Genomic DNA, 72,089 nt, shown 5'->3' on the forward strand with positions numbered 1-72,089 from the left:
ACGAAATACATATAAAAACCTGTGCTGGAACTAGAGATTATCCTTTAGATCTGACTCTTTAAGATGGAGCAAAGGCAGATTTAGATGAAATGGGGCCCTAGTCAAGTAGTACGCTTGGCTTTCCCTTCTAGTCCTTTTGGTAAGCTGAGGTGGGAGAGTGGTCAAGGAAGGTGGCAGCTGGGCCCTTTGACATCCACTAGGCCCCAGGTACCTGCTCAGGTTGCCTTGTGGATCATCCTGCTTTAAAATGGAGGCCTTGTGTGAAGGAGCTGTAAGGTATGAAAAGTTTGCTTAGGCCCGCTATTAAAATCTCTCTGCAGGGTTTTACAGAGGACATCAACCTAGTCACCTCTTTGATGGTCCTCCACCAGATCTAACAATCCCATGTACCTACCACAGATTGGGACCAGCTCAGAGGAAACTGGGGGGCAATATTTACATTAAAACTGCATACCAACCTGACCAAATCGATTTTCAAGTCAGGCTTCTTCTTATTGGCATAGCAATAGAAGTGGGTGTGCACCGAGGATCTGTGTCCCCCAGCCCTCTCTTCTGTGAACCCAATGCTGTGGTCATCTCATGATACTGAATTGATGCACTCTCATGCCCTCCAATTGGTGATTGAACATCTTGGTACATGAGGTTGTCCCCTTGGGGGTTGTTCACAATGATGACCTCATCATACACGTGCATGCAGAAGAACTAGGGGATGAGCAGTAGGCCAGAGGGGGTCATAGAGTAGCCTTCTCACAATTTAAGCTACATATAAATGCCAAACAATTTGAAAATGATTCAGGTGACAATGTAGAGACCATTGTTGCAATGACATGCTGCTCAAGTCTAGCCTGTTCTACTCTACTGATAGGGGAAGGGAGAAAAAAGTAGGAGGTCCTCCACATTGGGAAATAAAATAGCCATTAGCATTGGGGGGTACCTGTTCCCATGCTAGATTTTCCTAACACTTACTTTTTGAATCCCGTAAAGTTAGCCAGTAAAGGGTGTCATAATGATTCAAAACTCTCTACCTTAACTGACGACTAACAAGATACAGTACTCTAATGCTGCTAGATGTTCAAATGAGATCATCACAAATGATGGTCTTAGACAATGAAAATCTAGCGTGTATATACAGCTTAAGCCACTGTGCCACCAATCACTCCTGACTACTCCACTGAGAGACAAAAAGATGAGAGATCAGGAATGGTGCAGGATAATCATGAAAGAAATGTCACTGTAGACAACTGATGTTCTTGCAGGAGTCAGAAAGCTAGAAGCTTAGCGGACAAGGCAAGGACAAGGAAAAGGCAAGGACATGGCAAAGGCAAAGATATGGCAAAGGCAAAGACATGGACAAGCAAGGTTATGGACAAGGCCAAAGGTAACTCATCAAAATTTACCTAAAACATTGACGCCTGTAAGGATTGAACACTTGGGAAATGGCTAACTTGGTCCAGCACCAGTAAGGACTATACAGGGGTTATGCAGGTTTGGACTTTTCCTTCTTACAACCAGGTAGAAGTTGTGGAAAGGGTGTGAGCTGGATTCCAAGCTGTAGACCACAATATGGCACCAGAACAAGCAGAACAGATACTGTAAGTTTTGTGATGGGGCAAATAAGCAAGGTGTGCAGAGGGTGGCATTTTCTTAGGCTCTTTCCAATCAAATCACACAGATTACAAACATTTCATTTACAACCCAAAAAAAAAATAGGATCAATTATACAAATCATTCTTTGCCAAACGGAAAAGCACAGGAGGAACATCGGAGATGGAAAGAACCTCATCATGAATGATATGACTGTAAGACATGAAAAAAAAATGACTGTAGAAAAATGTATACACTATGACAGGAACAGAGGTTTCCACATCCCAACATAATTGTAGAGAGAAGATGTGAAAAAAAGTCAACATTGTAGCCAAACAGGACGTAGTGTCACAATTATTTGGCAGTGTGACACTGGACGAAAACAATAGTTTTTTTTTCTATTCAGACAGTGTCGCGTTACTCTTTCTCCAGCTGAGAACAAATGAGTCTCTCGGATATTACAACACCACGGCTAACAATGTCACTTCTGAGTCCTTTGGCAATGGAAGTCATAATTAGGTAGCACCAAACGTTTTGCAAACGGTAGCGTGTTCTTTCAGGGAACAACTGATACTTTTCAGGTAACGTACAGGACGTTTGTTGTGTGGCATTATTTAGAGAAAACCCTGACAATTATTCAAGTGTATTTGTTAGTAAAATGCTAAGAAGTCCAGAACTTGAACCAACAAGAGTCTTAATCGGGCCCATTCCGACCGACCACCTGCTCTGAGAAAATTTTCTTCAGATGAGCCACCTCTGCTGAAAGTGAAGCAAGCTGAGATCGTAAGTCAGTGCCGTCCAGTCCCTGTGTGGGTACGCCATCTTGCCCCTGACCATTCCAGCGCCCCCGAGGACAATGCATTGGCTGCTGGGGAAATCCAGGAGCCACTTCTGGAGGATAACTATTTACATTTACATCTCTTGTCATGGCAACCACAGAATGACCCACACCATCCTCCGTTGGAGCACATGCCTTAAATCGTAACTTGTGCGGAAGGCTTTTATAAGTATCAGGAAGATTCTCAAGTCTTACACGAGGACTTTCCATAGTCTCTCCTCCAACGGGTCCATAATAATTTATACTTGAAGGCTGCAATGGTTGTGGCTCTTGTTCAGGGACTCTATCCTCAAAAAAGACTGGACTGCCAACACTAGGGGTTGAAAATCCAGAGTCTTCTGAGTGAGGCATGGGTGGAGGGGGGTTAGGAGGTGGGGGCTCATGGAGACCGCATTGTGGAGCAAAGTTTCCCCGAGTATCTTCACATGGGTCACGTACCAAGCCAAAGCGGAACCTGAGAGCAAGAAGTTCAGCTCGTAGTCTTGCATTCTCCTCAAGGAGAGCAATAACACGTGTCTCCAAGGCCATGTCGCCGGCACGGCGCTTCTCTCTTGAGCGCTTAGCAGCCTCATTGTTCTTGCGTCTCTTATCCCAATAAGTATCATCTTTCCTTTCATCTGGAGTAAACTCCCGTCGCCTTCGAAGGCTACTTGCTGAAGGTGAAGTACTAGGGGAGGGAGGAGCGCTTCGGCGACCAAGGATTGAACGAGCCAGAAGGAGGCCAGAGCCTGACAAAAGAGATCCTGATGAAGTTGGGTCTTCAATGTGGTGGTTCTGCTGAGGTGGGGCATAAGGCTCAAGAGTAGGAGGGGCCTGGTGAGCGGATGCATCCTCTGAGGTGGAGCAAGGCATAGGCCCGTTCATATTAGGGTGGGGGGAGAGGGAGGGTGGGGAAAGGTCACTGAGTTGAGCCAGGATTGTACAAGTGGAGAGGTTAGATGAGGATAAAGTCCTGTAAAAAAAAAAAAGGAGGAAATTAGTCATTACTGCTGATATGGCAGACAACAGAGGTAGGTATGTCAAGGACATGGCATGAAAATAGAAAAAAAAAGAGAAAAAACTCATAACATAATAATGATTCAGACTAGGAACACTCAGCATAACATAAACCTAGATGCAGAACACATATGTATATACTGTACACAGAAGCAGATGGAATGCCTGACAAATAAGTTTAGTAAAATCAAGGGAATTTCCTGAATTTTTAAGAAAACAGTGAGCCAGTGAACACGTTTTCCAAGAATCAGTTTTCTCTATTCCTTGTCTCACAGTAATATAATGAGGGCAGCCAATCTCAATTCTCCAATTGTCCTTCTATGCATCCCCCCTTCACATTCCATCAGAGTATGGTAGAGACATTAGACTATGGTTTGGATTGGTTTGGGATCTCCTCTGAGGACAGTTACTGATGTGATCATGCACTTTGTAAAGTGCTGCAGGAGATAACAGTGCTATACAAATACATGGAAGAATTATGGTAGTGACCTAAGATAATGACTGTGGTAGGGAGGGATTAGATTGTGAGCTCCTCTGAGGGCAGTTAGGCCTCTTTCCCACGGACAGTTGAACTGTGTGCTCAGCAAGCAGTTACCAGGCAGCAGTGAGCAGTTGCCAGGCAGCAACAAGAAGTAGCCAGGCAGCAGTGAGCAGTTGTGAGAGTTTGAGAGACATTTCACTGCCTATGAACAGTCTGTGGAAAAGAGGCTTTACTGGTGTGATTATGCAATTTGTAAAGGGCTGCAGAAGATGTCAGTGCTATATACTGTAAATACACATTAGTATTATGGTAGGGACCTTAGACAATGACTATGGTAGGGATTAGATTGTGAGCTCCTCTGATGACACCCGAATACATATCAACAAAAGTTGTTTAGGTAATACCTGTAATGACTAACTGCACAAGGTTTCTATGCAAGCTTTCAAAACATTAAGTTTCCTCTTCAAGCATGTTTCAGAACTGGATCATGCCTTAAGAAGAAACTCAAAGTTTCAAAAGCTTGCAGAGAAATCTTGTACAGTTAGTCATTAAAGGTGTCACCTAAACAGCTTTTGTTGTTATGTCTCCGGATTCTCTCCATGACTAATACTGGACCACACACAACTGGCCTCTGAGTACAGTCAGTGACATGACTCTGTACTCTGTAAAGTGTTGCAGAAGATGTCAGCGCTATATAAATACATAGTAGTATTATGGTAGGGGCCTTAGACAATGGTAGGGATTAGATTGTGAGCTCCTCTGAGTACTGTCAGTGACATGACTATGTACTCTGTAAAGTGTTGCAGAAGATGTCAGCGCTATATAAATACATAGTAGTATTATGGTAGGGGCCTTAGACAATGGTAGGGATTAGATTGTGAGCTCCTCTGAGGACAGTCAGTAACATGACTATGTACTCTGCAAAGTGCTGCAGAAGATATACATGATATATAAATGCATAATAATAACAATAGTCTCTGACTGGGAGAAGGTGATTCATAAAGATATTTGAATTTTAGAATACTCATTGCCCTCTAGTGGTAGTGAGATATATCTGATACTGTCTTCTTCATCTGCAACCCCTCTATCCACCAGACATTGTTTCCATACATGAAAGTCCTCCTTCCTTGTTCCCTACACCAGTCAGCCACTACATTTGGTAAGGGCCACCATCCAATATAGTTCTGTTTTATTCCAGCAGCAAGTTTTATTTGATCTCTGAAAAACATCGGACCTCTGTTCATTGATTTCAATGAAATTGCCAATTTAAAAGTTGATCAGGAAAGGTGATCATAATTATCACTTTTGGGGAAAATCAGAGGACACCTGGCTTTATACTGCATGGTCTGGCAGAAAGTTAGCATTGGTTGGATTGCTACTCCATCAAGTGGTAGACAGTTAATCACTACATCCTGATCTATTTCTGATTGGGAAGAAACTGGTAGTTTGTTGAATAGGACCGCTTTCCAACCGTGGATGGCTGTTTTATCAGAAGTGCCTATAGGTAATGCTGAGGAGGTCAGGAAAGATACCAGAGCTCCATATTCCCTATGACCAATGTATAAAAGTCAACTGGACCTTAAAGGGGAACTGAAATAAGAGATATACAGAGGCTGCCATATTTATTTCCTTTTAATCAATACCAGTTGCCTGGCAGCCCTGCTGGTCTATTTCTCTGCAGTAGTAGCTTAATAACACCAGAAACAAGCATGCAGCTAGTATTGTCAGATATGACTTTAAAGTCTGAAACACCTGATCTGCTGCATGCTTGTTCAGGGGCTATGGCTAAAAGTATTAGAGGCAGAGGATCAGCAGGGCTGCCAGGCAAATGGTATTGCTTAAAAGGAAATAAACATGGCAGCCTCCATATACCTCTCTCTTCAGTTCCCCTTTAAATACTGGAGTCTCACAAATACTGGAGTCTCACAAATACTGGGCGTACGTGAAAAACGGGTGGCAGGAAAACGCCCATGTTATTCATCAGCCTCATAGTAAGTCTCCAACGTGTGGTGCTCACCAGCCTCACAGCAGACCTCCATGCTGTTCTGCTAATCAGGCTCAAAGCAGGTCCCCATCTTATGGTGCTCATCAACCTCACAGCAAGTCCCCATTCCATGGTGCTCATCTGCCTCACAGCAGGTCTTCATCTTATGGTGCTCATCAGCCCCCAGAGCAGAAGGTAGGTACCTGTCTCTCTGAATGCATTCCATGGATTCCCACACCTCTGAACCAATGGCCACCCACTGACTCAACCACTCTTCTGCTGGTGACTCCTGGGAAGTTTTCTAACCCAGCCCTCTCTATGGCCCTCACTGACCGCGCTAAGAGGCCTCCTGAACTTTAATGCGTACAGAGAATTTGAAAATATTTAAAATATGAAAAGAAGTGTAAGATGGCGCTCACCTTCCAGTGATTAGGTCAAGGCCATTCAAATTATAGATTTATTAGTCACTAAAAGTATGTTTGCGATTTTCATTGCATTGATATGTTCCTTAGGAGATAAAAGTATAACCTTACGCTAATTATAGTTTTAATATTTTATAATTTTTTTGGGCTGCGTCCCACCCTTACATTAGTGTCATGTTTTACTATCTCCTCTGGATGTTGATGAGGTTTTTATTTTATGGTCCTATTCTTCGTGTTCCCTTCTTTATAGAGGGAAAACATCTGGCGTAGTTGACTAAACACTCTTTATACCCAAATCAAGACAAGAATTAATATTTCCAAGGGCTCTGCAATTGGTTGCTAGATAAAGTAACCCGGCCTTATGAAGATATAGCCTCAATTCAATAAGGGCAGTTTGTTAAAATAATTTAGGTAGGTAAAATACCGCATTCAGTATTTTACAATTCACTAAGATTTCCCGCATGCGGTAGAAGTTTGGTAATATACCAAAAAACATGCTTCAATTCACTAAGCCCTGCTCGGTAAGTCTCACCAGCTGTGGAGCAGGTCAGGCAACAAGCTATCAGTCTTCTCTAACAAGTCTGTGCATGAGCCGTTCTATTTTCTGTCCAGTGCCTCCCTGGCATCCCTTTAGCTGTGCATCAATGCTAACTAGAGAGAGCTCTTCTGTACATCAGTATACAGAAATGCATATCCAAAGGGATACAGAAAAGCCCTTTTAAATGTCTCCTTCTCCTGCTCTGCAGTTCTAAAGTCCCGCCCCCAGAGTATCGGATCAAATAGGGTGAGAAGCAGGGCTGTTTGGTTCTCCCTGTTGGCTGTCTGGCTCTCTCTATTGGCTGTCTGCTACATCTGTCTACTTTTACCATATGGAGAGACTGTGAGTTACCGGCTAGTCAGAGCTGGAGGTAAATACCAAACACTTTTACTTGATTTACCATCAACCATCGATGGGCGACAAAATGAAACCTTTATTAGATCAGTAAAAAATGGCACAACATGTTTCGGACACACAATGGTCCTTAGTCATAGCAATAGTAACCTACTTCACTAGTCGGTAATTTTACTTTTGAGTGTGGAAACAGGTTTAGTGAATTGGAATTTGGGAAGGTCATCGGTAAAATCAGCTGTTTTCCTGCATTACCAAATGCGGCAATGCTTAGTGAATTAAAGAGGTACTCCAATGAAAATAATGTAATAGAAAAAGTGCTTCATTTTTACAATAATTATGTATAAATGATTTGGTCAGTGTTTGCTCATTGTAAAATCTCTTAAATCCCTGATTTACATTCTGACATTTATTACATGGTGACATTTTTACTGTTGGCAGGTGATGTAGCTGCTGCATGCTTTGGCAGTTGGAAACGGCCATTTCCCACAATGCAACAAGGTTCACAGACAGGAAACTGCCAGGAGTACTACTCTAGTTTCTTGTGGGAGGGGTTTCACCACAATATCAGTCATACAGCGCCCCCTGATGGTCTGTTTGTGAAAAGGAATAGATTTATCATGTAAAAGGGGGTATCAGCTACTGATTGTGATAAAGTTCAATTCTTGTTCGGAGTTTCTCTTTAAGGCCAATTGCTCATTCAGGTGTATATAAATATTACATCATTAGTTCCTTCTCGTATTTCCCGTGCTTATTATGTTGAGGTTCTCCTAGATCCCATCTCCCGTAGTCACAATACCTGAGTTCTCCTATTGTGAAATTCTCTCTAAGCACAAGACACCTGTGATCCTGAATGGTTGATAGAACAGGTGCACTTTCACTACAATCGGTTAGAAGGATCTCTCGCTTTTCAAACACGTTATTCATGTTTTACATTTATATTCTCCTGGCAGAATTTTCCACAATGCTTTCCAGGGAACTTCAAACAAGTCATATTACTAAGTGACCCTCAGAGGGGCTCACAGTCTGATGTCTCTACCACAGTGCCAGCTACATGCACACATTAAAGAAGAACTTTACTAAAAAGACTGTAGTAGAACAAAATAAAATCAATACATGGCAAAGTGAGAAGTTAAAAAAATAGAAAATAGCTCAATGTATGATTGATATTCACTATGTAAGTCATTCATGTTTTTTGATCCACTGTGAGTCTGCAGGTCGGCAACTTTACTGCTGGCAGACAAGAAAAAAAACAGACCAACTGCCATTATCTATAAACAAACTCACTAACAATGCGACAGGCTAAAATGTAGGTTTTTTTGTATATTTATATGCAGAGGGAGATACTGATTGCTTGGCAGTTGGAAACAGCCTTTATCTCCCACAATACAATGAGGTTCACAGACAGGGAACTGTCAGCCATGACATCATACTGTGGGAGGGGTTTCTACAGCAATATAAGCCATATAACACAATGAGGTTCACAGACTGGAAACTGTCAGCTATGACATCACACTGTGGGAGGGGTTTCTACAACAATATAAGCCATATAACACAATGAGGTTCACAGACAGGAAACTGTCAGCCATGACGTCACACTGTGGCAGGGGTTTCTACAGCAATATAAGCCATATAACACAATGAGGTTCACAGACAGGAAACTGTCAGCTATGACATCACACTGTGGGAGGGGTTTCTACAACAATATCAGCCTCTGATGATCTATTCGAGGAACGGTAAAAGACTTCTCGTGGGGAGGGGGTATTGGAGTATTGATTGAGATTAAGTTCATTCCTGGGTTAAAGTTCCTCTACAAATTTGCCAAAACAATAAATTATGATTATTTCAGTGGAAAATCTAAAGTGTGTACAAGTGTCACTCAACATCACTGTGCCGACCCTTTGGTGATCCAGCAAGTTGGACCGCTGTTGCCCAGTCATTGCTGTTATTGTATTTCATTTCCCAATGATGCATCAGTCTCTTGCTCCCCCCCCCCCACCCCCAACAGAACACAGAGCTTGATCAGGAGAGGGGCAGCATATCTGCACATTTATACCTAAACTGCTACCTGACAGATCAGTAAAGGTCATTTTGGGGGGCAAATATTGAAAATGAATGCAGAAGAAAGCACTGACACAGGATAGCGACAAGGTTCAGCTCAATCCATCACAAGAAATGCCCACGTTTTTGGAGCCACTTGGACCACTTTCTCAAGGCAGTATGAAGAACACAATACTTTGGGCTGATGACTTTTTGGATTTACTTGTTATGTATATTACTTTATCATGCCATGAACTCTTTATGTCCTCATGAGGTATGTTTCCAAGTCACTTTCCACTTTAATTATTAACGTATGTACCTGGCTCGAGGCCAAATTGAGGTGAGGCCAGTTTACCTGCCAGTATGTCTTTGGGATGTGAAATTAAAGTCACACAAATATGCAAAAAAACATAAAAAACTCCATGCTTTCTTGAGGAAGAGGGCGTCTCGACCCACGAAACATCAGTGTCACACCACATAGCTACTCACCCATGCTGTGATTTTTTTTTTTACCTATCTGAGAATTTTAGGCTTAAGGCTTGGGACACACCATGCAATTTTCACTTTAGATCTTACAGCCTGGTACTCACCTTCACTTTTAATTGGCCAATGTTACCACCTCCATGTTGTATGAGGGTCAATAGATCTCGAAGACTTTCAGCAGGTTGTGTAGGTAAACCTTCATACTACATGGAGGTGGAAAAATTGGCCAACGATTGGCCAATCAAAATTGTAAGTGTGTACCAGGCATTAGGGTACACACATCCAATCTTGATTTGCTATCTCGGGGTAATATAGTTTGAATACTATGAACAGATCGTGCAGGTAAGCTCTTGTACTACATGGGAGTGGTAAAGTTGGCCAATCATTGGCCAAGTAAAATTGGATGTGTGTATGGGTATTCCTCTGTTGGTGTGGGATGAGTACTTCAGGAGACCCCCTCCACCTTGCAGGCATACTTTTCTCTCGGTTTAAAGTGAACCAGTCCCAGAGGTGCTACTGCTGACATATTTAGGAGCTGCAGTCTGTTTCCTGTAGTGTATCTGCTGAGTGAGGAAGTGAGGTTCATTTGGCTGGTGGCTGGATAGTGTAATGGTTAAGGGCTCTGCCTCTGACACAGGAGATCTGGGTTTGAATCTCGGCTCTGCCTGTTCAGTAAGCCAGCACCTATTCAGTAGGAGACCTTAGGCAAGTCTCCCTAACACTGCCACTGCCTATAGAGCGCGTCCAAGTGGCGCTTTGAGTCCGTCAGGAGAAAAGCGCGATATAAATGTTCTGTGTTTGTTTGTTTGATTTATGAAGGCTGGAGAACAAAAAGGTGGCTACACACGATACAATAAAATGAACCAATTTTATAGCAATTCAAACTTCAGATTATCCAAAAAATGTAAAGCTTTATATATACGAGTAAGAAAATCTGATCGGATTTCCCGTTTTTAGTCGATAAACGTGTATCGGCAGTGCTGGATTTTTATGATCAATTTTTATGAAAATTGAATGGTGTGTGGTAGATTGTCAATTTCCTTATATATACTTCCAAGCAATTTTCTCAAGTTTTCAATCATTTTTTTCATAATTGGGTAAAAATTGACCACACGTGTGTGGTGCATTGGTCAGATTTTTTTAAATGTTACAATCAGCCAAGAAAAATTGATTGCCATTCTTGAATTGAACAGATATTTTAAAAATTGTATGGTGTGTGGCCACCTTAAGTGATAACACAATTTTGCACTCGATTTAAAATGTTTTGGATTTAGATGGCAACTGTTTGCACCTCTTCCTTGGGTCATATTGGAATATAGCGGGATAACCTCATTGCGGGGCTATCAGAAGAAGTGGGATGGTGAATTAGGCGTGGCACACGAGGTGATCCACCACAAGCAACCTTTTCAGCAATCGTTCATTATGACTGATTTCCCAATCAAGATTGTATTATTATACTTGCATCATCCCTTTGTTTACCCCATCAGAATACAATTCAGCAGTAAAGCCACAGGATGACAGCCAGGTCGCTAGCAAGGTTTAAAAACATACTTGGCAATATCATGTTGTTTCTGTAGTTATAAATTCTGGTCAATATGACTGACAAGTGACAACTAATGGAAGACTCCTTATAACATAGTCACAAGTCCCCGATGGGTCCTCTGTAATCAAAACGGCACAGCAAGCACGAGCCATAATCATCTAACATGCTCGTCGTGTCCTCACCACTACTACGCACAGCCGAGAGGCGGCCCATGCGTCTGTACGCACAATCTCATTCACATAGCTCTGCATAACTTTTTCTTGGAAAGCAAGTTAACAACAACTTGTCTTGTGACAGAAACACTCAAAACCCCGGGCGTGTCTACTGCATAAACACAAAGCTGCATGCAAAAACACGCACCGACATAACTTACTACCCGACATATAGAGCACACACATATAACATCACACGTCTGGAGGGGGAACTGGGAAAACCGGTTATATGATATTTCCGTCACACGAGGCACAAAGGACAAAAAAAGCTAGAAAAATGTACAGTAACAGTAAGAAGTTTATCACTGCTGAATGGTTTACATTCCCCACAGTCCCTTAGAATAGTAAATGGGTGCCATGCCAAGTGCCAGTGTGCCATTTAAAGTGTCAGTTTGCCATAGTTCTTCTGGTACCCCAAGTGTCAATGTGCTATAGTTCGGGTACCCCACATGTGAGTGTGCCATAGTTCGGGTACCCCAAGTGTGAGTGTGCCATAGTTCTGGTACCCCAAGTGTGAGTGTGCCATAGTTCTGGTACCCCAAGTGTCAGTGTGCCATAGTTCTGGTACCCCCAAGTGTGAGTGTGCCATAGTTCTGGTACCCCAAGTGTGAGTGTGCCATAGTTCTGGTACCCCAAGTGTCAGTGTGCCATAGTTCTGGTACCCCAAGTGCGAGTGTGCCATAGTTCGGGTACCCCAAATGTGAGTGTGCCATAGTTCTGATACCCCAAGTGTCAGTGTGCCATAGTTCTGGTACCCCAAGTGCGAGTGTGCCATAGTTCTGGGACCCCCAAGTGTCAATGTGCCATAGTTCTGGTACCCCAAGTGTGAGTGTGCCATAGTTCTTGTACCCCAAGTGCGAGTGTGCCATAGTTCTGGTACCCCAAGTGTGAGTGTGTCATAGTTCTGGTACCCCAAGTATCAGTGTGCGATAGTTCTGGTACCCCAAGTGCGAGTGTGCCATAGTTCTGGGACCCCCAAGTGTCAATGTGCCATAGTTCTGGTACCCCCAAGTATGAGTGTGCCATAGTTATGGTACCCCCAAGTGTGAGTGTGCCATAGTTCTGGTACCCCAAGTGCGAGTGTGCCATAGTTCTGGTACCCCAAGTGTGAGTGTGCCATAGTTCTGGTACCTCAAGTTCAGTGTGCCATAGTTCTGGTACCCAAAGTGCGAGTGTGCCATAGTTCTGGTACCCCAAGTGTGAATGTGCCATAGTTCTGGTACCCCAAGTGTCAATGTGCCATAGTTTTGGTACCCCAAGTGTGAGTGTGTTATAGTTCTGGTACCCCAAGTGTGAGTGTGCCATAGTTCTGGTACCCCAAATGCGAGTGTGCCATAGTTCTGGTACCCCAAGTGTGAGTGTGTCATAGTTCTGGTACCCCAAGTGTGAGTGTGCCATAGTTCTGGTACCCCAAATGTGAGTGTTCCATAGTTCTGGTACCCCAAGTGTGAGTGTGTCATAGTTCTGGTACCCCAAGCCATAGTTCTGGGACCCTAAGTGTGAGTGTGCCATAGTTCTGGTATCTAAGGTGTCAGTATGTCATAGTTCTGGTACCCCAAGTGTGAGTGTGCCATAGTTCTGGGACCCCAAGTGTGAGTGTGCCATAGTTCAGGTGCCCCAAGTGTCAGTTTGCCATAGTTCTGGGACCCCAAGTGTCAGTGTGCCATAGTTCTGGTACCACCAAGTGTAAGTGTGCCATAGTTCTGGTACCCCAAGTGTCAGTGTGCCATAGTTCTGGTACCCCCAAGTGTGAGTGTGCCATAGTTCTGGTACCCCAAGTGCGAGTGTGCCATAGTTCTGGTACCCCAAGTGTCAGTGTGCCATAGTTCTGGTACCCCAAGTGTCAGTGTGCCATAGTTCTGGTACCCCAAGTGTGAGTGTGCCATAGTTCTGGTACCCCAAGTGTGAGTGTGTCATAGTTCTGGTACCCCAAGTATCAGTGTGCGATAGTTCTGGTACCCCAAGTGTGAGTGTGCCATAGTTCTGGTACCCCAAGTGTCAGTATGTCATAGTTCTGGTACCCCAAGTGTGAGTGTGCCATAGTTCTGGTACCTCAGGTGTCAGTATGTCATAGTTCTGGTACCCCAAGTGTGAGTGTGACATAGTTCTGGGACCCCAAGTGTGAGTGTGCCATAGTTCAGGTGCCCCAAGTGTCAGTTTGCCATAGTTCTGGTACCCCAAGTGTCAGTGTGCCATAGTTCTGGTACCCCAAGTGTCAGTGTGCCATAGTTCTGGTACCACCAATTATAAGTGTGCCATAGTTCTGGTATCCCAAGTCTCAGTGTGCTACAGTTCTGGTACCCCAAGTGTCAGTTTGCCATAGTTCTGATATCCCAAGTGTTAGTGTGCCATAGTTCAGGTGCCCCAAGTGTGAGTGTGCCATAGTTCTGGTACCCCAAGTGTTAGTGTGCCATAGTTCTGGTACCCCAAGTGTCAGCGTGCCATAGTTCTGGAACTCCCAAGTGTCAGTGTGCCATACTTCTGGTACCCCCAAGTGTCAGTGTGCCATAGTTCTGGTACCCCAAGTGTCAGTGTGCCATAGTTCTGGTACCCCATGTGTCAGTGTGCCATAGTTCTGGTACCCCAAGTGTCAGTGTGCCATAGTTCTGGTACCCCAAGTGTCAGTGTGCCTTAGTTCTGGTACCCCAAGTGTCAATGTGCCATAGTTCTGGGATTCCCAAGTGTCATTGTGTAATTAGTATAGGACACAAAGTCTCTGTACCTCAGGTGTCTGTGTGCCTCAGTTTTCAGTCTGCTATTTGTTTTTCATAGTCTTGGGACCCCCAAGTATGAATGAAATAAAATTCTGGGACTCCCCAGTAACACATCCTCATTGATCGGGGACCCCAATTATCACTGTGATAGTGTTTTACTCCTCAAGGCATGAGCTGTGAAACCAATGTCAGTACACAGTTGTTTTGGAACCCCCAGGAGAGGATCAGTGCACACTTGTTGCAGTCTTTCCAAATGCGCTGTGTGCATTCTATAATGTAAGGACAAGCTCACTGTGTACATTCTCTAATGCAAGAACAAGCTCAGGGGATCCGCCAGGCTTTTATGTGACATTGTAAAATGAATGCGACCAGGCTGCCTTCTCCCACAGCTGTCTACAGTATATCATTGTTTTGTGTGTGCGCAGACCGTACGCTGGCCAGTAACAAGCATCTACCTCCCGAGGATTTCTATTGTGTTACACGCCTTGGTATTAAAGTGTCAGCTCTTGAAAACAGAAGACTCCTTCCCCTGCCTATATGTGTCTGTGTTATCCGTGTAACAACACTGCAAGCGGTTCACTCCATCCAAGGAAGCCTCCTGTGTCTCTGTTTATATCACAGTTCTGAGGACAGACGGAAGTGATTTCTGGATAGCCACAAGTGTAAGCTCTTGGGTACAGGATTCCCACTGATACCTGGTCCCCAGTAGACTCCAGACTAGGGACAAACTGTGGAGTATGAAGTGTTAGCTGACCTCCACTGCACCCTTCAAAATACCCCTGCCCTCTGGGTCTCTATAAATTAGAGTGTTAGCTCTTTGGTCCAGGATTCCCATTGATACCTGGTTCCCAGTAAAATCCATATTAGGGGCAATCTGTGGAGTATGAAGTGTTAGCTCTCCACTGCAACCTTCAAAATACCTCTGCCCTCCGTGTCTCAAATAAATTAGAGTGTTAGCTCTTTGGTCCAGGACTCCCATTGATACCTGGTCCCCAGTAAAATCCAGATTAGGGGCAATCTGTGGAGTATGAAGTGTTAGCTCTCCTCCACTGCACCCTTCAAAATACCCCTGCCCTCTGGGTCTCTATAAATTAGAGTGTTAGCTCTTGGGGGAAAGTATCCTTATCTGCCAATACTCCAGACCTCCGTGTCTCTATAAATTAGAGTGTTAGCTCTTGGGGAGAGTATTAGTGCCTGCCAATACTCCAGTCCTCTGACACCAGTTGTAATCAATGAAAATATAAACACATCCATCACAGTTTAAACACATCATTAATAACACATAGTAGATTGTCAGCTCTGCAGAACAGCCCTTCTTACCTGCCAGTGCTGCTCATCTAGACAAGTCATTTCTTGGCTATACGCTTCCTGTATCGAAGTGTCAGCTCTGCAGCCCAGTACACTTTGGAAAGGGATGCTTCTCATAGAATCTCTCCTATTTCCAATGTGTGTGAACTGTCTGTTCGATAGCATCAAACCCTTTTATAGATTAGATTGTAAGCTCTGCAGGAGAGTACACACTGCAGGGCAGATTCCCTAAAAGGATCTCTGAATTGCCCTCCTGTGGGAGTTGAGCTGCTGTGCTGTGAAAGTCCAAATTCTACTCTCCCACTTGGTTTCTTTGTATTAGAGTGTTAGCTCTTCAGGCTCAGTACACCCTGAAGTGCTGTTTCCAATTTACAGTCTTTACATAGAAGCAATACTGGTCCTATATAACGGAATATATATATATATATATATATATATATATATATATATATATATATATATATATATATATATATATATATATATATATATATATATATATATACGTGTGTGTGTTGTGTCTTATCAAAGTCTCCGAGCCTACTGTGCAATCTGCTTCCTCAGTAAATATTAGAGTGTTAGCTCTGCAGGACAGTCCATGCTTCTCCTACCCATACACATTAAACAGAACCTATTCTCTATGTGTATTGTCTGATAACAAAAAGGAATAATACTACTAATAATAATATTAATAATAAACATGCTTTCATCTGCTTCCTCCTCGATTTTAAGTGTCAGCTCTTCAGCACAGTCCACGCTGCAGTTTCTCTAATATATTTCCTAGATGGCTCGCTGTGTATTACCTAATCACAAACAAACCCCTCCATGCTTCCATCTACATTAGAGTGTGAGCTCTGCAGACCAGCGCGTTTCCTGGCTTTGTCATCCCCTCCCGTTCCCCTGAGCACGCATGGCACGGAATGTGCTGTGTATGTGTAATGTCTGTCTGATAGCAGAGACCACCAGTGCCCCCCTGCCCCCTGGCATACTGTACCTGTCCTGTGCGATGGGCACAAGCCAGCCGGGCTGCTCTCAGGCTGCTACTGCTGCTGCTGCTCTTCTCATAGCTGCTGCCTGTATCTGTGTATATACAGTGCGCGTCTTTCTCCCTGCCCTACAGAGTTCACATGAGGCAAAGCGTTCACCTTACTTAACCCTAGTGCGTCCTGTGTAGAGATGCCAGTCTCCCTCTCTCTCTCTCACTCTGTCCCTTCACTTCCCTCTCCCTTTCCTGCTGGACGAGTCCCCCCTCCTCTCCTCCTCCTTCCATATCTCACATCTTAAACAGATATGGACATATACTATTACTAACACTACATAATATAAGGAGGACTGTACCAACTGCAGACTGCGAGCATTGCATAACTCACTGCCTCTCCACAGACTGTGTGTGTAGTGTGTAGGCTGAACAGTGATTAAGCAATGTATGGCTACACAGGCAGCTGAGGGGCTACAAATCACTAGATTTGTTATTATTATTATTATTATTATTATTATTATACATAGCTCCCAACTGTCCCTCTTATGGAGGGACCGTTCTTCTTTGGGAACCCAGTCCCTCTGTCCCCCTGTTTTCCTCATGTGTCCCTCTTTCAGGACTGATGCACAGATTTGTGTAAATATATGTATATTTCTACTGAAAAATGTGCTTTATTGACTATAAAGATTATTCCCATAACTTAAATTGATATGACAGTATTTCTATTTTCTAATATTAATATAAGGAAAACTAAACCAGGATAATAAGGACCAGTGTGGTTGGAATTATAAAACAACATCATTTTCTTATAAATATCTTTATGGAATGGGTGACTAGGGGTGTGTCATGAGCGTGATCAGGGGTGTGGCTTAAATGTCCCCCTTTCTTATCTCAAAAAGTTGGGAGGTATGTTATTATTGTTGTTATTGTCCTTTCTGTATAAACTGTCAGCATATATCACAAGAAGAGGACTGCCTAGTTTATTTTACAACTTAAAGGGAACCCGAGGTGAGAGGGATATGGAGGCTGCCATATTTAATTCTTTTTATTCAATTAGTTGCCTGGCAGTCCTCCTGATTAGTGGTGCTCAAATACCCCTTTTCAAAATTCGAGTTAGGTCGAATTCGAATAGTAAATTATTCGAGATCAGTCGAATATTCGAGTCGAATAATTTTAACTATTCGATTCGACCTCGGAATACGAGCTCACTATTCGAGTCGGTATTCGAGCTCATTATTCGAGCTGACTATTCGAAATGGCCTTAAATAGCTTCCAACACTTGTTTTGAGGGTGAATGATGCAAGAAACCTCTTTTTTTCCAAGTAACAACAGCAAGTGATTATGTGGGGATGTTCCTTTAAAAAAAAAAAGTTGAAAAGAGAAGTTGTGTCCAGAAATTTGTTCAGTACTGTATATACTTCTTCTTCTTCTTCTTTATCTTCTATATCTTCTTCTTCTTCTTCTTCTTCTTCTTCTTCTATATCTTCTTCTTCTATATCTTCTTCTTCTATATCTTCTTCTATATCTTCTTCTTCTTTTATATTGTCTTCTTCTTCTTCTTCTTCATCTTCTTCATCATCATCTTCTTCTTCTTCATCTTCTTTTTCTTCATCTTCTTCATCTTCTTCTTCATCTTCTTCTTCTTCTTCTTCTTCTTCATCTTCTTCATCTTCTTCATCTTCTTCTTCTTCTTCTTCTTCATCTTCTTCATCTTCAACTTCTTCATCTTCTTCTTCTTCTTCATCTTCTTCATCTTCTTCTTCTTCTTCTTCTTCATCTTCTTCATCTTCAACTTCTTCATCTTCTTCTTCTTCTTCATCTTCTTCATCTTCTTCTTCATCTTCTTCTTCTTCTTCATCATCTTCTTCTTCTTCATCTTCATCTTCTTCATCTTCTTCTTCTTCATCATCTTCATCTTCTTCTTCATCTTCTTCTTCTTCATCATCTTCATCTTCTTCTTCTTCATCTTCTTCATCATCTTCATCTTCTTCATCTTCTTCTTCTTCTTCATCTTCTTCATCTTCTTCTTCATCTTCTTCTTCATCATCTTCTTCTTCTTCATCTTCTTCATCTTCTTCATCTTCATCTTCTTCATCTTCTTCATCTTCTTCTTCTTCTTCATCATCTTCATCTTCTTCTTCATCTTCTTCTTCTTCATCATCTTCATCTTCTTCTTCTTCTTCTTCTTCATCTTCTTCTCCTTCTTCATCTTCTTCTCCTTCTTCTTCTTCTTCTTCTTCTTCTTCATCTTCTTCTTCTTCATCTTCTTCTTCTTCATCTTCTTCATCTTCTTCTATATCGTCTTCTTCTTCACTTATTTCTCTTTTCAATTTTTTTTTTTAAAGAAATGCAGCTATTTTTGAGCGTAACAAATAGCTGGTGGCGCACGCATGTTGGAAGCGCCATTGTATGTGCTCCCTGGCAGTGGAAACACACAGACAGCAGGAGGTAAATTCAGCAGCAGGAGGAGGAGGATGAGTGTGTGGCAGCAGGCAGTCAATGAGGCAGGCAGCGTGACATAATAGCCCTGGTACCTAGCGGTGATACCAGGGCTGTAAATAAACACAGCAGGCAGGAGGTCCCAGACAGCGGTCGTGCAGCCCACATTGTGTCCAATACACAACTGGGACAACACAGTTTTCAACCCGGGCACCTCAGAAAAATTAAACCTTTTTTTTTTTTTTATGGCTTTGTAGTTTTGTTTTTACAACAAATTACACAGACAGATATAGCTATTTTTTGACGTAATAGCTGGTGGCAGAGTGGCAGCAGAAGGTAAATCTGTGTACCCTGGCGTTGGGAAACACAGACAGACAGACAGCAGCAGCAGCAGCAGGAGGAATGGAGGAGTAATGTGAGCAGCTATTGTTTGACGTAATAGCTGGTGGCAGAGTGGCAGCAGAAGGTAAATCTGTGTACCCTGGCGTTGGGAAACACAGACAGACAGCAGCATCAGCAGGAGGAATGGAGGAGTAGTGTGAGTGTGGCAGCAGGCAGGCAGCGTGACATAATAGCCCTGGTACCTAGCGGTGATACCAGGGCTGTAAATAAACACAGCAGGCAGGAGGTCCCAGACAGCGGTCGTGTAGCCCACATTGTGTCCAATACACAACTGGGACAACACAGTTTTCAACCCGGGCACCTCAGAAAAATTAAACCTTTTTTTTTTTTATGGTTTTGTAGTTTTGTTTTTACAACAAATTACACAGACAGATATAGCTATTTTTTTGACGTAATAGCTGGTGGCAGAGTGGCAGCAGAAGGTAAATCTGTGTACCCTGGCGTTGGGAAACACAGACAGACAGACAGCAGCAGCAGCAGCAGGAGGAATGGAGGAGTAATGTGAGCAGCTATTGTTTGACGTAATAGCTGGTGGCAGAGTGGCAGCAGAAGGTAAATCTGTGTACCCTGGCGTTGGGAAACACAGACAGACAGCAGCATCAGCAGGAGGAATGGAGGAGTAGTGTGAGTGTGGCAGCAGGCAGGCAGCGTGACATAATAGCCCTGGTACCTAGCGGTGATACCAGGGCTGTAAATAAACACAGCAGGCAGGAGGTCCCAGACAGCGGTCGTGTAGCCCACATTGTGTCCAATACACAACTGGGACAACACAGTTTTCAACCCGGGCACCTCAGAAAAATTAAACCTTTTTTTTTTTTTTTATGGTTTTGTAGTTTTGGTTTTACAACCAATTACACAGATATAGCTATTTTTTGACGTAATAGCTGGTGGCAGAGTGGCAGCAGAAGGTAAATCTGTGTACCCTGGCGTTGGGAAACACAGACAGACAGCAGCATCAGCAGGAGGAATGGAGGAGTAGTGTGAGTGTGGCAGCAGGCAGGCAGCGTGACATAATAGCCCTGGTACCTAGCGGTGATACCAGGCCGTAAATGAACACAACAGGAGGTCCCAGACAGCGGTCGTGCAGCCCACATCGTGTCCAATACACAACTGGGACAACACAGTTTTCAACCCGGGCACCTCAGAAAAATTAAACCTTTTTTATTTTTTTTTTTATGTTTTTTTGGTTTTGTTTGTAAAACAAATTACACAGATATATAGCTATTGTTTGACGTAATAGCTGGTGGCAGAGTGGCAGCAGAAGGTAAATCTGTGTACCCTGGCAGTGGGAAACACAGACAGACAGCAGAAGGGCAGTACACAGCAGCCCACTGTAGGTGTAAAATGTGTGGCTGCAGGCGACGTAATAGTCAAAGTGAACCAGGCTGGCTTAGTGAGCAGGAGCCAGGAGGTGGTAAAGGGTGGTAAGGCACATTAACGATGGTTCTTAGCCAGTTTATGTCCCCCTCTCGCCGACAACAGGGGCCAGGAACTCGTCTTCCACCCACGCCTGGTTCATCTTGAGAAACGTCAGTCTGTCCACAGACTTGTGAGACAGACGTGAGCGTTTCTCGGTGACCACACCACCAGCTGCACTGAAGCAGCGCTCGGACAGCACGCTGGAAGGGGGGCAGGACAGCACTTCCAGGGACGTACTGCGCCAGCTCGCTCCAGATCTCCAGGCGCTTGACCCAATACTCCATGGGATCAACAGGGGCATCGCTGTCAAGCCCGCTGTAGGACCCCATGTAGTCAGCCACCATGCGGGTCAGGCGCTGGCTGTGACCGGTGGAGGATGCTGCTGCATGCACCTCCTCTCTAGTCACTGCTGCCAGAGCCTCTACAGTCCTGTAGAGCTCGTGGCTGAGAGACAGCAGGTCTGTGGGGCGCTTGCTGCTGGATGCAGGCACCTGCTGCTGCCTCTGTGCTGGCTGCTGGACAGTGGGGGTGGAAGGCTGGGGGAAGGCTTCCTCCAAGCGCTCAACAAGGGCCTGCTGCAAGCTCCTTATTTGTTGCGCTGGGTCTCCTCCTGCAGGCGGCAGGAACTGGCTCAACTTCCCCTTGAGGCGTGGGTCCAACATCATGCTGATCCAGATGTCCTCCCTCTGCTTCATCTGGATCACCCTGGGGTCTCTGCGCAGGCACGTCAGCATGTGCGCTGCCATTGGGAAGAGGCGGGCCACGTCTGCTGGCACATCGACGGCAGTGCTGCTGTCCTCATCCTCCTCCTCTGCCTCGTCAGCCTCATCCTCTCTCCACCCCCGCACCAACTCAGCTGCACTGTGCTGCTCCCCCTCATCAGCAGCAAGGTCAGGGACCTCCACCAAGTCCTCCTCCTCCTCCCCCTCAGAGGTGGACTGTGCAGCTGCTTGCCGCTCCTGCTGGTCCAAGGCTGCCGCTCCCTGTTCCAGCAAAGCATCGAGGGCCCTGTTCAGCAGACAAACCAGGGGCACCCACTCGCAGACCATAGCATGGTCCCTGCTCACCATGTTAGTGGCCTGCAGAAAGGGAGCCAGCACTAAGCACACCTGCTGCATGTGCCTCCAGTCATCATCGGGGACGATGGACGGGATGTTGCTGGTCTTGTCCCTTCTCTGAGCGGCGGAAACAGTGGCCAGGGCAAGGTACTGGTTGACAGCGTGCTTCTGTTCAACCAGACGCTCCAACATCGCCAGGGTGGAGTTCCAGCGAGTCGGAACGTCAAGGATCAGCCGATGGCGTGGCAGATCCAGCTCCTTTTGCACGTCTTCCAGGCTCGCACAGGCTGCAGCCGAGCGCCGGAAGTGACGCACAACGTTCCTTGCCGTTTCCAGCAGTTCGCCCATCCCCTGGTAGGTGCGCAAGAACTTCTGCACTACCAGGTTCAGCACGTGGGCAAGACAGGGGATGTGGGTCAGGTTTCCCCTGTCTATTGCGGCAACCAGATTGGCCCCATTGTCGGCCACCACCTCTCCGACTCTGAGGCCTCTGGGGGTCAGCCAAATCCTCTCCTGCTCCTGGAGTTTGGCCAACACATGGGTTGCCGTCAGCTTGGTCTTCCCAAGGCTGACCAAGTGCAGCAGCGCTTGGCAGTGGCGGGCCTTCACGCTGCTGCTGAGGCGGGGGGTTTGGCCAGGTGTGCCGGAGGATGGCAGAGGATCGGAGGAACCTGCTGCAGTTCCCCTGACCCTGCGGGGTGGCACCACCCACTGTGTTGCTGCTGCTGCTTTGCCCGCTGCTGCTCTCCCATCCTCACCCCCTTCCACCAAGCTGACCCAGTGGACAGTGAAGGACAGGTAGCGGCCTGTCCCGAAGCGGCTGCTCCAGGAGTCCATGATGACGTGGACCCTTTCACCAACCGCGTGCTCCAGCCCTCGCTCCACATTGGCCATCACAAAGCGGTGCAGTGCAGGAATGGCCTTGCGGGAGAAAAAGTGTCTGCTGGGGAGCTGCCAGTCTGGGGCTGCGCAAGCAAGCAGCGCACGAATGTCGCTCCCCTCCTGCACGAGCGTGTACGGCAGGAGTTGGGAGCACATGGCCCGTGCCAGCAAGCCGTTCAGCTGCCGCACGCGACGGCTGCTGGGAGGCAGAGCCCTAACCACCCCCTGGAAGGACTCGCTCAAAAGGCTCTGGCGTGGCCTTTTGCTGGCACGGGAATCAGCAGACACAGCGGAGGAGGCCACTGAGGACTGGCTGCCAGAACAGGCCTCAGTGTCGGCGGCAGGAGTTGCAGAGGGGGGAGGAGCAGTGCGTTTCCGCACTCCTGCTGGTGCTGCTGGAGGAGCAGGAGGGCGGGTGGCTGCTGTTGCTGCTGCTGCTGAAGGCTGTGCAGTGATGGGTGTGGTGCCACTGCCAGCACCAGATGCCTTCAGCCTCTGGAACTCCTGATGCTGGTGGAAATTTTTCGCAGCAAGGTGGTTGATGAGCGAGCTGGTGCAGAACTTTAAGGGGTCTGCACCTCTGCTCAACTTCCGCTGACAGTGGTTGCAAGTGGCGTACTTGCTGTACACTGTGGGCATGGTGAAAAAGCGCCAGATTGGTGACAGAAACATCCCCCTACGGCATGGAAGCGCTGCTGCCTGTCTCCCTGTGGTGGTTGGGGGTGGGGCTTGGGGGGCTTGGGTGCGGCTGGTGGTGGTACTGGCAGATGCTGCTGCTGCTGCTGCTGAGCCTGAGACACCAGCAGGCTGTGGGACCTGCCTACTGCTGCTGCCAATGCTTGCAATGATGCGCCTCCTTGCAAGGCCCACAAGAGCATCCTCCTCCTCCTCCTCAGAGCTGCTGAGGACGACATCCCCTGGAGGTGGTGGCACCCAGTCTCTGTCTGTCACCGGGTCATCAACATCCTCCCCCTCCTGAAACATGTCCTGCTGGGATGAGGACCCCCCAAACTCCTCTCCTGATGCATGGATGGGCTGCTTGACTGTCGCCACAGTCTTGCTGTCCAATCCCTCATCCCCCAAAGTGCCCATCAGCATCTCCTCCTCAAGATCGCCAACAACAGCAGACAATTTACTCATGATGCCTGGGGTCAAAAGACTGCTGAATGACAGGTCGGCGAGTGACAGTGAACTGGCCTCCTCCCCAGACCCTGCTGGGCGGCTGCTGCGAACAGGGGTGGTGGTGGTGAGGGTGGAGGCCTCAGATGCAGGGCTGCTCATCCTCCGTCATGAGTTGCACCACAGTGTCTGCATGCTTTTCCTCAATGGGACGTTTCCGACCCGGCTGGAGGAAAATCGGAGCAGGTGCTACACGCTGCTGCTGCTGTGTCTCTGCAGCGTGAGTTGCAGATGCTCCTGCTGGGCGGCGCCCAAGGCGTCCACGGCCAGTGGCTATGGGAGGAATGTTAGCCACTGACGCTGCTGCTGCTGCTGCTGCGGAACTGTGCATGGTGGCGCGCCCGCGGCTTGCCACAATGCTGCTCCCTCTCCTCCTGATTCCCTTGCTGCCCTTCCCCTTGCCCAAACCGCGCTGGCTGCCACTTCCAGACATCTTCGATGTTTTGGGCGTATAGACAAAAGTTTTTTAAAAGGGCGGGTGAAAAGTGGGGTACTTTAATGGAGTGGGTTGGTGGGTGAGGTGACTGAGTGAGTGTCCCTAGTACAGTAAGTAAGTAGTAACAGTCAGGAAGTACAACTAGCAGTTACAATAATCAGTAGTAATCACAAGTAAATTTAGTGTGTGTACACTACAGACAGTGAGTGCACGCACGCGCAAACACGCGCAGGAGCTAGCCTATGAACAGTGACTGAGTGAGTGTCCCTAGTACAGTAAGTAAGTAAGTAGTAACAGTCAGTAAGTACAACTAACTAATTACAATAATCAATCAGTTATCAGAAGGAAATAGAGTGTGTGTAGTGTGTACACAGACAGTGAGTGCACACACGCAGGAGCTAGTAGCCTATGAACAGTGACTGAGTGTCCTAGACTCCTAGTACAGTAAGAGTAAGTAGTAACAGTAAGTACAACTAACTAATTACAATAATCAATCAGTTATCAGAAGGAAATAGAGTGTGTGTAGTGTGTGTACACAGACAGTGAGTGCACACACGCAGGAGCTAGTAGCCTATGAACAGTGACTGAGTGTCCTAGACTCCTAGTACAGTAAGAGTAAGTAGTAACAGTAAGTACAACTAACTAATTACAATAAGCAATCAGTTATCAGAAGGAAATAGAGTGTGTGTAGTGTGTGTACACAGACAGTGAGTGCACACACGCAGGAGCTAGTAGCCTATGAACAGTGACTGAGTGTCCTAGACTCCTAGTACAGTAAGTAGTAACAGTAAGTACAACTAACTAATTACAATAATCAATCAGTTATCAGAAGGAAATAGAGTGTGTGTAGTGTGTACACAGACAGTGAGTGCACACACGCAGGAGCTAGTAGCCTATGAACAGTGACTGAGTGTCCTAGACTCCAAGTACAGTAAGTAGTAACAGTAAGTACAACTAACTAATTACAATAATCAATCAGTTATCAGAAGGAAATAGAGTGTGTGTAGTGTGTACACAGACAGTGAGTGCACACACGCAGGAGCTAGTAGCCTATGAACAGTGACTGAGTGTCCTAGACTCCTAGTACAGTAAGTAGTAACAGTAAGTACAACTAACTAATTACAATAATCAATCAGTTATCAGAAGGAAATAGAGTGTGTGTAGTGTGTACACAGACAGTGAGTGCACACACGCAAGAGCTAGTAGCCTATGAACAGTGACTGAGTGTCCTAGACTCCTAGTACAGTAAGTAGTAACAGTGAGTACAACTAACTAATTACAATATTCAATTACAATAATCAATCAGTTATCAGAACTTGGAAATAGAGTGTGTGTAGTGTGTACACAGACAGTGAGTGCACACACGCAGGAGCAGCTAGTAGCCTATGAACAGTGACAGTGAGTGTCCTAGTACAGTTACAGTATATAACTACAATACTAATACAATCAGTAGTAAAGGACAGCAGAAATACTGGTATAGAATAGAGAGAAATAAACAGAGGACAGGAGGACAGCTGCCCACACAGGCAAGGCCCTGAGGCCTAAAGCTGTAAGCCTGCAGCAGCTGGCCTGTCTCTATGTAACACAAAAGCTACTAACTAAAATACAATGTCTAACTAACTAACTAACAACAATATAGGTGTGTATAGGAGGTGTATGTGAGCAAAAACGCTAGGTAAATGACCACAATAAAGCTCTTGCTAAGCCAAAGCACAAAGGAGCAACTCTCTCTCTATGCAAGTCTCAGGCAAGGACGGAGAAACGTAACATGGCGGCCGCTATTTATAGGGTAGGGGCTGGCCAGGGTCCCCCTCTGTGATTGGCTGCCGTCAGAGGGCCTGGGAGCCCTCTGATTGGCTCTAAGGACATCAATCTGGGCTATGACGCTATTCGAGCTCGGTACCGAGCTCAAATAGCGCCGTTTGCTCGAATAGCTCGAATAGTGAATGGGCTATTCGAGTGTACTCGAATAGTCCATTCGAATAGCTACAGCTATTCGGAGCTCGAATACCGAGCTCGAATAGCTGGAAAAGAGCTCGAATATTCGAGCTACTCGAATATTCGAGCTCTGCTGAGCACCACTGCTCCTGATCCTGTGTCTCTAATACTTTTAACCCTAGACCCTGCAGCAGATCAGGTACTCTGACTTCAAGTGAATGGCAGCTCTTGTTCGGTACATTTACCGTCATTTTCCGATCTCAATTTTTCTTGTTGTTTCAGCTGACTCTGAAGGCAACATGCAGCTTCCAGGGTCGCTTACCGCTGCAGCTCCGTTTCCCCCTGCGGTAGTGAAAACCGCTGATCGCCGCCGAAAGCCGTCAAATGCTTTTCTGCACACTTGCAGTAAAGCACTTGAGCAAAACCCCGCAGGACACCTGGTGGTCGCCCGTGTGAACTAGCCCTAACGGTACAATATTTTCCTCAGATGCGATCGTTTGATCAGATTTAGGACTATAGCCCACTAGAGCGATTACAGCGATTCCAAAAATCGCTATGCCAATGCAAGTGGAGGGAGGTGAGACCGATGGGACGATTGTTTGATTTTTCACTTGCAGCATTTTTTTAATTTCGATTCTATGTTATGTATAGGATTGCCGCAAAATAGCTTTGTAATCACTGTACAAAAGCGATTTTGCATCGATTATACTTCCCGAAAACCCCCCTTAAAAATTGAAATCACAAACACTTTTGCAATCGCTTGCACTCTAAAAAACGCTGCTTTACAAATCGCTTGCACTCTAAAAAACGCTGCTTTACAAATCGCTTGCAAAATGGCTACGCGTTAGCGATTTCTAGTGGGCTTATATAATCAAATTGTACAGAAACCCACACAGTATGTGGAGAAAAAAATCTGAAGAGAGAACATGCCCTAACTGACCCGTTAATGGAAATAATCGACTGAGGCGTCTGTTATGGACCATAAGGTGAGAAGCTAGTGTGGGTACGGCACCCAGCGCTCCTCACCCTGTTTGCTGGAAGCTGCACCATCATGGGCCGCATGCTATCCCTCCTTCCCGCCTCATAGTAACAGATGCTCTAGTTGGTACAGGTAATTGGTTCTCACACTACACAATATTCTTATTAGATTAGACAATAATTTGATTGTAATTTGTAATGAAAATTTACGAGAACCATGGCCTTTGTGATTGAAAATCGAATAAGAAAAAAGGATACGGCACTCAGGGGCTGTATACAGCAACAAACTGTATTGGAGTTTAGTGGGCACACGCTACATATATCTCGGGCGGAGCCCTTCCTCCTCCCAACCACAGTCCAATCAGGTATTATATACCTACCCCCAGGAAGTGATATAATATGCAAATACACTTCTGGGGGTGGGAATATAACACCTGTTCGGACTGTGGGTGGCACACTCGAGGAAGGGCTCCGCCCATAAAATGTAGTGTATGTCCATTAATGTAGCAAAAATGGAACAGGTGCGCCAATAACAGGATAAAATCATTTTAAAACGTTTAAAAGAGGAGGTAGCGGTGAACTTACCTCCCCAGTAAGGAAACACCAAATTGGATGATTGAATAGTCAACAACAAAATGTATTTATACTTTACAATGCAACGCGTTTCACAGGTTCAAACCCACTTCATCAGGCAATAACTGGAGCAATAACTAGTACTGGTCAGTGTAGCAGCCAAGCGCCTCTGTGTGTCCATTAAGCTCCAATACAGCTTGTTGCTGTATTTAGCCTCTGAGTGCTGGGGGGCTTTTTTTTCTTATTTGCCAATTGGAATACAGAAGTGGTGTACCTGTCGGATGCTGGTCACTGGCTGGCCAGTCAATTGCAGGTTGGTTTCCTATAGGTTTAAATATCCTGGTTATAACATAAGAAACACTTCCTATAGCCATATTGGTATGAAACCCCACCCTCCCACTTTAGCCTGGGCTTTTCATTATGCGGAATTTCCCCACCCCAGAGCATTCTGGGAGATCAGAGATCTTTTCTACTGGCTTTAAATCTTTCACCCGTCAGTACTAAAGATGTCGCCACCTGTGATAAATTGCAGAAAGTAAATCAGGGAGAGGAAAGATTTTGATGAAAAATGGGCAAAATGTTGGCTAAAGAATTTTAAAATGAATATTGTAAAAAAAATAAAAATAATTTTATTAATTATGTTATTCAAATGATTTATTTAAAGGAAACCTGTAATGACTTAAACAAAACCTGTAATGAAGAAAACCTCCCCTGGGGGGTAGTCACCTCGGGTGGGGGAAACCTCCGGATCCTATTGTGGCTTCCCCGTCCTTCTCGGTCCCACGGTGACGGTGAAACTCCGCCCGGAATCGCAGCGGTGTAAATATTTACCTCCCCGGCTCCAGCGCAGGCGCAGTATCGGCTCTCCGCACGGAGATAGGTGAAAATAGCCGATCTCTGTCGGGCCGCTCTACTGCGCAGGCGCAAGTCTCCTGCGCAGTAGAGCAGACCCGACAGAGATCGGCTATTTTCGCCTATCTCTGTGCTGAGAGCCGCAACAGCGCCCCCGCTGGAGCAAGGAGAGGTAAATAAATCAGCGCTTGTCAGGCTTGTCGAGGGAGGATTCTGGGACTTTTCGGGGGAGCCAGCGCTTGACAGCCTGCAGCTACAGCGGAGGGGGAAGCCTCATTGGGACCCTGAGGCTTCCCCCTCCCGAGGTGAGTACCCCCAGGGGAACTTTTTTTTTTGTTACAGGTTCTCTTTAAAAAGAAAAGAGTTTCCAGCTCCCTGCAGCCGCCCTGTGCCCTGTGCCTGTGACGGGTACTAAACCATCCTCTAGTCCCCCGCCGCACCGACTTGGTAAGTGAAACTTTTTTTTTTAAGTCATTACAGGTTTCCTTTTAATCTTGTCTAATATCTAGTGCATCTTGGTGTTCTGTCACCTCAATATTTGGAAGATATTGTTTACTTGGTCTACTAAAAGTTGGATAGTGTATACGCAGCAATAGATTTCAACAGAAATCTAATAGGATTGCAACCATGGATCCCCTTCAGTCTTTTCCAGCCCCGATCAATGGAGACTTTCCAACATGCCCAATCGAAAAACTGCCCTATACTGATCGAATTTGATCAAGAGGGAATATTAGGGGCAATAGATGCAAGCAGGTTTGATCAAAGTGACTGAATCGGCCTAGAACAAAATCGACACATGTACAGCCAGCTAGTGGGCAATGTGTTCTTACTAGAGGTATGCGGTGTGTCTGGCATTATTTCTGGGCACTGTCTACTGGGCAGAATTGTGTATATTATGATATAACGCACAGCTCATGCACTGCAGTCAATTTTGCCCTTTTAGTACCACACACTAAAATCCCTCCCTGCATGCCTTCCAGTAGAGTCAGTTCACATTGCATATGATGGGTAAGTAGCGCCTGTGGGTAAGTAGCGCTGTTCACATTGCATATTGCCTGAATTACGGGCACCAGGGCAAAACGGGCGCAGGGAAACTACCGATGGTAAAATATCAGTACATTTACCGACATTCTAATATTTACAGTGTTAATCTTCCATAGTAAAATATTAATACATTTTACCAATATTTTACCATAGACAAACCTTACCCCACTCTCACACAGAACTCTCCTCCCCGTCTCCTAACCCCCCCCCCCCCCCACACACACACACACACACACAAACACCATTCCTGACGCCTAACCCTTAAAGGATACCCGAGGTGACAAGTGACATGATGAGATAGACATGGGTATGTACAGTGCCTAGCACACAAATAACTAGGCTGTGTTCCTTTTTTCTTTCACTGCCTGAAAACATTAAATATCAGGTATGTCAGTGGCTGACTCAGTCCTGACTCAGACAGGAAGTGACTACAGTGTGACCCTCACTGATAAGAAATTCCAACTACAGTATACAACACTTTCCTAGCAGAACATTACTTCTGAGAGCAGGAAAGAGATAAAAAGAGTCAATAGTTTATAGATTTTAGCTCTGGCATACTTCAATGAATGTGTCATTGAGCAAAAACAATAAAACAGTTAAAACTTAAAAAGTAGATTCAATCATAAAATAAAACTGTGGAATATCTTAAATAGTCAATTTTAGGAGAAGGAAGATAGATACAATCGTTAATTTCATTAGTTTATTCTCACCTCGGGTGTCCTTTAACCCTCCCCCCCCCCCTCACAAACCCTGCTCCTGACACCTAACGCTTAACCCTCCCCCCCCCCCCCCAACAAACACACTCGCAAACCCCGATCCTGTTGCCTAATCCTTAACCCTTCTCTCCGCACATGTCATCCCCCCCCCCCCCCCCCCCACACACACACACAATATAGGGGGAATATAGTGGACGCCCGGAACTATGCAAAAAAGGTAAGGAAAGCCCCACAGAATCGGTAAATATTGGGCGCTGTCATCCATCGTAATGTCCGCTTTGGCACCAGCTAAAAAGCAGGAAAACTTGCAAAATCTGTAAATATCGGGCACCACTGTGTGCCCCGCATTTCCTCTTTGGCGATAGCGTTCTGATATTTTATATGGAAGTCAATTGCGGCGCCTGATTTGTTCAGTAGCCGGCTAGCCGCATGCACCCGATTTGACTGATACCCGGGATATGTATGCATTATCGTGTGCAATAACACCTACAGAATCAAGTTCCCACACTCGGTATCGTGTATAATATGAAAGTACCCTGAAGCAAACTTGGGCAATAGAAAATAACTGCATGACAATATTTCTTGTAATTGCCGTATCTGTTGCTAGATATGGTCTGTATTAGTCACTGCCACACACCACCTCAGTGTTTGTTTCTTTGGTATTTTCTCTCATAGCCTCTTGAGTACACGGTAATAAACTTCCAAATCCCCCTTCTGCCTGTATCTGAACAGGGAGACATGGACACTGCACTACACATCAGTTGTCCTGTCAGTTACAACTGACAGCAACTGATATAACAACAACAAAACATTTGTAAAGCGCTTTTCTCCCGTAGGACTCAAAGTGCATAATGTTGTCTCAGATCAGTACATAGTGATGTGTACAGGGGATATGTCAGTGGCGTAGCAATAGGGGTTGCAGAGGTTACGGCTGCATCGGGGACCTTGAGCAAGAGGGGCCCCGTAGTGCCCTCCCTCAACTACAGTATTAGAGTTCAAACCTGTAGGTTTGAACTCCAACCCATCCCTTCAGGAAACCAGGTGACCACCCCCGGAGTACCCCAGGCCCTTGCATCCACTCCCAGAACAGACTGTGTCTTCCCAGCACCAATCGCAATCCAGGTGTCTGATGTACACAAGCACCTCCGGAAGCTGAACCCCAGGAAAGCCTCCGGCCCGGATGGAGTGTCTTCTATGTGCCTGAAAACCTGTGCTAGCCAGCTGGCCCCTGTACTGACCTCTATATTCCAGAAATCCCTGTCGGTAGGCATAGTACCCTCCTGCCTCAAAAGGTCCACCATCATTCCGGTGCCCAAAAAACCAGGAGTAATGGATCTCAACAACTACAGACCCGTGGCCCTTACTCCAACTGTTATGAAGATTTTCGAAAAACTAATCCTCAAGCACCTGAAAGACTCTACTGATGCTCTCCTAGATCCACTTCAATTCGCATACAGAGCAAACAGGTCCATAGAGGATGCCATCAACACCAGCCTGGCATTCATCATGGAACATCTGGACAGACCAAACACCTACGCCAGGCTCCTCTTCCTAGACTTCAGCTCTGCTTTTAATACAATCTGCCCGAACATCCTGCACGACAACCTAGCGCGACTAGGGATTGATCTTACGCTGTGTGCTTGGGTCAAGGACTTCCTCACTAACAGGACGCAACAAGTCAAACTCGGCAGCTGCCTCTCCCGAGTGAGGACCACAAATATTGGTGCCCCCCAAGGATGCGTACTGTCTCCGATCCTTTTCTCCCTGTATACAAACAGCTGTACCCCTACTGCCGACCGTGTTAAGGTCATCAAATTCGCAGATGACACTACCATCCTTGGCCTCATCGACAGTGATGACGAACGGGCCTACCGCAGCGAGGTCGAGCGTATCTGCAACTGGTGTAAGGACAACAATCTCGTCCTAAACGCAGCAAAGACTGTCGAATTGGTTGTGGACTTCAGAAAGCGCCTCCCCCCTCTAAATCCGGTCTACATCGAAGGCACCGAAGTCACAAGAGTATCAAGTGTCCGCTTTCTGGGCACCACCATCACCAATGACTTGAGATGGAGCGAAAACACCACTAAATGCCAAAAGAAGGCTCAGCAACGGCTGTTCTTCCTAAGACAACTAAGGAAGTTTGGTATGCCGCAGGAGCTGTTGTCAAGTTTCTACACGGCAACCATCGAGTCTATCCTTTGCTCCTCCATCATCGTTTGGTACGGTGGAGCCACGTCTAGTGACAAGTACAAGCTACAAAGGGTCATAAATGCCGCGGAAAAGATTATTGGTACTCCCTTACCACCACTGGACCTCCTCTATGAATCCAGGATGAGAACCAGGGCAAACAGGATCACGAATGATCCTCGCCACCCCGGCAGTCACTTCTTCAACCGCATGCGCTCAGGCCGTCGCTACAGATCTATTCCCGCCAAAACTTCCAGGCACAGAAACTCCTTCTACCCTCAAGCAGTGCTCCTTCTGAACTCCAACTGTACTCGTGCACAGCACACAGCGTAGCCCCCTAGGATGACTGTCACCTAGGCCAAAATAGCTTGTATAGTCTTATTTTATGTTTGCTCATTGCATGTTTGCTGTTTTTGTTTTGTTTTTTGCACTACTATGGTCAATGACTTTCTCTTTGTAAATTTCTTCTCTCTTTATTTTCTCCCTGCACTATGCACTTGTACTATACTACATGCCGATGTGTACCACAAACAATTCCGGGTGCGGCAACCACCGCACTTGGCGAAATAAATATGATTCTGATTCTGATTCCTTATTGGTCCTGTGTTTGTAATAATCACTTGTATAGATGCTTTGAATAGTGGTAATCATTAACAAGCTGTTCCCCATCCCCTTTTTGCACCTCTGACACTGTAGTTGCCATTGGCAGGTTTTGGCGCACCATAGCATTTGTTATGTATAGAGTGCTTGAAAGGCCCCATGAGAAACTCGCATCGGGGCCCATAGCTACTTAGCTACACTGGGAAATGTTATGTGATCATAAATGCCAGACTAAACAGGTGGCTTTTCATTTAACCTCCATAGCGGAATGCCTGACACTGTGTCGGCATACCGCTCTCTGTCCTCAGGAGTGCCCCAGGCTGAATTAATTTGCAGTAATAGCTGCAAAACCTTTAGCAACCACTAGGCTAGCTAGTAAAAGTGTCCGGCACCCCCCGATCCTCTGCGATCCCCCCCAATCCCCCAGTTTATACATTACCCTGCCTGGATCCAGTGATCGCGCAGCCTCCCCCAGGGCCGGATTTAGGCCAAAGCCACCTAGGCCATGGCCTAGGGCACCACAGGAGCAAGGGCCCCAAAGCAGCAGGATAAACTGGTGCAGCATTTTCAAGCTTGCAAATGCTCCAATGCAGGGAGATCAGGTGAGCGCCTGACCATGGTACTCTACTGCTAGCCACCTGTGCTGCTAGCCACCATGCTCTCCGTACATGTTTGCATTGCGGCCAGCGGCTATGGACTTGGGCAGCACTGGAAACGGAAAGGAAGAGGAAGCTTCTGCACTGGAGACGAGTGGTGAAATGACTGGCTACCTATACTGAAAGGGGGGGGAGGGGTCATCTCGCTACCTATACTGGACTGGAGGGAAGGGGGAGGGGGCATCTCGCTACTTATACTGAACGATGGCGGCTGGTGACAGTGGCCTTGGGTGGTAAGGAGTACAAATCCGGGCCTGGCCTCCCCACACAGCTCCGGTCTCTCTATGGGAGGATCGGGTTTGCGCATGACGTCATGTGTGAACCTCCCCATGGTGAAGACCGGAGCTGTCCGGGGAGGCTGCGCCAATCGCTGGATCCAGGCTGGGTAATGTATAAACTGGCTGGATTGGGGGATTGGGGGGTGCCGGACAATTTTACTAGCTAGCCTAGTGCTAGCTAAATGTTTTGCAGCTATTACTGCTAATTAATTCAGCCTGGGGCACAAAGTATCATAACCTCCTGAGCGGCGTAAAGCTCAGGAGGTTAAATGTGTCCAGGGTTGGAGCTGTCCTGATTACGTTTGGCAAGGCATTCCACAGGGTAGGAGCAGCATGACAGAAAGCTCTGTCTCCAAAGGTTTTTAGTTGAACTCTGGGGGTGGTCAGGTTATTGGATCCTTTTGATCTGAGGTTGTGAGAGGTGTGACACCGTTGCAACAAATCCTTAAGGTATCCGGGGCCTAGGCTGTGTAGGGATTTGAATGTTAGCACTACAATTTTGAAAAGGATTCTCCATTTTATGGGTAGCCAGTGGAGTGAGTGATGGATTGGTATTATGTGGCAATGCCGAAGCAGTCTTTCGGCAGTATTCTGTACTAGCTGCAGGCAGTGTAGGTATTTACATGGAAGGCCTGCATAAGGAGCATTGCAATAATCCAGCCGTGATGTGATGAAGGCGTGAGCTAGGGTTGGAGGATCCTCTGAGGGAATGGGGTGCTTAATTTTTGCAATATTCCTTAGGTGAAAGAAGGAATGTTTCACTACAGCTGAGATTTGATTCCTGAAGTTTAATTCCCCATCAAACAGTAAACCCAAACTACACACTATGCACAGCTCTAGCTTGGACCCTAACCCTAACTCTATCATGTTCTCAGTGTATAGTTCAGATATGCTTCACGGTACATGAGCCAGCAACTGCAGGATTAGATTTATGTTCGATCCTCCACGATCCGAATACTGGCCAGATCCATCTTAAAGAGAAACCGTAACCAAGCATTGAACTTCAATCAGTAGCTGATATTCCCCTTTCCCATGAGAAATCTAATCCTTTTCTCAAACAGATCATCAGGGGGCTCTGTATGGCTGATATTGTGGTGAAACCCCTCCCACAGTGTAATGTCAGGACCATGGTTCTGACATCACACTGTGGAAGCCTTGTTGCATTGTGGGAAATAACAGCTGTTTACAACTGTTTTCAACTGGCAAAAAAGCAAGCAGCATCTCCTTGCACTGAAATCACCTGTTAGCAGTAAAAATGTCACCATTTGATAAATGTCAGAATGTAAATCAGGGAGAGGAAAAATTTTACAATGGGCAAACTCTGACTAAATCATTTATACATAGTTATTGTAAGAATGAAGAACTTTTTTATTACATTATTTTCGCTGGAGTTCCTCTTTAGGTTTGAAGCTTCCCAATAAAAATATTGATAAGGGAATAGTGATTGAATCTCCTATGAGAAAAAGAAAGTACACCCTCTGTTAGTTCTTAGATTTGCAAATCAAAATATAATAATAAAAAAATATAATAATCTGTTCTGGAGTTCTGAAATTATTTAAAGGTCGAATGAGGCAGGGGAAAAAGTTGACTTTTATTTACCTAGTTGTTGAGGTCGCTTGGTCCCCACTGTTACTCCACTGCCACCCCAATTAAAGACCGGGGCCAGGCCCGGTTGTGCACTATGGCGGGATTGTTTTGCGTATGTGCAGTTAGAAGTCTTTGCAAACTGTGCAAACTGCACAGAATACTTCCAGCTACAGGAGCACGATCGAGGAGACGTGTGCCCAGGACAGTGCATGTGCCATAGTTTGTGACCTGGGTTCAAGACTTAAATTGTGGCAACAGTGGCTGGATAGTGTACTGGTTAAGGGCACCGCCTTTGACATGGGAGACCAGGGTTCAAATCCTGGCTAGAATCAGTACCTATTCAGTAAGGAGTTCAAGGCAAGACTCCCTAATTCTGCAGGGTGGCCTCTTGAGCGCGTCCCAGTGGCTGCAGCTCTTGAGTGCTTTGAGTCCGACAGGAGAAAAGCGCTATACAAATGTTCAGATTATTATAACAGTGGAACAACAGTTCCAAAGTGGAACCCAGAACAACAGTAGAACCCAGAGGACACAATGCAACCTCAAAGACTACGAGGGACTGGAGGAAGCTTCATGTAAGTAAAATTGAACTCCCCCCTCCTCCGTCTTAGGTTTCCATCTGTGGAACAATTAACGTTTGCCCGAAACTGGGTCATGCAGCATGACAATAATGCCAAGCACACAGGCAAACCTACAAGAAAATGGCAGAAAAGGAATCAATGTGTTGCAATCGCCCAGTCAAAGTCCAGACCTCAACTCAATTGAAATGCTGTACAGACGCTCTAGCAAAACGACTGTTGCTGTGTAGGGAGGAGGTGGAACATTATGTGTCCCATGGCGTGGTGAGAAGGAGAACCATGGAGTTGGTTGGGGGCCATTGTCACACACCAGAAAGCCCTTATACTCTTGCTTGATTTCTGCCCAGGACAATTTTGAACAGCCCCCTCGGCCGAGTATCATGTAGCTTGTAGCCATAGACCCTGAACAATCATGCAGACCAGATGTTTGACTCAAGTCTGACTGTATTTGCTGCATGCTTGTTTCAGCTGAGTGATTTGGACATTACTGCAGCTTGAGTAACCAGCAGGATGGCAGGCGCCTGGCATTGTTTAAAAATAAAAAATATGGCAGCCTCCATATACCTCTCATCTCAGGTTGCCTTTAAGAATGTTTGTCTGATTGCTGCTCATCCTTCTTGATAACATAGTTCTGGCAGAGTCTGTTTTTCACTTCACCTCTTTTCCTACTAGTAAGAGAAATAACTTGTTGAGCCAAGTATTTCTTTGTATAGCTGCAATTCAGGGGCTGGAGAGTCCCAGGTTCGCATCCAAGCTAGGACGGCATCTGTATGGAGATTGTTGCACGTTCTTCCCATGCTTGCATAATTCATAGTCCAAACCACATCCTAAACTCATACTTCTTTGCTTGCCACTAAATAGGTGTTGGACTGTGGTGGGGACATTAGCACAGTCAGCGATGTGACTTGTTTGATGTTCTCTGTACAGCGGTATGGAAAAAAGTGTTTCTGTGAATAAATTGTATAGAAACAAGCAATGATACAGCTTAGTGTTACCAAAGACAATTCCATGGGCTCGATTCAGTAAACCGTGCTAAGTGTTAGCACGCATGTGAAAAGCCCTATATCACGCCTAAAGTTAGTTTATGCATGATAAATTAACATCTAAAGACTTTAGGCGTGATAACTAGGGTGCTAACTGGGTTAGCACCCTTTACTAAATTCAAATCGCGCACAAAGTCCCGTGCGCAATACTTTGCGTGCGCACCGTGAAAACAGCGCACCCGATGCGCCTATAAGGTTGCATTGGGTGCGACCTTAACATCGCACTGTGACGTTAAAGTTGCACCCAATGTGACCTTATAGGCGCATAATCGCACCATTTTCGTCGCACCGCGATGTGACATTTCGCGCACACCACGCTGTGTGCACGCAAAGTTTTCAGTGTGGGACTTTGCGTGCGATGTAAATTTAGTAAACAGTGCTAACCCAGTTAGCACCCTAGTTATCACGCCCAAAGTCTTTAGGCGTGCTAACTGGGTTAGCACCGTTTACTGAATCAAGCCCCATGAGTGCCAAGTTTGTCTTCAGTAGTCACGGAGGCAAAATAAATAAAAACTAGGTTAATTTACAAGATTCACCATGTCTCTACACAAGCAGTATCTTCACTCTGTGTTACTAGCTAGTGCAAAACAGGAACAAACGACCCACAACAGTCTAGATAATCCTATGCAGGAATACAAGTAGAAAAGTGCCATCTACAAGCCAGATATCTTTCTGGTAACCATGCTTGTAACCAAATTTTAAAGGCACTTGTATTGACCTCCATCAGAGATGCGCTGAGCCCCCCCAGGAACTACAAACGCACCTTGAACCCAAACAGAAGCTCTGCATATACACCAAAAGCATGGCTGTTAAGTGGGAGCAGCTGACCAGAAACGAATTACATTAGTACATAGCAAGGAAATGAGCAGCGCTACTTAAAAACAGACTAGTGCCTACCTGCAAAAGAGTGCAAGCCCCACTTGTGGGGTCGAATACACACCGAGCATACACATGACCTGTCTACCACTAGAGGAGGATGTTGGTTTCCATTAACAGCTTGTTTGTAGTTCCTGGGGGGGCTCAGCGCATCTCTGATGGAGGCCATTCGGAGGCGGCCTGGTGTTGCGCTGATCCACCTTTTGCGCAATTTTCAATTTTATTTGATTAGCCGCACCCAGGCTATGCATATACATAGGTTAGGATTTAGTTAGTGTTAGGCCCCTCCCATGGAGGATTGACTTCTTCGCAGTGGGAGGGACGAGTACTTAATAGGTTGCATGCAAGCTGTTAATGGAAACCAACATCCTCCTCTAGTGGTAGACAGGTCATGTGTATGCTCGGTGTGTATTCGACCCCACAAGTGGGGCTTGCACTCTTTTGCAGGTAGGCACTAGTCTGTTTTTAAGTAGCGCTGCTCATTTCCTTGCTATGTACTAATGTAATTCGTTTTTGGTCAGCTGCTCCCACTTAACAGCCATGCTTTTGGTGTATATGCAGAGCTTCTGTTTGGGTTCAAGGTGCGTTTGTAGTTCCTGGGGGGGCTCAGCGCATCTCTGATGGAGGCCATTCGGAGGCGGCCTGGTGTTGCGCTGATCCACCTTTTGCGCAATTTTCAATTTTATTTGATTAGCCGCACCCAGGCTATGCATATACATAGGTTAGGATTTAGTTAGTGTTAGGCCCCTCCCATGGAGGATTGACTTCTTCGCAGTGGGAGGGACGAGTACTTAATAGGTTGCATGCAAGCTGTTAATGGAAACCAACATCCTCCTCTAGTGGTAGACAGGTCATGTGTATGCTCGGTGTGTATTCGACCCCACAAGTGGGGCTTGCACTCTTTTGCAGGTAGGCACTAGTCTGTTTTTAAGTAGCGCTGCTCATTTTCTTGCTATGTACTTGTATTGACCTGAAGAAGCAGGCTGAGACCCGTGAAACGTGTTGTCTTTTTAATCGTGCTGAATAAATAATTTAATCTTTTTACATTAACCCTGTGGTTTGGGTTCTTCCATCTTGAGTGGTAAAGACACCCTCCCTCCACCATACTTTTGTTTCATTACATTACCTATTTTTGGGCGCCTCCACCCCTAGTACTATACATATATGAGTAGATAAATACTTGATCTACTCACATAACACATGTAATGTACTGTCCACCTTTTGATTTCAGTGAATTTTATATAGTAAATGAAGAGAATTATGTTCCTGGTGGGGGCCATGACTTTCGCCCACAGTTTAGGCTAACTCGTGATGTCATTCTTCCCTTAACTTTTTTTAACCATATTTTAAAGGCACTTGTGTTGACCTGAAGAAGCAGGCTGAGACCCGTGAAACGCGTTGTCCTTTTAATCGTGCTGAATAAATGATTTAATCTTTTTACATTAACCCTGTGGTTTGGGTTCTTCCATCTTGAGTGGTAAAGACACCCTCCCTCCACCATACTTTTGTTTCATTACATTACCTATTTTTGGGAGCCTCCACCCCTAGTACTATACATATATGAGTAGATAAATACTTGATCTACTCACATAACACATGTAATGTACTGTCCACCTTTTGATTTCAGTGAATTTTATATAGTAAATGAAGAGAATTATGTTCCTGGTGGGGGCCATGACTTTCGCCCACAGTTTAGGCTAACTCGTGATGTCATTCTTCCCTTAACTTTTTTTTCTTTTTTCCTCCAATCGCTGAGTCACCTCAGCCTTGCTTGTAAACACAAGTGAGCAGGGGATCAGGTTTCAGATAAGCAGCTAAGAAGGGAAATAAAGGGAAGAGGAGGAATGTATTATAGATTAAAAGAACCCCCAGCATGCAGCTGTTTGGCACTGACTACTAAAGGGCCAGTGCTCTTTAAGTATGTGATAACTTCAAATCATAACAGCAGAAAAAGTTTTGAAAGTTTTGAATGTAGGATTAGCATCTTTATCACTTAATACACTCAGACCAGTTGCTGTTGAAATTTTATTTTTATGGTGACACTCCCACTTTAAAGTGGTCACACATGTTAGAGAATAGATTATTTTTCAAGGGGTAGAATGACGGCCTTAATTATTATGGGGAGGAGTGGAATTGGTGCATACCTTTTAATGGAGAGGGCGGTGATGGCCACACTTATTGGAGGGTTGAAAGTAGGGGATGTTGGTGGCTGCATCTGTTGTGGGGGGTTGGGGGTGTTGGAAAAGTTTCAGTATTTGCTGGGGGAGGGCAATACAGGGGAGGGGCAGGTTGAGGTGACCACACTTGTTATGGGGGAGTTGAGGTTATGGTGGCTGAACTAGCTTTATGCTTCTGGGGGCCATCTAGTTGGGGGAGGGGGCAGGGCCAGATTTCTACTTTTTCTGCCCCTAGGCCAACTTTCTTTTGGCTCCCCTTCCTTGTGCAGCATCACTATCCCATTCCATAGGCATCCTTCTCTTCCACAAGCAATATCCTTGTACAGCATGTATAACTCCCTTGGGCAAAAACACTTTTTCTGTGCCTTGCTCCCTGTTTGACTCCTCCCCTTTCCATTCGCCCTCTCCTTTTCCATATGTTGCAACCCCATTTCTATTTTTAGCTGCCGCCCAAGGCCCGGGCCTTTGTGAACGTTCCAGAAATCCGGCCCTGGGAGAGGGGAGTAACACAGGAAGATGGGGGTCCATAAACCTTTGACTGAGGAGCCCAATGTCTTGTAATTATGCCCCTGACTGAAGTGATCATGAAAGATCATTTCGGGCCACAGAACTATAGCATGTTTAGAAGCTGTCATGAAAGCAGTTTCATTTTAAAAGGCAGGAATGTGAGCATTGCTATTACTATGACATTGCTCTATGCCGGGCTGCTTTCTTTATCTGACTTTAGTTCTGCTTTCATTTCCCCCAGAAACCACAAAGTTGTCCTCATCAGGGTGTCACCACCAGACCGACCAAGCACCGGCCGGGGAGAGAAGATGGGCCGCGGCGTCTGATCTGAGAGAATGTCTTGCTGTGATAAGAAAATCCCAACCTGGTTAAAACATTTTTTTTTGTTTTTAAGAAGGTGACACTTAACCACTCTGTGGATAGTTTTTATTGTCATCTGTGTCCCTGTTCCTGAGATTTTCCATCATCATCTGCCCTTATGACAAGAGTGTGCGAGCAATAACGCCAAATTTAAAACACCTGAGACCTTGTAACTGAGGAACCCTGAGGAAGGATCATGTGATCCTTTATCCCTCCGCCTTTTTATCACCAGTGCCACATCCACCATCCCCTTGCCATAATCCAGAGGCATAGCTAGGGACAAGGAAAGGTTTTGCTTGGGCGAAATGGTGTTTGGGCAAAATGGGCATGGCCATGCGTCAGAATGTGGTTGTGGTTATCACTGGCGTAACTACAAGCCATGGGACCCCCAGCAAAACTTTTATGGGGCCCTCTTAAAGTTCACAGCCGTTCCCTTGCCTCCCCTTGGTGAGTCTCACAGCAGAGGCGTATCTAGAGGGGTGCAGGTATGGCTTGTGCCATGGGCGCCACAGCACCATGGGCGCCATGGCTGCCTCCTCCTCCCTTATGCTTCACTACCATACTGAGGGATGCCTCTCAGGCATTTGTAGCTGCTCTTATACTGGATGACATCTCTCACTACCTATACTGGGAGGGTCTACTTATACTGGGGGACACCTGCCAAACCTTTACTGGGGGGTTACTTATACTGAGGGGAACCTCTCATTACCTATACTGAGGGACTACTTATACTGGGGGGATACCTCTTACCATTTATGCTAAAGAAGGCTACTTATACTGGGGAGACATCTCTAACTACATATACTGAGAGGGCAACATAACCATGGGTCTGCTTATACTGGGTGAATTACCTCTGGCTAGTGTTGGGCGAACAGTGTTCGCCACTGTTCAGGTTCTGCAGAACATCACCCTGTTCGGGTGATGTTCGAGTTCGGCCGAACACCTGATGGTGTTCGGCCAAACCGTTCGGGTTCGCCCGAACTACTAAATGCCCGGCCGAACAGGGCCGAACAGGGCCCCTGTTCGGCCGAACAGGGCCCTGTTCGGCCGAATACCGCCCCCCTATGGGGTCGCAGGCATAAGGGGGGAGCATGCCCCGATTGCGGGGGGGGGGGTCGGAAATTCCCCCCACCCCCTCCGCTAGCGCTCCCCCCTCTGCCCGCTCCCCCATAAAAAAGTTGGCGTAAAGTTAAATCAACAATATTTTGAAAGCGCTATTGTGGCGATACTAGTCTAGGTTAAAAACATATAATAAAGACATATAATGACATATGATAAAAAACAGTGAAGACAAAAGCAGTTATTAAGAAAACAGTTTTCACTGCTCAGTGTGCTAAATGAAATATTGTCCTTTGTCACAGGTGCGCTTCCATGTCAGCCGCGGCAGACTGTCAGCAAAATTTTCCAATATACAAGATAGCGCTCAACTGTGTCCTGTTTCCACCACCATACACCCCGTGTGGGATTGAACTCACCCAGCGAGTTTGACCACTATTAGACTGGTCAATAAGCGCCCAGCAATGTGCGACTCCAGCACTTTGGGGTTGCCAACTCCTCTTAGGACACGGTATCCTTAATGATGTATGCTGGTTGATGCGTACCTCATATAAAGAAGAAAGCTTCCATAGCGTAATTCAGTTACAAAACGTAAAATTTTATTAAAAAGTTACACTCACAATCTCGTTGCGGTTAATTAGGCACAGAGTTTGAAACGGGCTCTCCCCCGTTGCCTCCCGGGTAGGCTAGAAGGTGTAGTCCCGCTCTCGCCGCTGCTACCACATCACCGTTACTTCCTGGACGTCCGGCAAGCTCCACCCTACGCGTTTCGTCACTCCGAGTGACTCATCGGGGGCGTGGTTAGCTTGCCGACGTAAAGTTAAATATTACCGGTGGTGGCTGCTGCAGTGGCTGGCTGGCAGTGGTGTGAATGAGGAGGAGGAGTCAGAGTATGACGCGTTGAGGCCGGGCAGCGGGCGGTTCAGCGGTAGTACCCTTGTGGTACTTCCGCCCTTTCTCTGACCTCACGTCCTCTACTTGATGACGCATACGAGGGTACGCGTCACAAGGGTACTACCGCTGAACCGCCCGCTGCCCGGCCTCAACGCGTCATACTCGGACTCCTTCTCCTAGTCCTCACTCACACCACTGCCAGCCAGCCACTGCAGCAGCCACCACCGCTAATATTTAACTTTACGCCAACTTTTTTATGGGGAAGCGGGCAGAGGGGGGAGCGCTAGCGGAGGGGGTGGGGGGAATTTCCGACCCCCCCCGCGATCGGGGCATGCTCCCCCCTTATGCCTGCGACCCCATAGGGGGGCCATATTGCGGCATGTTCGGGTCCCCATTGACTTGCATTGAGTTCGGGGTTCGGGCCGAACATGCCGAACATCTGGCCCATGTTCGGCCTGTTCGGCCCGAACCCGAACATCCAGGTGTTCGCCCATCGGCTACCTATACTAGGGTGCTACCTCTGGTTACTTTTACTTGGGGATTAACTCTAGCAACCTATACTGGGGAGACTTGTATCATTGCATTATGGGACAAGGTGGTCTGATGGGGGGAGCTCATAATTTTAGTGTTTGCCATAGGCACTATGTCACCCAGATACGACCCTGTCTCACAGCCTGGGGATCCATCTTAAATGAGTCATAAAACAAGTGTGGCCATCATGTTTTTCACACCCATAAGGTGTAGCCAGCAAAACACCTGATCTGGGGTATCGGGGAGGGGCACATGTCTTTGTATTTTTGATTCTGTTGCTTGCATTTAGGGGTGGTCGTTCCTGGCTTGATTTTGCCCAGAGTTTTGCTATTTATTTCTTATTTATACATGAACTACTTCTCAGAAGGCTTAGCTAATCCAAAACAAGCCAGCCTCGTCGCCTAAAAAGAGAATACAAGCCTTTACTGTAAAAGTGTAACTGTCGGGCATAAAATCAAAAATCTATTTTTTATTTTTATCTGGTAAACAAGTAATAAGGATGCTAACCAGGCAATCCAAAAGTTAAAATCTCTATTACTTTTCTTGTTGATGAATGATCATTCCCCTGTTTACCTGAATTATTTGGTACACACAAAATTTGGTACGCAAAAAGGAAGTTGCAGGGCATGCTGGGTTGTCATCTTTTGCTTCTCTACTTCTACTTCTCTACTAGAGAAGCAAAAAAGGACAACCCAGCATGCCCTGCAACTTCCTTTTTGCGTACCAAATTTTGTGTGTACCAACTAAGAGTCAGATAAACAGGGGAATGATCATTCATCAACAAGAAAAGTAATAGAGATTTTAACTTTTGGATTGCCTGGTTAGCATCCTTATTACTTGTTTACCAGATAAAAATAAAGAATTGTTTTTTGATTGTATGCCCAACAGTTACACTTTTGGTTTTTTAAAATATTTTCAATTGCCCATTGTTGTCATTGGATGGGTGCATTCCTCACTACTGAAGACTTCTTTTGTCAATTTTGTGCAATTTTGTTTATTAAAGATTAAATATAAGAATATTTTTGGTTTCCAGAGCTCTATGTATTTTTGATTTCTCACCCTTGTAAAAATGCATGCCCTTTTCAATGATCTCCATGTGTAGTATTGTAAAATGTCATGGTTATAAGTCTGAGTCAGGTATATCCTAATAGCTGCAGAGTAACATATATACAGTAATCATACACCACATGACCACAAGTTCAAGTCAGGTCAGGTCAAGTGTTTACAGACATTGGCCAATACTTCTGTAGAAATGTCCTGGAAATTGCATCATATATCTCTTATCTTTTAACGTGTCTTTATTTGCTCACTAATGCATAAGCGTAAAATAAAACTAGTCACGTATACACATTTATACTGGGCTACATTTGCATTCTCAATAGGAATAGGTAGGAATCACATTTGCTACACATGTTTACATTTGTACAATCTTCAGTTAGGACTTGCCACACGGATCCATCTGAAAATGGCGCCTGCGAATAATGGCGCACGGTGTTGCCGCTAATCCGTTTGCCGCTTATCGCTATTTAACGTTAAAGCCTTATTGTTATTTAACGTTAAAGCCTTATTGTTATTTAGCGTTAAAGCCTTATCGTTATTTAGCGTTAACACAAAGAACCCTCTCTTTACCTATCCCTAACCCCTAAACCCCCCCTAGTGGTGCCTAACCCTAACCACCCCCCTGGTGGTGCCTAACCCTAAGACCCCCCTGGTGGTGCCTAACCCTAAGACCCCCCTTGTGGTGCCTAACCCTAAGACCCCCCTGGTGGTGCCTAACCCTAAGACCCCCCCCCCTGTTGGTGCCTAACCCTAAGACCCCCCTGGTGGTGCCTAACCCTAAGACCCCCCCTGGTGGTGCCTAACCTTAACCCTAACCACCCCCCTGGTGGTGCCTAGCCCTAAGACCCCTCTGGTGGTGCCTAACCCTAAGACCCCCCTGGTGGTGTCTAACCCTAAGACCCCCTGGTGGTGCCTAACCCTAAGATCCCCCTGGTGGTGCCTAACCTTAACCCTAACCACCCCCTGGTGGTGCCTAACCCTAAGACCCCCCTGGTGGTGCCTAACCCTAAGACCCCCCTGATGGTGCCTAACCCTAAGACCTCCCCAGTGGTGCCTAACCCTAACCTTGACAGTGTTACATTAAATTCATTCACATTTTTTGCAGTTAAATAACGTCTGCAGTTTGGCTTATGTAGGGCGCTATTGATAAATAACGTTACTGTGCGCAATAAGGTCTGCTGTTTGGCCCATGAACGGCACTATTGATAAATAACGTTAGTGTGTGCCACTATTGATAAATAACGTTAGTGTGTGCTGTTTTTCTTCTTTTTTCCCTGTGCGCCATTATTATGCAGTACTAATGATAAATAGCGATAAGCGTATCTTTTTAATGCGGCGCCATTTTTATACATAGGCGCTGTGCGCCATTATTCACTGATCCGTGCCACACTATGGGGTCGATTCAAAAAGCTTTTCTATTGAATTATCTCTCTTACAAATTTTTAACCTGACCCTTTAGGAGAGCTTGTTGTTAAATGTTGCTTCAAAAATGGCAATTTTAAATTTTGAGAAAATCTTCACGAAAATACTTTGTATTTTCGCAATATGTGAAGATGGGAAAATCTTTTTTTTGCTGTAAAAATGCGAAAATTATTTTTACAGTGAAAACAAGAAAAATTGTTTATTTTAAGGCAAAAAAGCTTGAAAACTTTGAAAAATCACAGACTTATTACAAAATGATTTTCAATGGCATTTTCATTCAAAAGTTGAATTTAACATTATTTTCGAGAAAATTAATGCGAAAAGAATATCGGTATTTTTGCTCATCACTGGTAAACAGATAAGGGTCCCTATAAGTGATGAGCCAAAGTTTTTGCGTTTTTGTAATTACAACACAAAATTTGCAATTACGACATGAAATTGTAAATCATGATTATGAGAAATTTTCATGTTAAATCAATTTTGTGTTTCATTTTGTGTTACTCGTAATTTTGTAATTTCATGTAAAGACAAGAAAATTACATGAAATTACAAAATTACACAAAATCATAATTTTGCTTTTATTTGAAAATTCATCCTGAAAAATACTCGCAGTTCTGAAAATTTTCATAATTCTGATTTTTTTTCCCCCAGAAATTTCATCATGAAAACAATCATAATGACAAAAATTATTACGAAAATTTGTGTATGGTCGTAATGATGCAAAGTATTATGTCATTTTTTGTGACTATGATTTTTCCGTTATGATAACAAAAATGATGCGAAATTTTACAAAATCGTAACTAGCACATTATGATCATCTCTAGTCCCTGCAATGAACTTTTCTCCTAATGGTGGCCATGCATTAGCAGATGGCCACCATACAGATAGATCCCTAAACCGGATTAGAGAGGGATCTATTACTGCCACACACTGCAAATAGACTTTCAAAAGATTTCATCTTGAAATCTATAAGAACAAAATCTATTGAACCACCGCTGCAGTACACTAGATGGGGGAGTCCTGGCAGGCCCCCAGGCCTCTCCCCATCAAGTACTTCTCTAGACCATGAAAAGTGTTGGAACTCACCTGTCCACCAACGATGCCCCCTCCTGTGTCAAAGTCACATAACATACATGGGTCATGGGGAGCAGGCACTCCCCTGCGGGGATGAAGACAGGACACAGGAGGAAGCACGCAAGTGGTCAGGTGAGGGTGCTCCACTGCCAACACTCTGAAGGGGCCTGGGGAAGCATTTTTGTTTAGATGGGGGAGACCTGGGGGGGGGGAGGGTGTTTGTCAATCTGCTGCTAATCTAGCGCAGCTACCAACATGCACCCAACCCAGCCCCTTTTGATTGAAGGATTTATGGGTTTGATTAATTTTAAGCCAGAACTTGATCAAATTTAAGATATAGCAGCCATGTTGGGAAAAATGATAATTGTATGGGCACTAGTGATGAAAGTAATCTACTTATTACGATTACGCAAAATTTTGCGTAAATTGTTGCATTTATGGCCGTACATAATTACGTTGTGGCCGTTTAATTGATCTGTAAACCATTTATAATTTTACATAATTTTCATGTAATTTTGTATCGACTAGGAATGGTCGGAAATGCAATTTCTGATTCTGCGGAAAATCCGATTTCCACCAATGCCAATTACCGATTCCGCAGATTTCCAATTGATTTCCGAGTAGCCTTTTTTGGGTTCTTTTTTGCATTCTCTGACTGGCCAACTACTTTGGAGTTTCTACATTCTCTGATTGGTCCAATGCTTCTGAGTTCTGTGATTGGGTAAAAATTACCGAGTTGCTGTAATGCAGTATTTACGCCAAAATACAATCTCCGAGTTATTTCAGAATTCTGAAGAGTACCTTTTTTTTGGTCATTTTTTGCATTCTCTGATCGTCCAAATACTTCCGAGTTGACTCTACATTCTCTAATTGGTCCAATGCTGGTTCTGTGATTTATCTGAAATTACAGAGTTGTGGTAATACTGTTTTTAGAGTTCCAATCGGAAATTTCAATTCCGCGAAATCCGAAAGAGCAGCCGTAGTGGCGACCCCATGCATGCTATTGACACCAAAATTGCTACGTATGTTAAAGAGAATACTTGGAATAGTGGGAAATAATCATAAATATTTTTTTTTTCAAAAAGATTGTAGTTTTTTTTATAGAAAATTGATTTTAAAAATGTAAAGGAAAAATTATTTTAAAACTGTAGATTTTCTGAGTTCAAAAACCTTTGCATTTTTAAAATCTTTTTTTGACTTGTTCCAACTCTTCTCCTTAAAGAGACACTGAAGCGAAAAAAAAATGATGATATAATGATTTGAATGTGTAGTACAGCTCAGAAATAAAACTTTAGGAGCAGAAACATAAGTCTAATATTGTTTCCAGTACAGGGAGAGTTAAGAAACTCCAGTTGCTATCTATGCAAAAAAGTCATTGAGCTCCATGACTTTCAAAGTTGCAGAGAGCTCTGAGTTCTGAAGGTTGTTATCTGAGCTGTTAGTCAAGGATTTTCTTTTTCTCTGCCAGAGGACAGGTCAATAGTTCACAGCCTGCTCTGTAAAAACATTTAGAATGCTGAGTAGTGTATAAACTGCACATATTAGAGAATGATTCAATGTTATAAAAAACACTATATAACTGAAAATAAAAATATGAGAATATTTTTTTTTGTTACTATTATTCTAGTAATTATCCGTACTACACAACCAATTCCTTATATCATTTTTTTTTCACTTCACTGTCTCTTTAAAGTGTGCCATAGCTGAGTAAAAATAAAAGTGTTATACATACCTGAGGCTTCCTCCAGCCACTGTCCTCAGCCTTCTCCTGCTCCGATACCGGGTTTCAGTCGTGGCCAACCTGATGCGTGAGAAGTGTGCTCTTTACGTATCTTTCCAGCAGCCGTCTGGAGAGATACGTAGAGGTTGCACTTCTCTTGCGCAGACTGGCCGCTACTGGAGGAAGTTACAGGACCTGGGACAGGCGCAGGAGAAGGCAGAGGACGGCGGCGTGGGAGCGATCCATGCGGATGGGGCTGGAGGAAGCCTCAGGTATGTATAACACTTTTATTTTTACGCAGCTCTGGCTTCCTTTAACATATGTAGCAATTTTGGTGACAATGCAATGTATGAGGGCAAGAAATGACGTGAAAACTATGCGAAATTGCAAAATTACAGTTCTTGATTATGTTTACACAGACTAAATTAGGATTTTTCCTGAAATTTTGCATTAAGATTTTGCATCGTAATTTCGAATTACGATACGAAATTATGTTTATGCGAACTTTGAGCTCATCACTAATGGGCACCTTAAGTTTTCTCCTGGGAATCTTTCTACTAACCTAACTGGGGATGAGCGAGTTACATTTTCAAGTTCGGTCTTGCTGCAAATCGCTTACCAAGATACTCGCTAGATCAGCAGCCAGTTCTCGCCATGAAGCCCCGTTGGGCAACAAGAAGGACTTTCTGTAAACACGATCGTAAATAGAAGCGAGACAATCGTAAACTTAAAGAGAGTCTAAAGCGAGAATAAATCTCGCTTCAGACCTCATAGATAGCAGGGGCATGTGTGCCCCTGCTAAACCGCCGCTATCCCGCGGCTTAACGGGGGTCCCTTCACCTCCAAATCCCCTCCGTAAAGCGGGGGAGCGCTTCCGCATTGGGGCAGGGCTAACCGCCTCAGCCCTGCCCCACGCGCGTCTGTCAGACGCGTATCTCCGCCTCTCCCCCGCCCCTCTCAGTCTTCCTTCACTGAGAGGGGCGGGGGAGAGGCGGCGATGCGTGTCTGATAGACGCGACTGGAGGCAGGGCTGCAGCCGTTAGCCCTGCCTCCAGGAAGGGAAGATTTACGACCAAGACTACGACCAAGTCTTGCGGGGGTGGGTTTGGGGGTGAAGGGACCCCCGTTTAGCGGCGCGAGAGCAGCGGTTTAGCAGGGGCACACATGCCCCTGCTAAGTATGAGCTCTGAAGCGAGATTTATTCTCGCTTCAGAGTCTCTTTAACATTAATAGTTTTTCATTTATTTACATTTGTTTTTATAATCAAATGTGCCCGTTTCACAGAGTTTTAAGGACCGATCGGATGTTTGTCAAAAATTTAGCGAAACTGCCACCGACGATTTCACTCATACCTACACCTAACAACTGAAAATGTACTAACAAGTCGGCAAAAAAAATGGTAAAATTACTGGTACTAACGTCAGTAGTGTAGACTCCCGGGAAACATGGGTAACGCGAATATTGCTGTAGTAATGCAAATTACATTGCATTACCCTTGTACCGCAAGTTGCGCTAGTACAACATGCAATACTCTGCTGGCCTCTTACCGCTGCTACATGAATAGAGGCTAAGGAGAGCTAAATTATGAGTTAAAGGGAATCTGAAGTGAAAATAAACTTATGATATAATTAATTGTATGCTAGGAAATAGAACATTGGTAGCAAAGATATGAGTCTCATATTGTTTCCAGTACAGGAAGACGCCAGTGATGCTTTCTGAAGCACTTATGCATCAAAGGCCCAGTGGAAGACAACTTCAGATAAGATTTTACTGCAGGGAAGTTGAAAAGGTCATTACCTCTGCCCTGTTTCATAGTTTCATTTCATAAAATACAGAGTGTAGTTTGTAAGCTGTAAATATTAAAGAATGATTACATAAAAAATAAAAAAAAGCTTCATAACTGAAAATAAAAATATGATACTCTTTTCTTTTTACTAATGTGCTATTCATTTTCTGTACTATACATACAATTCATTATATCATTTTATTTTTTTATTTTTTTTTGCATCACCGTCACTTTAAAGGGACTCCGAGCTCAGAAAAAAAAGGAAAGTTGTACTCACCAGGGGCTTTTTCCAGCCCAGTGCTGGTCGGGAGGTCCCACGCCGGCGTCCTGGCTCCTCTCCTTCTCCCCGCTCCGGAATGGCTGGCAGGCCGCAGCCCGGGCGACACTCTCCCGAGTGTCGGGCTGCTTCTTCCGCATATGACGCGGATTACGTCACACGCCGGCCGCCTCGCGTCATCACGGCTGCCGGCGTGAAAGTACTGCGCATGCGCGAACAAAGCGCGCATGCGCAGTACTTTCACGCCGGCCGCCGTGATGACGCGAGGCGGCCGGCGTGTGACGTAATCCGCGTCATATGCGGAAGAAGCAGCCCGACACTCGGGAGAGTGTCGCCCGGGCTGCGGCCTGCCAGCCATTCTGGAGCGGGGAGAAGGAGAGGAGCCAGGACGCCGGCGTGGGACCTCCCGACCAGCACTGGGCTGGAAAAAGCCCCTGGTGAGTACAACTTTCCTTTTTTTTCTGAGCTCGGAGTCCCTTTAAGTCAGATAAGGAGAGATATCTCATAGGTTAAAGTGTACCTGAACTGACATGCGCCATGCAGGTTTGTTTATCCCCAGGAAGTGTTACTGGACTGGGAATAAATATGAAACGCGTTGGTAATATATGCAATTTAATTTTCAAAAGTTACAGTATAAGCAGCAGAAGTTTTAGTATTCTTCATACTCTCTTGTTTTCTCCCGTAGATTTAAAAACATAACTGGATAGAGAGACTGCTTACAGACACATGCTTTGGTTACAGCCAAGTGTTCTGTTGTTATGGGGAAGAGAGGAGGGATGATGGTTCAGCACATGATGGAGCACACCTCAGGCTACCTAATACTGGACCTTTCTGGTTAGTTAATACTTGGTGGCACCTCTGTTTACCTATGTAAGGGGGGCTGCATCTGAATCCCTAACGCTGTGGACCCCCTGGCTAACAAATACTGGGGGACTACCTCTGGCTAACATATACTGGGGGACTACCTCTGGCTACCAAATACTGGGGGACTACCTCTGGCTACCAAATACTGGAGGACTACCTCTGGCTACCAAATACTGGGGGACTACCTCTGGCTACCAAATTCTGGGGGACTACCTTTGGCTACCTAATACTGGGGGACTACCTCTGGCTACCAAATTCTGGTGGACTACCTTTGGCTACCTAATACTGGGGGCCCCATTGGCTGCTTAATACTGGAGGGCACCCCTGGCTACCTGCACTGGGGGCATTTCTGGCCACCTATTCCGGGGGCACTTCATGCTAACTAATACTGGGACTTTCTGATTACTAAATACTTGGTGAAACGTCTGACAACTAATATAGCAGACTACATCTGGCTTCCTAATGCCGGGGACCCCTCTGGTTCGTAAATACTGGTGGGAATATCAAATACTGGGGGAGAGCACCTCTGGCTACCTAATACTTGAGCCCTTCTGCCTCCAAAAACTGTGGGACACCTCTGGCTGCTTAATACTTCACTTCTACCTGGAGAAGAAGGTGAGGGGGCCCAAAGGCTACCTAATACCAATATCTGAGGGTGTGGGAGGCTCTTGGGGGGGGGGGGGTGAACATGAAGACAGGGCCAAGAAACTACCTGCCATTTAGCATTCCAGTTAGGTGGATCACAGACTGACATAGGACACCTGTGCTTGAGGTGGATTTTCACTTGAGATAATCACAAATAATTGCCTTCTGGATTTAAACCTTGGCTTCTGGAGGTAGCTGTAGATCACTGCGTGGTTCAGTATAATCTGTACGGAGGTAAGCTGAGAAGAAGCCGTACAGTATAGGCAGTAATTGTGATGCTTTCAGCCTGTGTCTCCTCCTGTATAATGAGGTCAGCCTGAGCTGCCTCTGTAACATGCTGTAACGTTAGCTGCGCTCTGGAGACGGGCTGAGGAGAACTTACATAACCCAGAGAGATGAGAAACAGAGGCGTCCTGTGCAGCGCGCAGTCAGCCTACCACACACACGCACACAGTCACAGCCATGGTGTATGCCATGCACAGGAAGCTGGAGAGGTCACATCGGACCATGGCGACAACGGTGGCAAAGTTTTATGGTTTCTGTGGCTTACTGTATTTCCAGCGCCAGCATTTTTAAATAGTTTCAAGGCATTTACTGCTGAGTAGGTGTGTACTTGGCTAGCCGCCTTTTATTACACACCCACATGTGACATATTTATGAATAGGGCAATACTGCCTGGGGGTGGCAAGTTATAAATTCACTGTGTGAAAGATTCAGTTCAGTAAGCATTACTGTATTTGGTAAAGCAGAAAACAGCTGATTTTATCAAATATTTTGCGAAGTGTCAATTCAGTTAGGCTGTTACTACATGAAAAACTGAAATTACCGACTAGTGAGGTAAACTACCGACTTGTGAGGTATTTACCTAATAAATGCTAATTCAATTGGCCTCAATTCTGGTACGGTTTTCAAACAAATTACCTCATGTATGGTAATTTACCTCATGAGGTAATGACATTTAGCAATTCTGGTAGGTTTTAGTCATGTTTTACCTCATGCGGTAAGTTTTAGTAATGAATTACCTCATGCGGTAAATGCTGTAATTTTCACAATTTATTTTTACCAAAAATAGCTATTCTCATGGAAATTAGGGGGCATGTTAGCACATACAGTAATTTACCGATCAGTTTAAGGCTTGCCGGTACCTGGAGGTAAAGTCAATTTGTATGCATTGTGCGGTTTTTAGTAGAGTTCCTATTGCTGTGTTAGTGGAGTGGTAGAAATAAAACTCCAAATATTTACTGGATTTTTTTTATAGGGGATATCTATAAGTATACTTTTCGTAGGTTGCTACATAATCAAATACACTTTCCTACCTCAAAAAAAAACCATCTTCTAAAGACTATCCTAACTTATGGAAGACAATTATAGACTACTATTATTTATTTACTGCACGTTTTACCGCATGTTCGTAAATGCAGAAAAATCTTTCAGAATTGTGAAAAAAACAGGAAAATACCGCATGAGATATTTTACTTACAAAAAAAATATTTACCTCACATAGCTACCAGAATTGAGGCCAATAAGGCTGTTACCGCATGGAAAACTGAAATTACCAACTTGTGAGATAAATAACTGACTTGTGAGGTAATTACCTCATAAATGTCAATTCTCAAAGATTAAAGCATGAGGTTAAATAAGTGAGATGTTCGGTATCTCCAGCCTGGAGCTGTCGGTAAACAACAAGCAGCCATTCGGAAGCTTATAGAAGGGAGGAAACAGAGCAGAGAAAAGGTGAAAGCTAATAAACGATTCAGGAAAATAGAAAAGTTAAAGAACCACTATGGTGAAAATCTGTACATTTAAAATATATTCGTTGTACGTTTTCACAAAGTAAAATGCACTATTAAATATTTTTCCTATGTCCTTGTCACTTACAGTAGGCAGTAAAAAATATGACATATCTGACAGATTTTGGACTAGTCTATCTCCTTATGGGAGACTCTCAAGAATTCTTTTATATTCAAAAACACTCCCTAAATAGCAGTGGCACAATCCAACTGCCAGAACAGTGAGCAGAGGAGTAGACTGGCTTTCCACCCCAATTGGAAAGGTCCTTTCCAGACAGTTCTTTTGCAAAGAATCAAGAAAATACTGCAAATCCCTCACAAACAGACTAGTCCAAAATCTGCCAGACCTGTTAATAAAATGATCCAATTTTACAGCAATTCGATAAAAACGATTGTATCTCCCGAAAAAACATTGAAAGCTTTATTTTCATTCGACTGAAAAATCCGATCGGATTTCCCGTTTTTTTTTTCAATTTATATCGTACCGGAATGCCAGATATTTCTCTTCAATTTTTTAAAAGATTGTATGGTGTTTGTTAGATTGTCAATTTATTAATATACACACCCTAGCAATTTTCTCAGAGTTTCCAATCAGTTTTATCATAATTGGGGAAAAATTGAACATAGGTGTGTGGTACATTGGTCATATTTTTGAAATGTTACAATCAGCCAGAAAAATTGATTGCAATTCCTAAATTTAACAGATATTTAATTAAAAAATTGTATGGTGTGTGGCCACCTTTAGTGAAACCTACATAGGAAAAAAAATTTGTACACATTTTCGCGATAGTTGCCCTTTAATAATAAAAACATACCGGTATTTCCCTAATTTCACAATATTATTATGTATTAATTAAATTGTTAATAAGATGCTATATAAATGCTAAATAAATATATGTGGTACATTGGTCAGGTTTTTTTAGATGTTAAAATCTATCAGAAAAATTGATTGTAATTCTTGAATTAAAAAGAAATCTTCAAAATTGTATGCTGTATGGCTCCCTTAAAGTGAACCTTAAGTGTCCCAAAAAAAATGAGTTTTACTCACCTGGGGCTTACCTCAGCCCCCTGCAGCTGATCGGTGCCCACGACGAGTCGCTCTGATGCTCCGGGTCCCGCTGGCGGCCACTTCCGGTTTCGCCGTCAGGACCCGTCAGGCTGGGGAACGCGGCTGATACTACGCGTTCCCAGCCAAAATAGCACCCCTATGCGGCCATATGTCCGCATACGGGTGCCTATGCGGACATATGGCCGCATAGGGGTGCTATTTTGGCTGGGAACGCGTAGTATCAGCCGCGTTCCCCAGCCTGACGGGTCCTGACGGCGAAACCGGAAGTGGCCGCCAGCGGGACCCGGAGCATCAGAGCGACTCGTCGTGGGCACCGATCAGCTGCAGGGGGCTGAGGTAAGCCCCAGGTGAGTAAAACTCATTTTTTTTGGGACACTTAAGGTTCACTTTAAAGTGACACTGAAGTGCAAATAAACTTTCGATATAATGAATTCTATGTGTAGTTCAGATAATTAATAGAACATTCATAGAAAAGAAAAGAGTCTCATATTTTTATTTTCAGTTACCGTGTCTAGCTTTTTTTTTATAACATTGCATCATTCTCTAATAACTGCAGTTTACACACTACACTCAGCATTTTAAATGATGGAGCAGAGCAGAGCTAATGACCCTTTCAACGTCCTGGCAGTAAAACCTTAAACAAACAAGTGAGAGACAGGTTGATATAAGTGCTTCAGAAAACAACACTGTAGCCGACCCTAGGTTTGGAGAACTCAGAGAAGCTCTTTTGCATAGATATCGTGTGACGTTTCTTAACTCCTTCTGTACTGGAAACAATATGAGACTCATATCTGTGCTAATCATGTTTTATTACTTAGCTGTACTACACATGCAAATCATTGTATCATAAGTTTATTTTCACTTCAGATTCCCTTTGAATATTGTTGAAATACGCTATGGTACCATTCCCTTGTCAAAATGTACTGCAGAAAGTAGTGAGCTGTGAAAATGGTGAGAACAAAGCAATTGTCAATGAAAGAGAGATAGACCATCATAACACTAAAAGGTTTAGGTCTGTAGGGTCCTAGAAGAAAATCAAGGTGCCAGTGAGTACAGTCTTCACCTGTAAAAGGCACTGAGACACTGTGGGAACCTCTGACAGGAAGAGGTCTGACAGACCCAAAGCCACAACAGCATCAGAAGAAGACAGGTTTCTGAGTTGATTGACAGATGGTTCACAGGACCACAGCTTCAAGCAGTTTAATGGTTGTCATAGTAAGCACGTCTCAGTTTCAGCTGTAAAGAGAACACTTTGAGATTCAGGTTTGGCAGGTCGAACTACAGCAAGAAATCTATAGAATAAGAAAACAGGCTTGTCTGGGCTATGTCACACCACCAATGGTCTACTGAAAACTGGAAGAATTTTTTGGGCTGATGAATCAGAATTTAACATCTTTGGTTCATAACACACAATGACATTGCGCTGTCTAACCCAATCTAGCATGTGTAGAGCTACCTCATGAGGGATGGAATTAGTTGCAGCATAGGTTTACTACTGGTGATGTCCATCCAGTAATGTCCAGCACAACCTCTGACTTGAAGTCAGCTGGCCAGTGGTTTTCAAGTATATGTGTGTCCCCACAGGAATATGGGTTTACCAACATGTTCAGAGTGGCAAACTCCATCCTTATTGACAGGCCAGCTGACTTCAGATCAAAGGCCATGCTGGGCATTATGGGATGGAAGTTTGCAGCTGAAAAACTCATGCTATGGCAAGCTACCATCTTTACAACTTACAAAAATGGTGCATTGTCTTCTTTCTCCCACTGGAGCTGTCAGTAACTAACAAACAGCCATTTCGTAAAATGGAAAGGCAAAGGAGTCAGCTAATAGAAGCCACCCTGTCTAACTACTTACCCCATTGGTACCAATGTACTGCCGAACGGGACATCAGAAAAACGGCGTGGTCATAATGTCATGTGGGCGGGGCTAACTAAATGTAGTTATACCAGCAAATGTAGTTACATAAAAAAAAATGAAGTAAATGCACATAATGACAGACAGCGTTTCCCCAGTAAATGCATGTAATGACAGACAGCATTTCCCCAGTAAATGCATGTAATGTGAGACAGCGTTTCACCAGTAAATGCACATAGTGAGAGACAGCGTTTCCCCAGTAAATGCACGTAATGAGAGAGCGTTTTACCAGTAAATGCACATAATGACAGACAGCGTTTCCCCAGTAAATGCATGTAATGAGAGAGCGTTTTACCAGTAAATACACATAATGACAAATAGCCTTTCACCAGTAAATGCCTGTAATGACAGACAGCGTTTCACCAGTAAATGCTTGTAATGACAGACAGCTTTCACCAGTAAATGCACATAAGAGACAGCGTTTCACCAGTAAATGCACGTAATGAGAGACAGCGTTTCACCAGTAAATGCACATAATGACAGACAACCGTTGTCCCCAGTATATGTAGCCAGGTGTATAGGTGTCTCCAGTATATGTAGCCAGGTGTATAGGTGTCCTCAGTATAAATAGCCAGGTCTATAGGTGTCGCCAGTATATGTAGCCAGGTCTATAGGTGTCCCCAGTATGTGTAGCCAGGTATATAGGTGTCCCCAGTATATGTAGCCAAGTCTATAGGTGTCTCCAGTATATGTAGCCAGGTGTAAAGGTGTCCTCAGTATAAATAGCCAGGTCTATAGGTGTCGCCAGTATATGTAGCCAGGTGTATAGGTGTCCCCAGTATATGTAGCCAGGTGTATAGGTGTCCCCAGTAGGGATGCTCGCTGCATTCCGCGGAATTCTTAATTCCGCGATTCCAGACTGAATTAGGTCAATTCCGATTCCGGCAGTCGGAATGGAATTGCTACACCTCTAAAACGGAATTCCGCGGAAAATTTTTTATTTCCATGGAATTAAAAAAAATTCTCATTCTCGCTCTCTCTCTCTCTCTCTCTCTCCAGGGAGGAGGATATCATCTTCCAGGGAATTGTAGTTTTTCAAAAGCCAGCTTACTTACCATGGCTGGGAATTGAACCCATGCTGGGCTGGGAATTGAACCCAGGCTGGGCATTCAACCTAGGTCTCAGTGTGCAGTAGGTATCTGACTTAACCCCTATACCAACAACCACACTACATGCTGAAGCCAGCCTAGCATGTACCATTATGATCAATCCAAGAGAAAAAGTAGCATGCTTAAGGATTTGTAGACTTTCAAAAGCCAGCTTACATACCGTGGCTGGGAATTGAACCCAGGCTGGGCTGTGAATTGAACCCAGGTCTCAGTGTACGGTGGGTATCTGACTTAACCCTTATACCACCAACCACACTACATGCTGAAGCCAGTCTAGCATGTACCATTATGATCAATCCAAGAGAAAAAGTAGCATGCTTAAGGATTTGTAGACTTTCAAAAGCCAGCTTACATACCGTGGCTGGGAATTTAACCCATGTTTCAGTGTGCGGTAGGTATCTGACTTACCCCCTATACCACCAACCACACTACATGCTGAAGCCAGCCTAGCATGTACCATTATGATCAATCCAAGAGAAAAAGTAGCATGCTTAGGGATTTGTAGACTTTCAAAAGCCAGCTTACATACCATGGCTGGGAATTGAACCCAGGCTGGGCTGGGAATTGAACCCAGGTCTCAGTGTGTGGTAGGTATCTGACTTAACCCCTATGCCACCAACCACACTACATGCTGAAGCCAGCCTAGCATGTACCATTATGATCAATCCAAGAGAAAAAGCAGCATGCTTAAGGATGTGTAGACTTTCAAATGCCAGCTTACATACCATGGCTGGGAATTGAACCCAGGCTGGACGGGAATTGAACCCAGGTCTCAGTGTGTGGTAGGTATCTGACTTAACCCCTATACCACCAACCACACTACATGCTGAAGCCAGCCTAGCATGTACCACTATGATCAATCCAAGAGAAAAATGAGCTCTCTCTAAGGATTTGTAGCTAGGTATGGCCTTGCCTTTTGTGTTCAACAGTTGTCAGAAGAGAACCCTAGATAGCCAGGTAGATTTATCTCTCTCTCTCTCTAGTATGGTTGGTCACCGCTTTCCGCGGAATTGTATTTTCCGGAATTTTTAGGCGGAAATTGGTCATTCCATTCCATTTGGTCGGAACAGAATTGATTTTTCAATCTGGCGGAATTCCGAAAATGCCTGTGAAATTCTGCCGGTATCCGTTGATGGTTTTAAGCTGAAAATTCAGTTCAATGGCATCAAGTCCCAGAGAGAGAGAGAGAGAGAGAGAGCTCATTTTTCTCTTGGATTGATCATAATGGTACATGCTAGCCTGGCTTCAGCATGTAGTGTGATTGGTGGTATAGGGGTTAAGTCAGATACCTACCACACACTGAGACCTGGGTTCAATTCCCAGCCACGGTATGCAAGCTGGCTTTTGAAATACTACAAATCCTTAAAGAGAAACTCCGACCAAGAATTTAACTTTATCCCAATCAGTAGCTGATATCCCCTTTTAAATGACAAATCTATTGCATTTCACAAACAGACCATCAGGGGGCGCTGTATGACTGATATTGTGGTGATACCCCTCCCACAAGAAGCTCTGGGACCGCGGTACTCTGGGCAAACTGCCACAATGTAACAATGTTCACAGACAGGAAATAGCTGCTTACAGCTGCCTGTAATGGCCAGAACAGCTAGAAGCAGCTACATAACCTGCCCACAGTAAAAATGTCACCATGTGATACATGTGATGAATGTGAATCTGGGAGAGGAAAGATTTTACAATGAGCAAACACTGACTAAATCATTTATACATAATTATTGTAAAAATGAAGCACTTTTTTATTACATTATTTTCACTGGAGTTCCTCTTTAAGCATGCTACTTTTTCTCTTGGATTGATCATAATGGTACATGCTAGGCTAGCTTCAGCATGTAGTGTGGTTGGTGGTATAGGGGTTAAGTCAGATACCTACCACACACTGAGACCTGGGTTCAATTCCCAGCCATGGTAAGTAAGCTGGCTTTTGAAACACTACAATTCCCAGGAAGATGAGCGAGAGAGCAATTTTAAATTTTCCGACGGAATCCGGAATTCCGCGGAATTTCGTACAAATCCGGCGGAATTTTCATAGCGACGGAATTTAACATTGACGGAATCCGTGATTTCTGGCGGAACGGAATTTTTTGGTTCCGATCATCCCTAGTCCCCAGTATAAATAGCCAGGTCTATAAGTGTCCCCAGTATAAGTAGCAAGGTTTATAGGTGCCCCTAGTATGTGTAACCAGGTGTATAGGTGTCCCCAGTATAAATAGTCAGGTCTATAAGTGTCCCCAGTATAAGTAGCTAGGTCTATAGGTGCCCCCAGTATATGTAGCCAGGTGTATGGGAGTCCCCAGTATATGTAGCCAGGTCTATAGATGTCTCCAGTATATGTAGCCAGGTGTATAGGTGTCCCCAGTATATGTAGCCAGGTGTATAGGTGTCCCCAGTATATGTAGCCAGGTCTATAGGTGCCCCCAGTATATGTAGCCAGGTGTATGGGAGTCCCCAGTATATGTAGCCAACTCTATAGGTGTCCCTAGTATATGTAGCCAGGTGTATAGATGTCCCCAGTAAATGTAGCCAGGTGCAGGGGCGTAGGAATAGGCCCTGCAGCCCCTGCGCCCGCGGGGGGGCCCGGCTCCCCCCCTGGGGCCCGCTCGGGGCCGTTTTGTGGGTGCTGGAGGGGTGGCAGCATGAGGGGAAAGCCTTGCCCACAGTCGGCGGGGAGAGGGGTAGTTCCCCCCTCTCCCTCACCTTGGGGCTCTCCCCTCTGCGCTCCCCTCCAGCTCGTAAGTGTCTGTGGGGCTGTGGTGGGCAGCGAGCGGCGGGCAGATACATACCTGCTTCCGTGCGTTCCATCGGAGACTTCTCCCTCTAGCGGCTGACGTCACTTCCGGAAGGCATTGTTCTACTCGACAGGAGATAATCAGAAGACAATGCACCAGAGACCATTTTCTACTGAAAATAATCTATGTTTATGCATTCTAACAGAAAATTTAACAAAAAAATCTAACAGAAGAATCTAATAGAAAATTGTATGGTGTAAACCCAGCATTAAAGGGGCCCATACACTCAGCAGATTTTCTGGCCGATCGACCGATCAAAATCGATTGATCGATTGCAAATCGGTTGACCGATCGACCGATTGGTGGCCGATTTTGATCGATTTTGATTGATTTCAATCGATCTGGCAGGGTGGAAAATCCAGGTCGATCTGTTGAGATTGCTTATCATTTTGCATTGTCCGTAATGGAAAAAATGCAAAAAAAATTACATCAGATCAATTTTCAATAGATTTCAAACTAAAATCTATTGGAATTATAATCCTAGTAAAAAATGTTCCTAAACACATCAGATAGATAAGAAATCTATCTGATGATCTATCTGCTGCTAATCTGACGAGTGTATGGCCACCTTATGGCTTGTACACACGTCTGACGGAAGGCAACGACGGGTCCGTCGGCACCTCCCACTGGGCGGGTTTTCAGCAGACAGTACAGCGTGTGTACATTCTGTCGGCAGACTGATAAGGCTGTTTCTGAACGATCCGCCGGGCGGCCTTATCAGTCCGCCGACAGACTGTACACACAATGTACTGTCTGCTGAAAACCCGCCCAGCAGGAGGTGCTGACGGACACGTCATTGCCTTCCGTCAGACGTGTGTACGAGCCTTTAGGATTTGAACTGGATCCTCTGCTTAATTGCTAGCCAATGAAGAGCTTGACAGAGAGGGGCAGCAGAGAAAGAGGGAGAGGAAAGTGAATTTGGAATAAAATATGTCTAAAATACTGAATGTGGCATTTTACCGACCTGTTCTTTTTTTTTACAATTGGGTGCAAAAAATACCCCTAATATCTTATGACAAGAATGACCACTTCACACCCCAGTGCAAAGCTGCTATACATTTGAGAGGACATTAGGAGAACTATGGCACAGATGGTCATAAATATAGCGGTTTCCTGTTTTGACTGTAATTCTGCAGTAAGATGAAGACTGTCAGATTCTCACATCGCTGACAATGTTAGCAGTGAAACAAACAAACCCTGTTATGGAACACTTTCCCTATGAGTCACACCGGGGTTTACAGGAGGACATAACCAGACAAGCAGAAAGTAAATATTTTAAAGCCATGTTACAAAATAATACATAAACAGGTCAGATTTGTGTGTCTGTCACAGTCATCAATAAAGCAGGTCGTCATGGCATTCCGTAGATAGTTATGTTCCTGTTTGCCTCAGAGCAAGTGAGAGGTAAACACTGTATTTCAGATGAGACGTTTCTGCTATACATCCGCCCTTGTTGAGATACGGCCTGTGTTTAAACTTGGAACAAATTTCCATAATAACCTCAAAACTGGGGTAAAACTAATTATCCCATGAAGTAGCTAGTTCCTTTTCAGTATGACTAGGGGAGGGGTGACGCTGTGACATCATTGAACGTTCCTCAGATCCACTAGAGTGCAAGGTGACTGGGTGACAATAAACTGGCTAGTTAAATAATTGCATTTGTATTCCAATGTAGGACTTTACTAGAATCCCTTAGTCTTAATTTGTATATACAGGATCTTCTAAAAAAATTAGCATATTGTGATAAAGTTCATTATTTTCTGTAATGTACTGATAAACATTAGACTTTCATATATTTTAGATTCATTACACACAACTGAAGTAGTTTAAGCCTTTTATTGTTTTAATATTGATGATTTTGGCATACAGCTCATGAAAACCCAAAATTCCTATCTCAAAAAATTAGCATATTTCATCCGACCAATAAAAGAAAAGTGTTTTTAAAACAAAAAAAGTCAACCTTCAAATAATTATGTTCAGTTATGCACTCAATACTTGGTCCGGAATCCTTTTGCAGAAATGACTGATTCAATGTGGCGTGGCATGGCGGCAATCAGCTTGTGGCGCTGCTTCGATAGCGGCCTTAAGCTCATCCAGAGTGTTGGGTCTTGCGTCTCTCAATTTTCTCTTCACAATATCCCACAGATTCTCTATAGGGTTCAGGTCCGGAGAGTTGGCAGGCCAATTGAGCACAGTAATACCATGGTCAGTAAACCATTTACCAGTGGTTTTGGCACTGTGAGCAGGTGCCAGGTCGTGCTGAAATATGAAATCTTCATCTCCATAAAGCTTTTCAGCAGATGGAAGCATGAAGTGCTCCAAAATCTCCTGATAGCTAGCTGCATTGACCCTGCCCTTGCAAAAGGATTCCCGACCAAGTATTGAGTGCATAACTGAACATAATTATTTGAAGGTTGACTTTTTTTGTTTTAAAAACACTTTTCTTTTATTGGTCGGATGAAATATGCTAATTTTTTGAGATAGGAATGTTGGGTTTTCATGAGCTGTATGCCAAAATCATTAATATTAAAACAATAAAAGGCTTGAACTACTTCAGTTGTGTGTAGTACATCTAAAATATATGAAAGTCTAATGTTTATCAGTACATTACAGAAAATAATGAACTTTATCACAATATGCTAATTTTTTTTAGAAGATCCTGTATAAGTAAAAAGTGTAGGCTAAAATTTTGATTGTCTCAAAAGAATGACAATTTTGTTTTAATGTTTTTTAGCTCCCACACAGAGGAATCTTGAACTATTGAACTTTTCATTTGTTCCCTGCACTCAGATGTCTTTCTCCGCCACTCAAGTGAGTTAACCACTTCAGGAACAGAGCAATTTTCAAATATCAGCCCTGCTCCTATTCATTCACAAATAACTTTATTACTACTTCTAACTCCTAAGTGATCTATATATTGGTTTTTTTTCAGGACAAATTAGGCTTTTAGTGTGTAATAATTTTGTTTAGTAATTACCTTATTTTCTATGCATTTTAAAGGGAAAATAAGGTAAAAAAAATGAAAAAAAAACCACTATTCCTCCATTTAAATCCATTATAGCTGTACAATAAAAAATAGTACTAACTATAAGTTAAACCCACAAATTGCTCATCAATCCTGGTTATTACAACATTTAGATGATGTCCCTAGTACAATGTTTGGTGATAATATTGTATTTGTAAATAAAGTATTTTTTGGTCTTTTGCTTTCTCATTGTACATTACAAGATCTTATTTGCAAAAATTATAGTAATATACCCTCTTGGCATACATATTTAAAAAAACAAGTTCCTAAGGTAACAATATATGTTTTTTCTTTTATATTCTGTCACTTTCTCTTCATTTTACAAGTCTTTTATTTTGGAACAGAATATGCGAAAATGTAATTACTTTTGATATAGTTTGTGACTAAAAAGAATACACAAAACATGGGCCTTAGCCCTAAAACTTACTAAACTCTATTCTACTACTTATCACCAAAAACTCGGTATACAGAGGCGCCAAAGTAGAGTAAAACGTTTTAAAAACCGCTTAAAAGGAGAGGGGGATGTTAAGGTGGACTCACCTCCCTCTTACAAAAAAAGAAAACTCACTTGAGTCTCAATAAAACAGAATTGTCAAATAATTTATTCAACTCCACAAATGCAACGCATTTCGCGGGCGTGACCCCGCTTCCTCAGGCTGAGGCGCTCAAAGCTATTGCTTGACCCACTGAGTTGTGCTCCCATTTTTGCCTGGGGAAGCGGGGTCACGCCCGCAAAATGCGTTGCATTTGTGGAGTTGAATAAATTATTTGACAATTCTGTTCTATTGAGACTCAAGTGAGTTTTCTTTTTTTGTAAGAGGGAGGTGAGTCCACCTTAACATCCCCCTCTTCTTTTAAGCGGTTTTTAAAACGTTTTCCTCTACTCTGGCGCCTCTGTATACCGAGCTTTTGCTGATCTTCTAGTCCACCCTGGGTGGAGGGGTGCATCCCCATCTACTATCTACAGAGAGCGACTTCTTAACCTGAGTGGGGTCAGGTCCTAATGCTCCCCACCTGCATTTAAAGTGGTTGCCTATGCGTAACCCGTGTTTGTGAGTATATATATATATATATACATAAAATTGTGTTTTACCAGACAATACTGCACCATATTGGGCTCTCGATTCTCTTCTTGTTTTTAAGCCTACTACTTATCACGGTTAAGATGTTACCACAAATTTCTCTTTTAGTTTTGCTAAAACTTTCCCAAGTTTGATCACCATTTTGAAAATTACTTTTTATGTTGGATTGAGTTTGTCCCTACATATTTTTTATGTAACGTGAGTCCAAGCTTGAGGACACACCAAAATGTATTCTACAAGTCGCCACGGTTAAATGATACCACGTGTGCCTCATTTAGTGACAAACTGGCGGCGCCCTCTCCACAACTACACTGGACGTATATATATGTCCTGCTGTCATTAAGGTAGCCATAAATTACGCAACGGCCACCAGATCTCTCTCTGATTGAATGTGATCAGAGAGGATTCTATTGCCTGTCCACACAATGCACACTGATTTCCAATATATTTCAGCATGAAACCGTACCTAGTGCCATATCTGTACAGCATTTGAACTGTTGCTCATGGAATCAAGCCTTCGATTCCTGTGGGCATCAGTAACCGTGCCTGACGTGCCTTACGGCCCACTTGGTTAATCTCGGATCAAACGCTAACTGGAAAAAAAGACTGTTCTTTTGCAGATCGAGTAGCTTCAAGAGGGAATGGGGAGCAAGCAAGCGGGAGTGGTAGTGGCTCCATGCTACTATGCAGGCGTGGCCATGTTCGCCCGGAAAACGCAGATGCAATCTTAAAGAGGGCCCCCGGGCAGCGGTGTTGGTCTGAAGGAGGATGCAGGAGGATCTCTCTTCTTAGGTAAATATCTTTTTTTTGTTTTTGTTTATTGCTGCCTAGAGTTCTCTTTAAAACATAAGGCATTAAACATAAGCAGACATAAACATAAGGCATTTACGAGACTCAGTGGCGTACCTAGGGTGTTTGACACCCGGTGCTGGGTATTATAAGACACCCCCTCCCCCCCCCCCCCCAAAAAAAAGGAGCAAGTGTGGCAAACTACGCGTGCCAAGGCAGGTAATGCCAGGTATAGGTGCTCCTAGTATATGTAATATAGTTGCCCCAGTATATGTAATAAAGTTTGCCCCCAGTATAGGTAGCTATTATAGTTGCCCCCACCCCAGTATAGGTAGTATAGTTGTCCGTAGTATAGTTGCCCCAGTATAGTTAACTATTATAGTTGCCCCCAGTATAGGTAATATAGTTGCCCCCAGTGTTGGTAGTATAGTTGCCCCCAGTGTAGCCAGCATAGTTGCCCCCAGTGTAGCCAGCATAGTTGCCCCCAGTGTGGCCAGCGTAGTTGCCCCCAGTGTAGCTACCCCCAGTGTGGCCAGAGTAGCTGCCCCCAGTGTGACCAGAGTAGTTGCCCCCAGTTTAGCCAGCATAGTTGCCCCCACTGTAGCTACCCCCAGTGTGGCCAGAGTAGTTGCCCCCAGTCTAGCTGCCCCCAGTGTGGCCAGAGTAGTTGCCCCCACTTTAGCCAGCGTACTTGCCCCCAGTGTGGCCAGAGTAGTTGCCTCCAGTGTGGCCAGAGTAGTTGCCCCCAGTTTAGCCAGCGTAGTTGCCCCCAGAGTAGTTGCCCCCAGTTTAGCCAGCGTAGTTGCCCCCAGTTTAGCCAGCGTTGTTGCCCCCAGTTTAGCCAGCGTTGTTGCCCCCAGTTTAGCCAGCGTAGTTGCCCCCAGTGTGGCCAGAGTAGTTGCCCCCAGTTTAGCCAGCGTAGTTGCCCCCCCTTTAGCCAGCGTAGTTGCCCCCAGTTTAGCCAGCGTAGTTGCCCCCAGTGTGGCCAGAGTAGTTGCTCCCAGTGTGGCCAGAGTAGTTGCCCCCAGTGTGGCCAGTGTAGTTGCCCCCAGTTTAGCCAGCGTAGTTGCCCCCAGTGTGGCCAGAGTAGTTGCTCCCAGTGTGGCCAGAGTAGTTGCCAGCAGTGTGGCCAGCATAGTTGCCCCCAGTTTAGCCAGCGTAGTTGCCCCCAGTTTGGCCAGAGTAGTTGCCCCCACTGTGGTTGCTCCAGGAGGAAAAGAAGCGCTAGAAGGAGGGGCGTGGAGGCAGCGGCGGGGAGGGGGGCCAGAACCCCCCCCACTCCCTCACCTGGGACCCCTCCTTCTGCCATCTTCTCCTCCAGAATAGCGGCGAGGCGGGCGGAGGATTACTCACCTAATTTCTACGTTCCAATCGCTGGAGCGCAGCGTCCCCATCGTCACAGGTCTCTGCCTTCAATACCGCCCACTGTGCTTCCGCCAATCAGGAAGCACAGTGGGCGACATTGATGGCGGAGACCTGTTACGAGGAGACGCTGCGCTCCAGTGCTTGGAACGCGGAAGTTAGGTGAGTAATCCTCCGCCCGCCTCGCCTCTTCGCCGTCGCTATTCTGGAGGAGAAGATGGCAGAAGGAGGGGTCCCAGGTGAGGGAGTGGAGGCGTTCTGGCCCACCTCCCCGCCGCTGCCTCCACGCCCCTCCTTCTAGCGCTTCTTTTCTGATTCTTGTTTTGCTGCTGTAGGGGCCAGTGGGGGCTTGGCGACACCCCCTTGCCTGTCAGTCACCCGGTGCGCCACGCCCCCCTGCGCCCAATGATAGGAACGCCACTGACGAGACTTCAACTTTAAAGACACTCTGTAACAAAAATGTCAGCCTTATTTCTTCTATCCTATAAGTTCCTATACCTGTTCTAATGTGGTCTGTCTTACTGCAGCCTTTCCTAGTTGCACAGTGGCTGTATTATCTCTGTTATATAATCTAATCTTCTCTCCTTTGCTGGCTTTGTCAGCTCAGGCTGGAATGTGCTGCTCTGCTGTGCTAGGATAGAAGCTATACACACCCTCTCCACGCCCCCTCCAGGCTCTGTATGAGTCACAGACTGAGCTTCTCTCAGCCTATCACATGCAGGTTAGCAGCCATGTTTTTTGTTTGTAAACACTGCCTAAAACTGGCAATTATAAGCCAGGATTAGAAGAATTTTAGAGTACAGATTCTCTTTAAGTGAGCAACTGTGGTTTCCCATGATGCATCGCTACTGAATATGCAAATTATCTCTTTATGCTCCTGAAGCCAGGCTTACATTACATCCAGAACACTGTACAGCATTCCTATAGTTTATACATTTTAACCTCCTGAGCGGTAAGCCCGACACTGTGCTGGGCATGCCGCTCGCTAGCCTCAGGAGTCCCCCAGGAATAATCTATTAGATTGAATGGCTGCAAAAGGTTTAGCTAGCACTAGGCTCGCTAGTATAGGTGGCCGGCACCCCCCGATCCCCCCGCTTATACATTAAATACATTACCCAGCCTGGTTTCATTGATCGCCGCAGCCTCCCCACACTGCTCCGGTCTTCTCTATGGGGAGGATTGTGACTGCGCATGGCGTCGGTGACGTCATGACATCATTTACGATCCTCCCCATAGAGAACACAGGAGCTGTGTGGGGAGGCTGCGCCGATCACTGGAACCAGTAATGTATAAGCGGCGGGATCGGGGGGTGCTGGCCACCTATACTAGCTAAACCTTTTGCAGCCATTCAATCTAATAGATTAACCCTCAGGACTGTCCTGAGGCTGCAAAACCTTCTGAGTGGCGTAACGCTCAGGAGGTTAAAGAGCCACATCAATCTAACATGCATACAGCCTGTTTTGGACTTTCTGGCCCTCATCAGTGCATGGCAGGGATATTGATATGGCTCTATGGGATAGGGCTTGGACTAGTACTATGGAATTACCAGATAGCTGAAGCCTATGCCATAGAGCGATGTAGAGCTGTGAAATTTGCATGAATGATGCAAAGTAATTTTGCAATAAGCCTTGATTTAACAAACTATTAATCTATGCAAAAATGTTTTCTCATGCCCATGGACTTCAATGCATTTGGTACAAATGAATTTTTGCATTCATGACGATACATTTTTGCACATACTCATCTATGCGAAAAGGTGTTTAAAGAGGAACTGTAACCGAGAATTGAACCCCTTCCCTGTAAAAAATCTTTACCGTTCCTTAAATAGACCATCGGGGGGGGGGGGGGGGTCTGTATGACTGATATTGTGGTGAAACGCCTCCCACAGTCTGATGTCATGACCACGGTCTTGGCAGTTTCCTGTCTGTGAACCTTGTTGCATTGTGGGAAATAACAGCTGTTTCCAACTGCCAAGCAACCAGTATCTCACTCTGTGCATGTAAATATCTATTAAAGACAACAACCTTTAGTCAGTGTGGTTACAGATAAGTAAGCAGTTGGGGCAGTCTGGTTTTTTTCATGTCTGCCAGTAGTAAAGATGATAACGCGCAGGCTGATTGTGGATCAAACAATAGGAACAAATTATATGGCGAATATCAATCATTCCTTGATCTCTCTTTTATTTTTTAACTGCTTTCTTTGCAATGTGTTCAATTTTTATCCCCTTTTCGCTAACTTATCTCCTTAAAATACGTCAGCGGATTCCGTAAACATAACTTCGTGTAACTTGCGAAAATTACACAAAATTGAGACTACCCGCGAAATGGTAATTATGATCAAAATCGTACTTGCGAAAAAAATGCGAAAATTCACGAAACACCGATTTCAATGTTTTGTGTTATAGTGAAGGCTGAGATGAAGACTTCCTATGCTGAGTTCAGGTAGTTCCTGGACGTAGAAACTACGTCCAGGAACCATGCGCACTCCCGCGGCCGATCGCGCGCGTGCATGCGTGCTCCCGGCCCGCGGATCGTTAGCCAGGCAATCAGTGAATCGGGCTATGGTGCCCGATCACTGATTCCTCTCCCCGCTGAAAAAGCGACAGCTTCTCTCGGAAGCTGCGCTTTTTCTGGCTGTTGCCGCCCCCATGGGTCTCTCTAAGCGTTTGTTACGCTTAGAGTGACGTCATGTAAACAAACTCATGGCCGCCATCTTGTGGCCAAAAAGTAAAACTACAACTAAAAGTAAAAAAAATAAAACTCAAGACACATTTATATTATAAAACTATTGATTACATCCCACCCTCCCAAAAATACCCAAATAAAATGTTTAATCTAAAAAAAAAACAAGAAACATTACAATAAAAAAAAAACATGTAAATATTTACCTAAGGGTCTAAACTTTTTAAATATCAATGTAAAGATTAAATATTTCTATATTTTTTATTTTAAACTTGTAAATAGTGATAGATGCAAAATGGAAAAAATGCACCTTTATTTCCAAATAAAATATTGTCGCCATACATTGTGATAGGGACATAATTTTAACGGTGTAATAACCGGGACATATGGGCAAATACAATACGTGAGTTTTAATTATGGAGGCATGTATTATTTTCAAACTATAATGGCTGAAAACTGAGAAATAATGATTTTTTTCTGTTTTTTTCTTATTCTTCCTGTTAAAATGCATTTACAGTAAAGTGGCTCTTAGCAAAATGTACCCCCCAAAGAAAGCCTAATTGGTGGCGGAAAAAACAAGATATAGATCAGTTCATTGTGATAAGTAGTGATAAAGTTATAGGCTAATCAATGGGAGGTAAACATTGCTCAAGTGAAAACGACGGAACGCGAATGGGTTAAGGGACACTGAAGCGAAAAAAACCTTATGATATAATGAATAATTAATAGAACTTTAGTAACAAAGAAAAGAGTTTCACATTTTTATTTTCAGTTATATAGCTTTTTTTTTTATAACATATACTGGTAGGTGAACAGAGGCGCCAGTAGAATAAAAGTACATAACATTTTTTAAAAATTGCTGGGAGGAAGTGGTGGACTTGCCTCCGTTTAAGCAGACACCAAGGACTGTGATTAAATAAATAAATACACATTTATTGAAGATACCCCAAGGATGCAACGCGTTTTGCGGGCACAGCCCACTTCTTCAGGCAATAAACAGGGGATAAACAAGGTGCTCTGCTTGCTATAACAGAATTGCTGTTGTTTATCCCCTGTTTATTGCCTGAAGAAGTGGGCTGTGCCCGCGAAACGCGTGGCATCCTTGGGGTATCTTCAATAAATGTGTATTTATTTATTTAATCACAGTCCTTGGTGTCTGCTTTAACGGAGGCAAGTCCACCACTTCATCCCAGCAATTTTTAAAAATGTTTATGTACTTTTATTCTACTGGCGCCTCTGTTCACCTACCAATATATTCAAGTCCACCACAGGTGGAGGGGTGATCTACCCTTTTTCTCCTATCTACAGAGAGCGACTTCTTAATCCTGAGTGAGGACAGGTCTAATCTCCTCACCTGCCTAGTGAGTGGTTACCTGAGGGGTAACCCATGTTTGTGAGTATTACCATCTCACTGTCTCAATTATTCAATCTGTCTTGACATACTACACCATATTGGGCTCTCGATTTCTCTTCAATTGTTGTTTTTTTTATAACATGGCATCATTCTCTAATATTTGTAGTTTACAAACTATAATCTGTATTTTAAACTATGAAACAGAGCAGGAAAGTTCAAACGATCATTAGCTCTGCAGTAAAACCATAAATCAACAAGAAACAGTGAGAGACCGGATGAGACAAATGCTTCAGAAAATAGCACTGCTCTCTGACTAAATTAGTTGGAGAACTCAGAGATGCTCTTTTGCACAGATAACAAGTGAAGTTTCTTAATCCTTCCTGTACTGGAAACAATATGAGACTCATATCTTTGCTACTTATGTTATATTTCTTAAAGAAAACCTGTACTGAAAAAAAGTTCCCCTGTTCGGTACTCACCTCAGTAGGGGGAAGTCTCTGGACCCTATTGAGGCTTCCCCTGTCCTCCTGTGTCACGCGGTGGT

The 72,089-nt window shown here is 44.6% G+C and overlaps 2 protein-coding genes across 3 annotated transcripts; both read right to left on the reverse strand.

Annotated features, from left to right (window-relative positions):
- Nucleotides 1-1,827: 1,827 nt before the first annotated feature.
- On the reverse strand, nucleotides 1,828-56,652 carry LOC137560983 (uncharacterized). 2 transcript variants are annotated; one of them, XM_068272180.1, is made up of 3 exons: nucleotides 56,486-56,652; nucleotides 48,073-48,169; nucleotides 1,828-3,374 (listed from the first exon to the last, which is right to left on the reverse strand). In XM_068272180.1, exon 3 carries the CDS (start codon nucleotides 3,284-3,286, stop codon nucleotides 2,279-2,281), a length of 1,008 nt encoding a protein of 335 aa, XP_068128281.1. In that variant the 5' UTR covers nucleotides 3,287-3,374; nucleotides 48,073-48,169; nucleotides 56,486-56,652; the 3' UTR covers nucleotides 1,828-2,278. The 2 variants fall into 2 exon arrangements, with proteins under 2 accessions (XP_068128281.1, XP_068128282.1); XM_068272181.1 differs by lacking the exons at nucleotides 48,073-48,169; nucleotides 56,486-56,652 and adding an exon at nucleotides 16,489-16,558.
- LOC137560982 (uncharacterized) lies at nucleotides 18,006-18,650 on the reverse strand (the record flags this gene model as incomplete). Its single annotated transcript, XM_068272179.1, has 1 exon — nucleotides 18,006-18,650. A coding segment is annotated over one exon (645 nt), but the record flags the coding sequence as incomplete, so codon positions are not given.
- Nucleotides 56,653-72,089: the final 15,437 nt, after the last annotated feature.

The sequence above is a fragment of the Hyperolius riggenbachi genome, chromosome 3, assembly GCF_040937935.1.
Source record: "Hyperolius riggenbachi isolate aHypRig1 chromosome 3, aHypRig1.pri, whole genome shotgun sequence".
Taxonomy (NCBI): domain Eukaryota; kingdom Metazoa; phylum Chordata; class Amphibia; order Anura; family Hyperoliidae; genus Hyperolius; species Hyperolius riggenbachi.

What these genes read in the sequence shown, in the direction of transcription:
- LOC137560983 (XM_068272180.1), bottom strand. Translation starts at nt 3,286, where the DNA reads ATGAACGGGCCTATGCCTTGCTCCACCTCAGAGGATGCATCCGCTCAC.